Here is a 72,089-nt window from a genome sequence, read left to right as displayed (position 1 = left end):
CTGAACAGTGAGTGCTGCTTTTACACAGACACCACTGTAGGGAGACAATGCTGCATTTATGCTACTGTGAGCAGCGTCATGAAAGCCGCCTTATACTAAACCATGGCGTGTCCCCTCGAGTCCTTTCCACAGATATTGGCCTACAAGATATGTATGTTTTTAATATGACTCTGACACACATCAAGCGGGCCAAACAGTGGACGTCTTCAGCTCTTGTGTTGGTGCAGCAAGGAAACACGCTGGGTGAGGCGAGAGAGTGAGATATTTGGGGCTCCGAATGTCACGACAGCTTGCTCATTAAAAATAATGGCGGGTCCCTCTCTGGCGAGCGCGGCAGTATTAGGACCGGTGAGCCCACTGCGGCCTGACTAATGAAGGTCAGGCATCTGGTGAAGGTTGCGAGGGGCCAGGCCAACGCAGATAACCCGAGTCCCTACTGTTCACAATTAACTCGCTGCAGGCCTTATAGGTGGAGCGGCAGCCTCATGCCTCACACTGCTCCTAATGACAGAGGGGTCAGAGAATGTGTGTGTTTTACAAGGGCGGTAATGGTCTGCGGGTCCTGACAGTGTTTTCATATGCTGAGAGGTTTTGGTTTGGGGATCAAGAGCAGGGGAGGACACAGAGGGGTCGTCACGGCCCTGATCGCTCAGGTAGTAAATGTCGGCCGAGCGTTGAACCCCCTGCTATCAACTCTGCAGCCTGTCAGAGGTCTTTACCTTCATCTGCAGTCTGATAGTGATGTTGTGTAAGTGTAAGTTTAAGTGTAAGCATACCCCATGATAAGATAGACCTGTGGCTGCAGTACCACTAGATGGCATGGTCACTTTGAACACACATGGACACGCACACACAAAGTAAGCCCTTGAAAAACCAAAACCACGCACAAATGTTCAAATGTGACAAACTGTGTCATTTCATCATGTTTTGTTCCTCGATGACTATGTATCGTCTATGTATCTGCTGACAACTGATACGTAGGGTGAGACTTACAGGGGGAAAAGAAGAATCAGCACAGAAACTGAAGTTCCAAAGCTTTATCTGAGAAGCAAATGCTGATGAATGAGATACTGCAAAATAACACAGATATGCACTTGACTGTCTCCGGCCTTTGTGCGAGCAACACAAAGAAGTCATCAAAGAATGTCATGTCTTCAGACATTTGTCATCATGTGACTGTAATCTGCACAAAACGCACAATCTTATTGTCAGCGATTCTTTGGGGGGAAAAAAATGTGCAGATGTTACTTTGGTGTTGAATGTGATCACAAAGAGGAAGATAACATGTCCGCAGTGTGAGAATTGTTTGAACTGTATACACTCACCGACCAATTTATTATGAACACCGAGCTCCCTTTGCTCAAACTAAAGCTTCAGTTCTCTGGGCCATGGATTTCCTCAAGATGTTGGACATTTTGCTCCATGGTGACTCTCCTGTTCTACCACATCCCACAGGTGTTCTTCTGGATTCAGACTCGGTGAACGGGGAGGCCACTGAAGTTCACTGAACTCACTGTCATGTGAATGGACTAAATGGACTGTATTTATATTGCGCTTTTATAGTCTTATCGACAACTAAAGGCGCTTTACAGTACAAGTCACATTCACCCATTCACACACACACATATTCTGCTAGACACATCTCTTTCTCTATCACACATCATTCATAAGCTGCTTTTGGACATTGTCCTGAACTTGTGTATGTGTGAACGCAAATGTCCGCAAATGTTGCTCCGCACATTCCCTGGAGTTTCTCCTGCCAGCCCCCCTACTATAATATCCGGAGAACGTCCCAGTGAGCCCGCATGTGAGAATACAGCCTGAGAACCTCCAGGGAGTTCACATCGAGCGTGTGGACATGTTGATGACTGTAAACAAAAACACTACTGCTTTTCCGCAGCGGAATTACCGAAGCCTCCCGCTGCTCTACCCAGACGCCACAGAATGCTCCGGAGATTATTCTGCTGCGTCTGCCTCGGACAATGTCCCGTTGCGTTCGTCATATGCGAATAGCAGCATTGTCCGGAGTTCCTGTCTGAACACAGCTACACACTGCCGACACAGCCGTCATGGGCAAATTTAGGGTTAAGTGAATTGCCAAAAGAACTTCGGCATGTGGACCGGAGGAGTCGGGGATCGAACCTTCGACTTTCTGGTTAGTGGATGACCCTGAACATTGTCATGTTCATGTAAACACTTCAAGACTGTTGTTCCGGACATATGTCATTTAAATCATGATTGGTTGGTATTAAGGGGCTCGAAGTGTTACACCACCACAACCAGCCTGGACTGTTGACTCAAGGCAGGTTGGGATTCATGCTGATGACCCCAAACTCAGCAGAAATCCAGATTCATCACACAGGGTGGGTTCAAATGTCCTGTCATGGTCAGTCCATGTCCACTGCAGCCTCAGATTTCTGGCCATTCTCCTCTGACCTCTCTTATCAATGAGGTATTTCCGTCCACAGAACTGCTGCTTGTCTTTGTCGCACCATTCTGAGTGAACTCCACATATGTATCTGTTTGAAAATCCCGCAGAGTTCAGCAGATTCAGAAATACTCAAACCAGATCATCTGGCACCAACAATCATGCCAGAGTCAAAGTCACTGAGATCACATATTATAATCATTTTGATGTTGGATGTGAACTTTTACAAAAGTGCCTGACCTGTATCTGCAGGATAGTATGCTCTGCAGTGATTGAATATGTGTGTGTGTGTTTGTGTGTGTGTGTGTGTGTGTGTGTGTGTGCATTCAAGTGTACTAATTTCTGTTTGTGTGAGTGTGAGTGTGTGTGTGTAGTGGCTGTAGGGGGAGCGGCATATCTGTGAGCATGTCTGTGTGTGATCACAGTTTTAGCCTGCTGAATCATTCAGTGTCCCCCTGGTGCGAACACTAACACTAACGGAGCGGTGCCATTAAAGATCCATGAGGAGATCATTACAATCTGCGGCCCAGCCTCCCCCCACCCCCCATCCCCTCTCTCTCTCTAAACAGTGGGGCCTAACCCCTCAACATTAGCTCACTCTCCCGCCCGGAGCTGCTGGAGGGTCTGGGGGTCAGAGGTTAGCCAAGCAAAGGCGCGACCCGTGGCACTAATGCACTTGTAACACTTTAAAACACTTTGGCGAGAGTTAAACAGAACACGCTCTCAACGCGGACCACACAGAGGGCCTGCTGGCTACTCTTTCGCCTTCTTTTCCCCCCCTCACTCACTACTTGGTTTGCCCTCGCCGCGTCTTTGGCAGCTATTCGGGCCAAGGTTAGAGGGACAAGTGAGGTGTGTTGTTGCCGTCTTCTTTCCCTCTGTGCTCCTTCCGCTTTAGGGACTCTTATCCTGTTCATTCAGTTCCATGTCTTGGACCCAACCGCCCTTACAACAGCACAGATGATGGATGCCGTTTTCTGGACCAGGCACTCAACTACAGTATGCAGCCTGTTGTATAGCTCTGTGCAGTTAAACAAACCAGAGCATTCATTACAGCCATTTCTTTGCCCGACCTACGGATGATAAACATCATTTCACATGTCCGCTCCACCCGCCGCACCTTGGGCCCCCGGGGACCCCCTACTCTTATCGTGTCATGTGAAACCATCAGAGTGGTCTGAGGGCATCTAGCACACTCCCAATCAACAATTAGCTCACACTGGTAGTCCCACTGGGTGGAAAATCACATCAGGCAGCAGCTATCACTGGCTGTCCTGTCTCTCCGCAGCACCACACAGGCTGATATTGTGCGTTCCTCGCCGCTGCTGAAACACACGCACAGCAGATTTGATTTGCATCTGCTCTAATCGCGTTGCCTTGACAAACTGACTTTTCCACAGCTTTGAGGAAAAACTGTATGTACAGAGTTCATCGGCAGCAGTCGTGCGAAGCGTGGCGCTGGTTATCGGGCTTTAATGATAGTCTCATTATGTGACTTGAAGTGGGGATGCCTTCAGTTTTTAAATGTAAGATTGTGTTATTGCCAAATCTGTTTTCGCAGATTGAGGTAACCCCATGTCAACCTCTACTTCCTTTTATCTGTTGTTACTGTACAAGACCTCTTAAGGAGGTCAGGCCAGTGTCATTGTTTTTTCTCGTGGTTGGGGGTCACAGGGTCAGCCGGCAACCAGAGTGGCAGCTGTCATTTGATTGATGACCAGAGTCCCTCTCCCGAGCAGGAAGCAGAGGTGTGTGTGCTGGAGGCTGTGGAGTGTGTGGTTAGCTGGCAGGTCAGTGGTGGGCGCAGAGTGGTCTGGCTCCGGCCACCATACAGCTCTCAGGCAGCAGTGGCAGCCCAGAGCACTGATAGATAGTGGGCATTATCATTTGTTAAGTGCCCCTTTCGCCTCTGGTCAGGAACACTTAACACTGCCTGTGGTCACTAAATGCTGCTGGACTGCCGGTAGTAAGGTAAAATATTCATTGTCGTGGAGTGGTGGTTTTCCTCTGCAGCAACCCTGAAAGCCTGGCCTGGTTTTGTGTTTTTAACCAGGGCCCTAAAACCAGGCCGCGCAGGAATGCTCTTTTACTGGACAATGTAATGGATGTCAATGGGATCTGTCCACCTTACCACAAAATCAAAGGCATCGATAAGACCCACCCACAAAGTGTATGACAAATTAAAAATATATGATAAATATTGAGCTGTATTTAAGAAAAGTAACATTTCTAAAAAGGATATACTTTTGCTCAGGAGATCTGACGTGATTATCAACTCCTTGAATCTGCAAGCTTGCATTAAATCTTGAGATAAAAGGCAGGCATGTACTTTTTGGTTTTTTTTTTTCAAACTCCAAAAGTCCAAGAAAAACGTATTTCATATTGAGGTCAGCAACCTTTGGTTTTCCCTTTTTTTCAGCAAAGAGTCACCTGTGATATGTGCTTGCATTTGAAAGGGTTTCCTGCAAGTAACCTTCATGAGAACATTCACATCTACAGCAGGGGACTTCCCAGAAGACCCCAGCAGCCCCCCCCCCCCCCCCCCAACCGAACCGTGTGGCATTTACAACTGTCAACACACTGAAAAAAGCCCGGATGAAGTGTCCTTTCTTATTGCTGACTTCTTGTTCTGGTTCTGTTGTAGCATTGTTGGACGTCAAGTCACAGAGTGAGTGAACAGACCCTCCATTTTGCTTGGTTTTAATGGGGTCGACAGAGGAGCTCCCACCTGTGGTGACTCTGGTATTTAGCAGCCCATAAACCCCTCTCCACTTGCTCTCACTCGCTCTCTCTCTCAGCCAAGCACACACACACATACATGCACTGCAGTTCGCATCAGGTGCTTGTTTCCATGTGGCCAGTTTCGTCGTTGTCCCCGCTCGCCTCTCAGCCTCTGGTGTCTGAGCACCACAGAACCAACCGAGTTAGAGGCGAGGGTGGTTTCTCCCCCATTCGCCTCAGACCGACTGCCTGTTTGGCTCCGCGAGAGGCTGAGGCCTGGGGGTTTTGGGGTTCTGGCTGAGGGGAACCCTGCCCCCAAGGGTGCTTGGTGGCATGCTTGGTCAACCTAGGCGCAGCACACAGGAGGCTTGAGGCCAAGCAGAAGGCAGTCTGTGGCAGTGTGTGGCTGTGGGATATGAGAGGAAACAGCCACATGCACCGCCACACACTGCTGCTGCAATATAAATTCCTCCTGGGGTGTGTCAGTTAATACAGTCCACATTAATACAATTAATACCTTAATAGAAATGGACAGGATGTAGAGGTGATGTTGCTAACTGATGACTCATTGTTCATGCAGATGCAAAGACAAACCAGAGCTGCATTCAACACACTAAAAAAAAAAAAAAGAAGTCCTACCAGTATAAAAATGTCAAATGTTCGATACAATCTGAAACAGAAAGTGTCTTTAATGTCTACAGAAGAAGAAAAAAAAGGAGAAATGCAGAGTGGAAGATGAAATTCCATCTGTGTTGTAACATATTCTGTCTCGGAGACACCGGGCATGAGCCAGACGACCACGAGCATTCACAGGAGTGAGCTTTCACTTACTTGGAGCTTATTTAACCGATAAATGATGATCATTTGGCATTAGGCAACCTACCGATGAGCAAGCGAAAGGTGACCATTAAAACCCCATTGAAGGTCTGAGTAACAGGAGATTAGGAGTCATCAAGTCATTGTAGCATGACTCCACACAAACCGCCACGGGAGGCCGCTCAGGCAGTTTTAAAGCTTAGTGGTTGTGAGAGTCTCTTCCCGGCTACAGGAGAGTTCTGGTGAATTTATCAAAGATTAAACTCCTGATTGTCTGTGGCTGATAACTTGTAAACGCGCCCCTACCACCTACACTCGCAATCTCAACATGCACACAAAACTACAGGGTGATAACTTCAGAGTTAAAGACAGGGTGAGGTTGCTGTGGTTTGCTGAGACCAGGTGAGGCCTGCGTCACTGTTTCCATGGCAGCAGACGGACAAAGTGACGTCAGAGCTGGTGGCTGGTTCTCCTCGGGTCAGAGAGAGCGGTCGGTAAACTTCAGTTTCTGGGGTAATGTCAGACAATGCAGGAGTGCTGAGCAGTATGATGCTGAGCACCGCGTGCATGACAGTGAGGGGTAATCCTGCAGAGAGCAGACTTGAAGATTTGTCAAGTGCAGACTGACGCTGATCTCATGTCTGATGCCGATTCCTGTTTTAACTCATGTTTGAGGATTTCAGTCCATCAGACGAGATGTCTGGTCACAGGTGTCACCGCTTTCATAACCATGAAGCCTACATTCCCACGTCGGCTGACCGTCGGCACAACGTCAGGGTCAGAGTCACAGTAATTCTCATGAAACCACTGCGAGGGCCATCAAAAAACCAATAACTTCCTCAGCGTGCCGGCTCGCTTCCGTTTTCTGTATGTGGGGACCTGCCGTTGCCATGGCTCCTGAGCCGGCGTTTGCGTGCGAGCAACTGAGACAGCCGTCTGGGGTTTCACGCACACATAACAGGAAGACGCAGGTCGTATTTTGTCAGCCGTTTCTCACTTCTGCCTTCTTGATTTAGGGAAGGCTGGGGGAGACTCCTAGACACAACACACAGCGACTGTGAGCGTAATAGTGATGATTTATTCCTCACCAAACAGAAAGCAACAACACTCAGTAAACATGCAGGGAAAAACACTGTCACTAACGTCATGAAACATTATAATCAATACATTAATATCTTGAGACAATATCATTTACTTTTGTTTTTGCTCAAACTGTTCCCTGCATGAGTGTACAGGAGCTTGCTGCTGAGCTTTACGTGATCGGAGATGTGGGTTTGGAAGCAGGTATACTTTCTCCATTAGCATAATGGAAACATCCAGCTATCGGGTGAGACGTTGTGACAACCACAAGTGTTGGATGAGGTGATTCATATCTGCCTCTCATCTCCAGGCCGTTAACCATTGGCTTATGTAAGCCATGAGTCAACCCACTATTCTTGTGCAGCCTGAAAGAAACGAAACAGTAAAAAATATTGAGCCAGATCTTTATCTCTAGTTTTTTTAACAAAAAAAAGGCCACAAAATTCTCAGAGGAGGGAGTGAGGATGCTAAAATCCTGATTATGGAAAAGGTCCTGCACAAGAAAGCAATTGCAAAACTGGTAAACTTTGACCTTTAAAGGTCAAACCTGGCTGCCAAATAGACGAGATGATTTCAGCACATGCTAAAGTTTGTGCTCTTGAAAAAAGAAAAAAAATGCAGCGCTGCAATACCAGGTTGCAAAGTAGGTAGGCAAATGTAAATGTTAAGGAACCATAAAAGTAGCCTTAGCTTCTCAGCGGCTGTGGGAAAGTGCATAGCATGTCTGTCACATGGTCAAGTCTCTCTCAGAGCACGGAGTTGTCAAGCCACAGAGAAGCAAACTATACTGTAAACTCATACCGGAACCCGTCTGCGGCCTGAGCTGTGCCAAGGCAAGTCTTCCCCGTGCCAACCTGTCTCTGATTTCACTCGGCTACAGCAGGCAGGTCGGCACTCTGCACATGACAAACAAACCTAAAACACATTCATACACACTGAAACCTTTCAGCACATTTTAAAATCACTTCAGAAAGGAAACCCTATCATTCAGCAAAATATTTTGAAAGAGGATTCGGGTTTCTAATGATGAATGTCTCTCGTCAAACTAATTAAATGCATATTTCTTGTCTCCTTATCAGGACATATCAAGATATGGACACATGCAGCATCTTATCCTGCACTTCGACAAAATTAGAAGATGGAAAAATAGTCCAACGAAACACATGCACTCAGTCAAAGTTGTCTGATTTCATTTGGCTTTAACTGGAGGATTTAGGGCCCCCATATGATGATGAGTACAAATTTATTATAAGAAAGCTTGAGCTCCTCAGTAGCTACAGATATGAAGGAGACTGTCAGTGTCACAGTTTTAGGACACTTAAAGACAACAGGAAGGCGATTATTAATGATGCGGATGAAAAGCAGCAATTATTTCCTTTTTTATTGACTTACTTTAAGGGATTATAGCAATTGCAGCCCATCACTTTACTGGAGTCTTTACCTTGCTCTGTTTATTAGACCATACTTATAATAGCATTACTGGCAGCAGCACAAAATCATAGCCTAGGACACCCAAGAAAGTGCTGTTTCTTAAAAAGAACAACTGGTGCCGGACGTTTTTTGCGAATAGCTTTAATCTTTATCCCAAACATATTCATTAAAAACAGTATCTTCTGTGAGGAACAGTGGCTCCCACCACTGTCATTTACATACGTACGTGAATCACAACAGTAGCGCCTCACTGAGATATCATGTGCGATCTAGCAGGTGGACGTTAAAGTGGAAATGTGCGTACGTGTGGGGGGAGTTTGTCAATGCAGTCGCAGCAATTGCTTCAACTGAAAGGAAAATGACATCTTCCAATGGACCAATGGATGACTGCATGAGGTCAAATCAGGCAGTTGACGATGGATAAATCAATGTATCTGATGTGCTGGTGTGCAGGTTTAAGGTCTTCATCTTTGTGACTCAGATAGTTTGCGTGGCTTGTGTGTGGGTGAAGCTGAAGCCTTTAGCAGTGTCGAGATGACTCAACTTAGCAGAATCTATAGCCAAGAGTTCTGGGTAAAGAGGTTTGGCTAACCAACACCGTGAGAATGTGGGAACTTGTGTGGCAACGTCGGCCTCGTTCTAGGTCTATGTGTGAATACAAGGTGTTACAGCGCTTTTGAAATTATTTGTGCTTTTGCAACGATCAAAGTTGTCTATGTAAAAAATTAAAAAATAAAAGTAAAATAAGTTGCGTTAAATCAAATGATTTTGGGTGAGATGTAATAAAATGTTGTCCCGGGTGTGGTCGTGCATCACTCATCAGCAGAAAGTCTAAATTTACCGAAGGATCAAAAAAAAATAGAGAAGCAATTCAAATCCCAGGCGGAACCACTCATCAAGCATGTGACTCAAAATCTTTCCTGATTAGTCAAATCAATATATTCTAGTAAGTTATGTTTTTATCACATGATGAAAACAGCTCTCTACAAAGTATTGAGTCCAGCTTAGCCAAGTTTGACCATATCATACCCGTGTCATGTGCCCACACAGGGCATCATGTGACGATGTGCCACTACGGGTCCTGAGCCAAGGCTGTGGGGATGGCAGAGCGCTATCTACTCCCACTCCAACTATTGTGTCCCTTTGTAGTAAGCCCGCAAAAAGATACTCATGTGGGTTGGCCCGAGGCCTTTGAAAAGAGCTAAATGCTACAATATCTATCGCCCGCTGGTGTGTTTATACGGCACAGTTACAGTTAAGTATGACAAACACAGAGGCTCACTGAGAAGACAGCGAGACAGCGTCTGAGACGGATGATGCCATGTTGTGTCTGCAGCATGTACTGCTGCTTTTCCCACGCTCACCGATTTCAAAAACGTACTCGGTCTGATCGGAGCCGATGAAGAAATGCGCGCTAAGATAACTGCAAACACAAACTGGCAGACTGCACCGAACTAACAAGTAGCACTACGGCGGAAACCAAACACCCAATCTTGTCACGGAACGCCGAATGATACAGAACAGAATTTACACTCAGGTTATATTCTCACATAAGACACACAGACACACACAGAAATACCAAGAAAGGGGACAGTTCCTTTTCGGTTGTCTGCACAGCAAGCAAGCCACCGACCACAACCACAAAGCCCCAGTATGTCAGCAAGCACCTGGCTTATACACCCGCTTCCAGACAGACAGACAGACAGACAGACATGCACACACGCGAGCACACACACACATGCAAAGAATCTGCACATTTGCAGCAAAGGATGCGCACGTTGGCTTTTCATATACGTCTCCAAGGTGCTTTTACGTCTGCAAAAGGCACCTGCTCCTTTCAAAACTGTGTCATGTAATGTATATACTGTAGGTGGAACAATGCATGGATTACAGCGGGAGTCACAGTGTGTGTGTGTGTGTGTGTGTGGGTGTGCGTGCATGCGTTACAGATGAACTCGACAGTCTAGACCTATTTTCAGCAGTAAGCGTGGGAAACAACTTCAGAAGTGTTGTCTTCAAAACTGAGAGATTGCACTGAAGCACTACCATGTGTCACAACGACTGTGTATGAGACACCAACATAGTGTGTGTGTGTGTGTGTGTGTGCGAGAGAGAGAGTGTGAGAGAGAGAGTGTGAGAGTGTGTGTGTGTGTGTGTGTGTGCGAGAGAGAGTGTGAGAGAGTGTGTGTGTGTGTGTGTGTGAAGGAGGAAATATACTTCACACCAGACCATTTTTTTCTCCCCCTTCTGTCCTTCTCTCTTTTCTATCTCCCCCTCCAGTCGGTCATATATTGATCTGTATCAACCAAATAAAACACGCTGTCAGTTATTCTGTCCTACTGTACTACTATAGAATATGTATCTGTATATGTGGAGTATGTCCGTCTGTGTGTTGTGTCTTGCACCCAAGTCAAACATGTTCTTATATCTCTGTCATGCTTCACCAATAAAAAAATAATAAACAAATTGCCGTCAATAAATCCCAAGAACATTACATTAGAATCCAAAGCTACAGCTCCAAAAGCAATATATGACGTTTAGATGTCCAGTAAACTTTCTGGTAAAAAAAAATTATACTGGATTTCTGACAATTCACATTTAATTTTGAAAAATGTTATGCATATTTACAATTATAATATTTCAAACTTAATTCTGATTTGTTTTTAAAGGATTAAAAAAAGGATTAAGTGGATAAAACTGGCAATATGCAATATGTTTGTTGCCGTCAATAAATCCCAAGAACAAACCAAAACCAGCAATGAGTCACTCGACATATCAAAATGAGGATTTCAATGAAGGATGTGTGTTTTTAAAAACTGGTCAGACATATATTAAAACAAATTACAAAGGGAGTTTTCAGTAAATTAGGTTTATAATAATCTTATATGTCTTGAATGGAGAGATCCGTGTGCATGACCTTCAGCGGAGTGTTGCATAATGAATAACGACACTTTGAATTGACATCTGCAAACGACGTCTTTACTTCAGAAATGAACCAGGGTGTAAATCTGTCAAACAGCTCCGAATTATAGCCGTCAAGAAATGAAAAGCTCAAAAGTACAGAAAGAAAGATTTCAGAGGAAATAATTCTGACAGGAGAGAGTCTGAGTCTGTGACGACACACACACACCCACAAGAATGTAGGTTTTATGTAGTTTTACCATATTTCACATTCTACATACTGCACGTGAGAGAAACTGCTTCGATGAGGAAGACTCTTCTCCTTAGATCAAGATTATCTCAGGAAAATTCACTGACAGAACAAGTGTCGCGTTTTTCATATCCTCATAATGTCTTTGTCTCCGGAATAGAGGAAGTCGTCTCGCAATAATGGCCCTATATTCTGGCCAATACGGTACTTTGCAAAAACATCTGGGGCAATGTAGTTTATGGCAGAATTTACTCAAACAGGAGTAAATGGTGAATTAGTCAGAGAGTGTTTTCAGCTGCGGGTTAGGAGCATTTACAGCAATAGTGTGTTGTACTGTAGTGTGTGTAGGATTTATTCAAAATAAATTGCAGCGCCCGTGTTCGATGTAATGAAGGAAGGTGTCGCCCAGGGCAGCACTGTGGGCCACTGCTATGGTATAAGGATTTTCGCACAGCTAGTAATTGTTTGGTAAATAAAGAACATCAGGAAGTCCAACCATAGCGGGTCTGTTTGTTATGTCAGTGTCCGCAGAGTTGGAAGATATTCCCACACATTTGAACCTCTAAAATACAGTGATATTTCTTTCCTTTTTTTTCACCAAGGGGAATTTCTGACCTCAAGGGGAAATTGTGGGACATTTCCTCATGTAAATCACACCCAGCGTGTAATAGGTGGTTTATAATGTATGGTGTTCAATGAGGCAAGCAATTTTCTCGAATTTGTCTTTAAAAATGTGTTTTTTAAGAGAGCGCGAATTGGGCCCCGACCTGTCGGTCACCCATTCGATCAAGGCATGTCCTCTTGTGAATTAATACCGCTCCTTGCAAATGCCTGAGGAGCCTCTTCCATATCAACCCTCAGTCGGAGCAGGAGGTTCATTGGAGGCGTATTCAAGGTGCTCTTTTGACACTGCAGGCACTATGGAGCGTGTAGGCCTTCAGACCGGAGGAGAGCGGTGTGAGGCGCTGAGTCCGGGGGGCCTGGGATGCATTAGACGCCAGGGGAGAGGCCGCCCTGAGTGGCCTTCATTAGAAACACCGGCACGCACACACGCGCGCACACACACACACACACACACACACACCTTCCACAAAGGAAACACTGTATGTCTCCCACAGAATAAAAGCCAGCCCTGGATCATAGATCAGACGTGTGTAGCGCCTGCTGAGCCTGGTTTTTGACTATTAAGGAGGGCCCGTCAGAGCTGAGTGATTCAGATACACACACACACACACACACACACACAGACAGACAGAGCAGCCATGCGTTGCAACGGATGACAAAGAGCAATGAGCTCTGATATTAAAGAGCACAGAGGATGAACGGGGAGGCAGCGGCAGAGAGGGAGAGTAGAGTGTGTGTGAGCATGTGTGTGTGTGTTTGGGGAGTTGAGACAGTGTAAGGGGCCATCAAGAGTGCCCTGTGTCACCATCACCTCATAAAGCACCCTAATGGACATCGCCCCGATTTGTCAAAGAGGGAGACAAATGAAAGAGAGGCAACACAAGGGAGGGGAGAAAAGAGAAAGTGAGAATGACATTTTGGAGAAAAATGGTGTGCGCTATTATGTTACTGGCTTTCAGAAGACTATAAAAGGCTTAGGCACATATGCCTACATTTACAGTTACACGGACACACACGCAGACGCACACACACGCACACACGCACACACACGCACACACGCACACACACACACACACACACACACACACACACACACACTGCCACAGATTTCCTGAGCCCCCTTCCCTCATTCTAGGTCAGTAAAACCCACCGAGGTACTGAAATGTGTCGGTTGTCACATGAAAGCAGGTCACAGCCACAAACACACACACACACACGCACACACACACACACACACACACACACACATGAGCGGAGTGATGTGAGGTACGGAGCTGTGAGGCTGCCCTTTTTGATTTGACCATACACTGTTCTAATATGCTGATATTTCAATTCAATTCAATTGTCGATGAATCAGTTGACATGTTCATATTTTTTTATCGTGTTGTTCGTCATGTGAACTTGGCACACAACATTCCCCATGCAGACTTTTTTCATATTGAAGAACTGGGAAGAAAAAATCAAAAGAAATAAAAATTCATTATCATTTGTTTTTAGTTTCAAGTGTGAGAAAATCAAACCACGCAGCTAATTTGGTTAAATCAGCTGAATGAGTCATGTGTTATCATGCAGCTAACCCTCACGTTATCTCTCACATGCTGGAGCTGAATAAGACTGAATAACCAACGTTAAATCAGTTACAAGTTTTAAAACTCCAAATATCCTAAACGGTTACTGTGGTTTTTCATATTCCTACATAGAAAACACATGATCAGCTCACATATATATATATAGCCCCCCAAAAAATAATTTATTGATTGATTGATCAAACTTCCACTTCTATTATACCCACAATATTCAAATGCTACTTAATCCATCAGATGCAAAAAAAAAAAATACACTGTATTAAAAATAATAATCTAACCACGAAAGTACATCATGAAAACTTTGGTTTTGATACACTCAGTGAATATAAATGATACTACATGTGTATCATGGTATTGCAGTCTTTCTACTTAAGGTGGATTAGATATGTCTCACACAGCTGAGCCCCAGTCGTTGGACTGTTTCATGCAGCAGTGCAGTGACACGCACACGCCGTCTAAAAACACCACTGTGCATCTGCTACAGAGGAACATCCTGCCCCACACAAATTAGCATATTTGCAAGCGTGTCTGTCACATCTCCAACCCATGTCTGGACCACAGGGAATATGTATGCACATGCACAAACATATGCACAAATGCACACACAGGTACTAAAACAGAGTGAGGGTGAGACTCTTACACGCGCACTTGCATCTCTGCAAAGCCGAAACCGTTAAGCTACACAGGAGATTTGCATTTCACAAAGGGTTACACTTCAGTGGCATCTAGATCAAAAAGTGACGAAAAAAGACGCTGCGACGTCGTAGCATTCCACCTGTGCGAGCTCAGGAGACACTGCTGATGAGGTCGATGGGGATCTGCTGGTGTTTGTGGCAAGACCATGGTCTGCTCTATTCTGGTCGGGCTGGGGCTGAGCGGAGCTGTGTGCGCCGAGCATTTGGGGCATTTGGGGCATTTGGGGTAACTGAGGTCTCGGGTTTACGGATGCTTTTATGTGAGGCTGCAGCACTTCGCCCCTCCAGCTGCTCCGCTGCCATGATGTGGTGCCCCTGTGCACCTCAGAGCCGGGTGGAAATTTACCACTCTGGTGAAGGCGAGCGGTTCACAAGACACACAGGCACAAAGCGATAAGCAGTGTGAGCCGACACATGAAACCCGAGGGCGCTCAGTGGAGCGTTTAGGATTGTTGTATTGTTCAACTTCTTGAAGTGATTTTCAAAGTACAATAGCAACTGAATATGACATAAAAAAAACATTTGTCAGCCAACATATCTCATATGTTGTTTCTTATCAACTATATATATATATATATATATATATATATACACAGATTATTTGACACCAAATTACGTTTGTGTGTGTGTGTGTGTGTGTGTGAAAACTGTACAGTTGTATTATTCTTTACCTATGTTCATTGCCAACATTTCTGAATGAATAAAAAAGAATGTACATAAAATACATAAATAAATAACTACACGTATTGTCTCCAACTTGTCTTTGTTTTGTACTTCTTGAATTTCTTTTTACTTGTGAATTAAACTTGTGATTTATTTTTTGTTGTATTGTTGTTACTGCCATCTTTGTCATGGTATCATTTCTACCTCTGCAATTGTTTACTTTGTTCTACGGAATTTTTTCTTTTGTGACATTTCTTCACATATAAATGAGGGCTTATGTATTGTATTTTTGTTTTTGGTAATGAAAATTCCACAAATAAATCATATATAAATAACTACACGTATATATATATATATATATATAAAACATATGTGTGTAAATTTATATATTTATATATATCTATAAACAAATCTTAAGATAAAAAATATAGATGATACTAGCACCTACATACAGTACATACACATATATATATATATATTTATATTTAGGTGCTAGTGTCATCTATATGTTTTTTATGTTAAGATTTTGTTTATTTTAACATGTTTCAGAATTTCTTGTAATGTTCCTTTTTAAGGCCTTATTTATGTGTTTCATACTCTTGAATGCATTTGTCTATGTTTGGGTGACTTTCCCTAGACGAATTCCAATCACTTTCATTGATATGGCAATAAAGTACTGAATAGTGAATCTAGAATCTAGAATTGTGACTCAACTCTCCCTTGAGCGATTCAGTTGAAACGCCCTAACCCAGCTGTCACAGCACAGGTTTCGACTTCTCACTAAACTGCCCATGATCCTCTTTGAAGACCTTCATTTGAACGTTCAAATCATTACAATCGATGAATTGTGACGTGACTGTATGTGTGTATTTATTTTGTGCTGTATTTCATCAGGTACACGGAGGAGAGCGATACATTTCAAATTTGCCTACACAGCTCCCTGCCAGTGGCTGTGAGGGTTTTGAATTGACCCGCTGTGAAGGAAGCTGGGTGGTTGGTCTTTGGGTTGGCACAGTTTTCTGAACAACAGGAAGAGCTTGACTGGGGGGGGGGGGTGAGTTTCCTGGTAAACATGGTGAATTTGTCTCACAGAGCTGCAGCAGGTGCCACACGCACAAAACTGCACTGACGGAACAGAGCTAGAACTCTTACGGCACTTAAATCACGATCTTCCATCTGTCCCGACACAGCTTCAACCTGGTGACCAGCGTTCCTCACAGTGACCTCTGCCGTGTCCAATGTCCTCATAAATATCCACGTTGCGGTGACGCTTCTCCGCTTCAGTTACGCCACGGCCCATCGTAGACTCTTTGTTGTGTCAGTCCCGCCACAGGTTACTCTAAACATGTAGCTCTGCTCAGGAACTGTGGGATACGGCCCGCTCAGTGTGTGGCGACATGGCGCTCCCCACCCCAACTCTACTCCTCTCCGTGTGGTTACCAGAGTCTCCATGTCTGCTGGAGCCAATAAATAAATAATGGGCCCGGTGATCACTTCCAACCGTGATACTGCTTGCTGAAACCGCTGCATCTGGGTGAGTGCCTCGTTTGCAATGACAACAACACACACACACAGACACACACACACACACACACACACACACACACATTAATGCTGAGCTAGTAACAGCGAACTTATTTCTAATACTGCTGTGACTTTCTAAGAACTCATAGTCTCTAGAGAGACCAGACAGTTTCAACTGTTTACCGGCTTTTGTGCCTCAACAGCAGTTTGTGCAAAGTGTGACAAGTTTGGAATCTTTACTTTTTTATATTTTTGGTTTCCTTCGCCGCCTCGTGCCACTTTCCTCTTTGGAGGTGCCAGTGAAAACACTGTGAGAACTTTCTCTGTTAAAAAGTGTCTCGCAGCAACATGAGACGCAGATAAAACTACCACATGAAGTGGGTGAGGACTCTCGCTGAATCGGTTTGTACATCAAATCTGCGCAATGTTAAAAAATTATAAGAATACTACTATGGGCGTGTTGTACTGAATGCTGACAGAAATATATCAGTCAAAGGAATGAGCCGTGTGATATAGTTAGAAGAAAACGGGACAGTGTGAGGTGTGAATGATCGGTCAGGACAGAGGACCTGTGTGCGCAGCCCTAAAATGGGCACCCATTGCCTTTTCCTGCAGGCAGGCAGGGCCGTGGTGTTTGATGCAATGACGGCCACTTCATTATAAAAGCCTCCTCAAGTCCCACGCTGCATTCCACGTTTATGGGGAACATATGGGGAAGCCTGCAATTTTTAGACCACAAAATAAGCCCCTTTGCAGCTGGACGCACGACCGCACTGGGTCCTTTTTGCCTCGCGAGCCACACCCGAGAGGCGTAGGACCACTGACAGTGATTAAACCACCACAGTTTTCTCAGCAAAACAGGAGTTATATTAAGCTTAAATACAGGGGCTTGATAAACAAGGCCTGGGCAGGGGAAAAAAGAATTGAGTGAAAGACGGCCACAATGATCCTCAGACTATTTTCCCCTCATGGTCATGGGCAGCGCAAAAGCCATGAGATAGATTTCAAAACATGAAGCAGATGTTTACCTAGACAAAGAAGAGAAAACACACAGCGGACTGAGGACTAAAGAGAAGGCCTCGACTCCAGAGCTTTCTTCAAATGTCATCTTTGGACTGCACTACAATGGAGCCAGTTCCCGCTCTTGCACAATGCTGTGGGACGGTCCTATATTTGTTTTGCTCATTGAAAATCCAGATGCAACACAAAAATAGGGAAATTGACAATAATCCGAAACAGTCTCTCCTTGAGAAAACAACTGGAGGAAAAAATACATTTCTCACTTAAATGGCAAACGAAAGCAAGACAACGTGAATTAATACCAGCAACAGGTCTCACTTGCACAAATACATGCACGTAAAAATGATTATGAACTCAACCAACCACAAATCCCTGTACTATGAAACCGGTGCTCCACATCCCCTTGTCTAAACAGACACAGATGACACCAGAACACTGGAGAAACTTTTCACCTCAACTCTACCAGACCTTAGAAAAAGCACCCAAAAAATAGTTGCAAATGTTAACAGTGTCCTGACTTAGGAACATAAGGAATAATTCCACTATTATGTCTGTGGCCCTTGCAGAGTGCAGTGCTTCCCTGTGGGCCTGCGCGACGGCAGTACCTCTTGTTCAGCAGAGACACACACGACTGTAATCTGTCCCTGGGCTGGCAGGCCGTGGGTCGAGGCCATGTCGGGAGGCAGCAGAGGTGTTGGAAGAGGAAGCTTTGCTGTGTGTGAGGTTAAGTCGGAGGCCTGTAGTGGCCGCGTGGACGGACTGATAAAAGCCCTGGGGCCGCGGCTGTGGCCTCAGCGTTCGGCCACACTTGCCGACGGGCCGTGTTATTTAGCCCGTGCTGCCGCCTAACTCAGCGGCAACTGCTCATTTACAGGGCAGTGCGGGCTACCAGGAAGACCGGCAAGCTAACACACACACACACACACACACACACACACACACACACACACAACATGGTATTGTATACACATACAAACACATCCTGTGGTCCATGCTGCAGTTTTTGTCCAACAATTAGCACAGGACAGCGTGGGCTGACATCTACAGTATACACAAAGCAGTGTGAATTCGAGAACAGCTCAAACACACACTGTCACGCACGCACACACACACACACACACACACACACACACTCACGGACGCACGCACACACACACACACACACACACATGTTTCAAGGGAAAGCAATTGGGTCACATGAGTGACCAGACGGTGGTTTGGGTCTGTTGTCCCGTGGCCAGACATGGTCAGTGTGTGTCACTGAGAGACAGGAGAAAGGAGAAGGGAAGTGGGGATACCACAGGTTTGCAAATGTCAGTGTTTTGGGTACTACAGACACACAGACACACCAACGGGCAGAAACACACAAGGACACATGTAGGACTGTGACATTATCACGCACCACCGTCGGTTCTCTCTCTCTGACGTCACGTTTGTCACTCCACTCGTCAAATTTTTTCTCTGTGAATCTGAGATGAAGATGAATCATTTCCTGTTTTCCACCTAACTGCCTTTTATAACTTGAAAATAAACAGCATACAACCTTTTACAAACAGAAAAGATATTCGGCCTCAAATCACATCTCAGTCTGATACTGTACAAATAGCCCAAGTGGCCACATAACTGGAAACTTTTCCGTTGCTACATTCAACCTAGAAAATGAAAAAGTGTGAAAACCACATTCAGGTTAAAGCGCTTTTGCACTTTCAGAGGGGGGGGGACGACACCACACAACAAGCCCGCAGATGTTACCTTCTCAGTAGAAACACATAGTAGTGAAGTGAACTTGAACTAAGATGATATGCTTTTAGGAGGTGAGTTTATGCTCAGGCGTGGACAGATATGATATGAAAAGGAGCGGAAACACGAACAAAGAAAAGACCGGGTATAAGGGCCGGAAGATGAAAAGATAAGGAGGAGGAGAGGACCCAAGCAGAGCCGAGCAACTGGCAGCGCTGCTTCTAATGAGACTAAGATTATGATACTATCAAGTGGTGAGTGAGGGTGGAGGTTTTGCAGGCCCAAAACCACCGGTTCTTACAAACACAGATGTGCTGTGAGTCAGACAAACATAGAACTAGCACAGTACACACACAGTCAGGAACAACACGCTCAGCGTTGTTTGTCAGTTGCAGACAACACTTTCCTGTCTCCCATCAGTGGCAAAAGCCACAGCTATCTCTCATTTTCTCTCCATCTCCTTCTCATCCTGTCTTTTCTTTCTCTCCCCCCGGGGTTTGAGCTCGGGCCTTAATACATTTTAATGCGTCTCCAGTTCTTCTCCAGTGGTCTCACTGCTCTCTGTAAACAGTGAGCAGTGAGACCACAGTGGCGCAGGCCGCTGCCTGGTTTGAACTCAAAAAGAAAATAGAATGTTTCCAAAAACTTGGAACGACTAATGAAAAGTGAGAGTGAAGACAGCGAGTCAGAGAAGGAGAAGCGTTGGAAAGTTAAAAAAAAAAAAAAAAAACCCAAAGCAGAGAAACCAGAGAAGAATCAAAGACGATAGGAGAAGAGGGGAGGGAGGGTGGGAGGGAGCGAGGCACGGTGACCTCACGTGACATGTGACGTGGGCTCCACCACTCACGGAGGGGAGTGTGTGTGTGTCTCTCTGTGTGGAGGATGGCGAGGAGGATGCAAGAAAGACTGTGGCTTTTAGCCTTTTACTAGCACCGACGCTCCAGTCAGGCCGCCACCATCGTAGGAGAGAGAGAAACGAGACAGACCACGCTATCATCTCACTGGCTAACCTCAGACCCTCGGCCCCGCGGCGTGACAGAGGACCACAAACCCAGCCCTCCGCGCCGGCCCCGCTTCCACCAGCCGGGTTTCGTTGGGTGGGCCCCCCTCTCATCCCAAGCCCTGGTGAGTCCAACTCAACACCTGCAGACATAAAATATCCGGTTACCTGTGTGTAAATGTATTCTCTCTTTCAGTACATACTCCCCTGCTTTTTTCTTCTCTTTCTCCCTCTGACCCTTTTCTCTCCACTTCTGCCTCAAACATCTCCTGGTGCTGCTGCTGCCGCTCTCTCTCTCTGCAGGCTTGTGGCTTGGGATTCCTGCGGTAGTCACAAACCCTAGATTCTTGGTTGCAAACGGGCTCGGAACTCAAGGAGTTTTGTCTTCTCTCGCTCTCTTTCCTTCGCTCCCTTCTCTCTTCCCTCGTAAACCTTGGCTTTCTGCGTCTCAATCCTCCTTTCTTTGCCTGCAAGGTCGCCGGAGATCGCCTGCAGCGAAAGGGTTTCATCCTGTTCGGGGCTACCCTGTCATGGCATCCAACAGCATCTTTGACTCCTTCTCCAACTACAGCAGCAATCTGCTCAGAGGTGAGTGCTGATCCCCCCCCCCCCCCCCCCCCCTCTCTCTCTTACCGCCACCCTCCTACTTTCTGTCCAGTTCACCGTGACAATGTGTTGCTTTTTTACAACAGCAGCATGTACAGATGCGAGCGCTGGGTTCTCCTTGTAGTTTGTGAATGCATTTATCTCCCTGTCCATACACACACACACACACACACACACACACACACACACACACACTCAGACGTAGAAATGTTTACAAAGGAGGATCTGATTTGCACGGCAGCCTTCAACAAGTTGACTGATATGGCCGTTAAAGGCCCGTGCCTCTCCGCTCCTGTGCTTTCTGTAGGCTTGATGGAGAAGTGCCATAATGGGATTCTCACCACAGACATTCATTATCAAGTGAAACTCTTCGCTCTCTCTCTGGGAGAATACGAGCTCACGGCTCCATGTGACCGGGCCCTTTACTGGAACATGGCAATACAATAAAAGAGTAAAGAGAGAGAGAGAGAGAAAAAAAAACATATTAGGTTCTCTCACTCTGCTTTACTTCCAGGAGGTACTTTTGGTCTGTGTGGTGAGGTGAGTGCACTATACTTGGAGACGCTAAATGTTAGCCTCAACGAGGAGGAAGCCATTTGTTGCCATGGCAATTCCAATCAGGCAGCTTTTACTTGCAAATAGCTCTTGAGTGTACGAGAACAAGTGGAAGAAGGTTGAGAAGTTTCACCTGATTTTCTTCGCATTTGAAATATCGGTTCCTGTAGGCGATGAAGTGACGAAAACACAAACATAGAGAAGTCAGTGTTGACAGGAGGATTTGTCAGTCGGATGGCGGCCCGGGGGGGGGGGGGGGGGGGGGGCTCGAGTTGTTCCCACTCTTCCTCACACAACCGCCGTGGCAGCAACGAAAAGGTGGAAGGAAAAAAAGAAATAGATCTCTTTCCCAATTAAGGCTTCGATGCTGTGTTAATTAGAGACAGCCACAGGAGAAGCACTACCAGCTCCTAATTGTTTGCAGAGTATATCTTAAAATCTCTGGAGCCACTCACACACACACACACACACAAACACACCCTCACACACACACACACACACACCCTCACACACACACACACACACACACATTCACTCACTCACTCACTCACTCACTCACTTACTCACTCACACACAAAGACACACACACAAACACACCCTCACACACCCTCACACACACACACACACACACACACACACACACACACACACACACACACACACATTCACTCACTCACTCACTCACTCACTCACTTACTCACTCACACACAAAGACACACACACAAACACACCCTCACACACACACACACACACACACACACACACACACACACACACACACAGTGGAGCACAAACTCAGTACATCTGCGTCTCACATGAGAACAGTCCTCTGATATCCTCAGTGGAGCCGCAGTGACAGCGGATGATGTTCCAGTGTTCTCACAGCTTCCACAGACACTCAACCATATGTAGTTTCCTCCTGACAAGGCTGAGTGCCCCCCTCCTCCCCCCCTCTTTTTTTCCATCTGTATAACCACTGGATCTGCATTCCTCTATCTCCTCGCTGTTCACTGATCAGAGTGTCACCGACCTCAGGTTTCATGCATGCCATCTTTTAGGCTTTTGAGACATTTCGACCTCTAACGTAATGTGATTTCAGATGCCTGATTCAGATTTTTGTGCCCGACCGGAGCAGCAAGACAGTACTGTATGTGAGACAGTAGGTTTAGGGGGGGGGGGGGGGGGGGGGGGCAAGCATTTAAAGCTCTAATCATCCGTTGGAAATCATTAGTGAAAATGCAATATCCTTTTACAATTCTTTCTGACAGAAGCCTGAAACTGAACTGCGAGAGAACAAAGGCCCAGAGTCATTAAATCCTCCAGTTCAATCTGAAAGCATTTCGAATTGGGACTACCTCATGTAAGCAAAATACCCCAGCGGTTAGTTTAACAACTTGCATTACACAGGAAAAGCAATTTGGCCAAGGTTCTCTTTTTTAGACTCAAATCAAACTGAAATTAAGAGGAACGGCTACAGAGAATCAAGGAGACTGTTGCATGTCTGGCTTCTCGATCTCTGACTGTAACACTGTGCGACGTGAGGCTCATGGAAATAATGTATTCATCTCCTCAGACGTCAGGAAACACTGCTGCAGTTCGTCGTTTGTTTGAAACTTGACAAAAAAAGAGAAAATACGCTCATGATTTTTCTAAATTGGCGAGAGAAAAAAGGTAAATCCCTATTTTTCAAAAAAAGGGTTTAAATTATAATAATACCTTATCTCTACATTTGAGAATAAAGGACAAACATGAGCGCACTATGGGTATCAACACAATACACACACTCCTCGTAATCTGTAGGTGCTATATTGGTACTGCATATACATCCCAGCCTATCTCGCAGTGCAGACAGGGAACACATGTAAGCATGTGATGTGCAACATCAGATGCACTTCGCGTGAGAAGCGAGAGAACGGCTCACCTCAGAAACCTCAGTTCTCTGCTAAAGTTCAGAAAGACACGCGCACACACACACACACAAACACACGCGAACACACACACACACACACACACACATAAAACATATGACGCATGCACACTATGTCACAGGAGAGAACAGACAGAGCGGCGGTCGGTGTCATGGCGTCGACGTCAGGACGAGGGGAAATCTAGCAGGCTGACAGTTAGTTGTTGTGAGAGAAAGAGAGGGAGAGATGCTTTTTTTCTTAAATTTTGCGTTTACGGGCCGTTAATCTGATGAAGACTTGCTCCTGCTGCAGTTCACTGATAATAACCACAGCGATGCTACACCTGTTCACCCCCACAAAGACGTGCCACTATTTAGAGAGCAGCATTTCTGCATACACTTAAAAAAAAGAAGAAAAGAAAAGCACCAGACTTTCCCCCTGTGAAGCAGAATTGTGTAACGTTTACTGAGTTTTTTCCGATCCTGAAATATTGGCAGTTTATTGGTGTTTGTGTCAGGTGCGGCACGTTGTTTATCGGGGCAGTTTGGTGGGTCATATCCTTCTCTCAGTTTCTGTCACCGCATTTCCCTCCACTCGGATGGGCCGCCGCGCAGCCTGCAGGCTGTTTTACACAGGGGTCCGTTTCTTTTTCTTTTTTTAGAGTGCTACACTCTTGGGAGCCAGCTCCCTTTGTGGCAGAGAAATAGGCCCCACTTTATTAGGGTGGGAATGGTTTTATATGTTTGGCTTATGGCGCTGCATGAATGGAAGTGAGGGCTTGTGTGTGAGAAACGCGCCATGCCTCACCACAGTTGTAGCGGGGTTATTTTGGAGGATTTCTGGGAGGTGGTCTGGTTTGTTCTACAAGTGTTGGGGAGGGTAGAAGCCAGAGAGACATATGCACAGTGAGAGGAAGACGACGAAGAAAAGAAAAAAAAGGACACTTCAAATGCATGCGGTGCTAAAATGAATCATTCCCAGGGGATAAAAATCAAGATGAACCTCAAGCTCAACACAAGTGACAAATAAAAAAGGCAGTACACGGTAGCTCAAAGAAGAAAGAGACTATAAATTTAACAGAACACATGGCCGGCCACTGGTGAATTTATTAATAACAAAGTCATATGGTGAAGATTTTTTTTTCTTCCTCCTCTCTTAAATTAACATGCCTGATTGGAGCCCATTCAAAGTCTCGCTGAGTGTGAGGCCCCGACGTGACGCCAAAACATGGAGTCTGGCTGAGCGGGCTGAAATCTGTAACCAGATATTAAGAGTTTCAATATACTAAAGTGAAAGCAAATAATAGAAAACGCATGACAGCCACAGAGCCGGCGAAATCCTGTCTCCAATTTGGGCGAGTATAATATCTATTTATAAAACTCTGAAGGCATATTGGATAGAAGGGACGCTCTGGACTTGATTAGGGCTGTAAACGTTTTTTTGGAGGTACTTATTTACTTTTTGCTCCGTCTCGCCGTTTTCACCGTCTGTCAACACGACTTTATGGGGAACACTTTCAGGGGTTGCCAGTAAAATGGCTTCCAGGTAAAGCATGCAAAGGGGGCTTACTGATTATGTGGTTGACTAATCCCAAACTTGCCTCTGCTCTTGTACACTTTGGGGCTCAAACCACCGTGCGGGGCGTTGCGCTGGTCAAGGTCAAAGTCGTGCTAAGTGTAGTAGTAAATACAATTTTCTGGTGGTCGGCAAGCAACCACAGGGGCCAGATTCCTTTTCAGCCAATCTGATAATATGGATTTATGTTGCAAAGGTTTCTAAGACTAGGGGGGGGGGGGTGTTCTGAAAGGTTGAACAACTTCTTTCAACAAACATTCCTGGAGGGGTTTTCTGTGATTCTTCTGGAAAGTAAACTGGAGGTGCGTTGGCTCCGAAGCAGCAGCCAGTGAAGGGGGAGCGTGATCCGAGGCTGGGGTCAAGCCAAGCGGGCAGGAAGAATACTCGACTCGGTGCCTCGGCCCCCTTGAGCACATGCAGTTCATCCAGAGTTAGGCAGCGTGTCAAACTCTGTGATGTGATTGTGTGTGGCAGCTGCGAGAGCGGTGAACTTGGCGGATTGCCTGACGAACACATTCGCTGAGGTCACCCCTCAGATCAAAAAGGGGTGAGCGTGTACTACGTGATCATCTACTGCCCGTGGTCAATTGTTATGAGAGACACAAATGTCCGGATGTGATGCCAGTGATGTCAGACGAATTCATAATGTCTAGACCAGCTCCTTTAACCGGGACCATCTGATGTGAAAAGCGAAAACAAGAAACTTACGGCATTTCTGCAGGAAAATATGCAGACTTTGAAAATGCTTGCATGACTGGATAATGATGTGGAAATTATCACAATATTAATTTCGTCAGCCCTTTTTTTTTGAGTAATGCCTATACCGGATGAGGCTCTACTTTTTCTATGACTCATTCCTTAACGGTTAATTTACTTCACTTATGAGCTGATAATATTTCATATAAATCCTTACGTTAGAAAGATTACATCCACATCACTGTTATTAGACTGATGATCTCATTTGTCCTGCATGATGGACCACTAAATTAAGGAAAAGCCTACCACGCAATTTTCTGTTTCTTAATTTTGTTTGAGGCCTACGCCCTAAACCACAGTCCAGCCCCACAGCTTATTACATGGTAAGGCTGGGATGGTAGAAGAAAACACTAGTATTATTGTCAGCTAATTTATGTATTATTAACCTAAATTTATGCAGCAATTACGCCCATATTTGGAATTTGCCCGCAATTTCTTTGGCCGAGCTGTAAATAAGATAAACCGCTTTAAAAATAATACATTTGCGTGTTTCGCTCTCGGCGACTCTGGAGCGCTGTGACCCGAGTGTGACTCAGATGGAGATGCCTCGTTGTTTAGACCCCTCCCTGTGTCGTTCAACAGATGTTGTCAACAACATCCTTTCTGTTGCAGTAAGAGGGGGGGAAAGCAAAAAATTGCCTGTGACTAAGGACAACGGCGATCGCTGTGCACTCTTGTTTTTAACATTACAGTTGCATTCAGAACCCACAAATGACTTTAATGGGCGGGCACGGGTCTGGTCGGCAGCACATAAAATTGACTCGAACTTATGGAGATCCCACATGTCCAGAAGGATATCGGCAGGCAGAAACCCTTCTTTTTCTTTTTTAAACACATAAGATGGAACGCAGGAGGAATGGTGGGTTTTATATTATCATGTGTGAAAGTTTAGCAAAGATCTAAGGCCCAGAGGAACTCATTCTGTCACCATCAAAGGATTAAAAGGAATGTTTTTCACAGACAAAAAAAAAGAAAGATCCATCCTCCAGACTGAATCTTCACTTCATTATGAGCAGCTTTAATCACGCTCAAAACATCCTTATAGCCAACCCCTTTTCCCATAAGCAATAAAGAAAAAAACGTAATTACGGTGGAGGAAAAATGCAGATAATGATAGGATGAGAGAGGCTGCAGGCTATGAAATGTTTTCTTATTCTCTATTTTCCCAGATTTTTTTCCCCCTCAACTTGTTTACATACAGTTAATTGTTGTTGCTGCAATAAAACATGTTTTTGGGTTGCTTCTTCCCTCCCCGCAAATATAACTTCAACCACAGGGAATTGATTTTTTGTGGAGACAGCATTTCAAAAATGGGATTTTAGTTTTCTCTATTCATAGGGGGTTACCAATAACTGACTGTGCGCTAACTGCATCTGTAATGGGCCACCTAATTGTGCCTTTCTGCTCCGCACTGCAGCGGGAGAAAAAGCATCATCATCCTCATCATTTATGTTTTGACTAAAAGATGAGTAGAAAAAAAATAGTTTTATAATTTTTGACAAATGTGCTCCTTTGCCACGGGTTTGAAGTTCGATCTCATGCAGTATCTGTTGGTGATGAACCAGCCACCAGCCAGTTAGCTTCGCATCAGCCGAACTTGCTCGGTCTAAGAGTAATAAAATCTGCCCTCCACTGGTACGTTACATCTTGTTTGTTTAATCTGTACAAAAACTAAAGAGCAAAAAGTACAATTTGCAGTTTTACAGGGGGTTATGTGTCTGAATATTTCATGGCCAGACGCAGTGACTGCTTAACCACACGATGACGAAAAGACTCCAGGAAATTACTGTACATGGCCAAGAAATAATTCCACATGCAACCTCCCATGAAACCAAAAATTGGTTTACACTTAAGATTTAGTCCCAAATAAGAAATATTTTCCAAAATGCCGAGCTACTGATTTGAGTAAAATATCAAAAGGGAAAGAAGAAAAAAAAAAAAAAATCTATATTCTTATCATCTATAATCCCGATTAGCGCAACGGGCTTTGCCCTCAAGTAAACTTTAATGAATTTCTCCACAGCTGCTCACTTCTGTATTGGCTCAGGAGCAAACACTGCCAGGGATTCCCCCTCAGCTGTGCAGCAGAAGTGTCCCTTCCACCTCTCCTCCGCAGTCTGTCGGCTGTGAGGTCACTGTCTGCTGCGAGTGCTGTTCTCACGGTCGCAGATGCTGCCGCCACGGGCACACAGGCGCACAGGGAACTCGTGTACGATGTGCGCACACTAACTGCTGCTGACACACACACACACACACACACACACAGGTCCACCACGTGAGATTTTCCCCATGCTGAGTCAGAGAGGAGCAGTGCATGTCGACATGACGGCCGTGACGCTTCTCCCCTCTAAATGCTGTCTGACCTCACCGTAATAGCTGGTCAGGACTAACATATGGTCTCCGGATGCCTTAGTCCAGCAGAATTATCCGCGCGGTGACTAAGCAGCGGAGGGTTTGACGGAAAAATGTATATAAATGGCTGCTTCCTTGATTTAATAAAGTGCCAAATATGTTTCTGGTGCTTAAAAAAAAAAATCGAACTGACTACTGTTTACTGTGGTTGCTCTTGTACTGACAGCTCTTTCCGGTGAGACACAACCTTGTTGAATTCTGCAGAGTGAAGAGTGTGACCTAGAAAAGGTCTTTGCATGCTCAGGGACATCTATTGCGTTAAGAAGCTCGATATGTGTTGATAGGTGTCAGAATTCTATTTGTTTGTGTGCAGGAGGGTGACGTGAACTAAAAAGCATCCTTTCCCATTCTGTCACATTAAAGTAAGAATCTAGTTAGTCCTCAATAAACAGGGAGTCCCCCCTCGAGTCTCCGCTTCGAACCAAGTCAGGCTAGCTGTGCAAACGCTGCCAACCTGGCAGAAAGACGTTTGTGTTAAGACTTTTCCCCTTTAATCAGCGTGATGACATAAGGGGCAGACGGCGAGCCAGTCATCCAGTCAGTATAGAGCTCGATCGACCTAATCACCAGGCAGCCCGACTCCGGCCTTCTGATTGGGTTTACAAACACCGCTTGTCATCGTTGTGTCATTAGCTCGTCGTGAGCCGCAGCCGCCTTGACGTGGAGCAGCGACGTGCCGGGCCTAAACACAGCAATCTGGGGATTAGTGTGCAGTTACAGCAGAGCCGGGACGCCCCGGGCTCTGGGCTCGAGGAGGGGAAACGTCCCGCCTCGCTAGGCAGGCTCCACGTGGCCTCGGGGTGCTAACTGTACATGGGCCACGCCACTACTGATTAGCGCGAGAGACGATGAGAGGAAACATTCAGTCACTTCGGACACACGGGTGGTTTCCCGGACCCCAATTAAGTCAAGTCCTTGACTCAAGCAATGATTTAAATGGAGGGACTCTGAAAATAAGTTTTAGCCTCCAATTAGGTTTGCTTAATCTAGGTCTGGGCCTCGAGCCCAAAGACATCACAGAAACAAGAGTTGCATGCAACACAGTGACTCTCGGCAGTTGCTGCGGAAAAGCTCCGTGACATTTGGAGACGATTAATTTTCTTTTGATTTCATTTGAAATCAATTGGAATGATTGCACTTATTGGGCGAAATATTAGACAGATGAGGGATGACAACGTTATGCGTCTTAAGTGCTCTCCTGAGCTCCTCGCCTCGCGGGCCGACAGTCGCCACACCCTTGTTTCCTCACGAAGAAAAGGCCCGAGGGCCCGGCAGAGTACTTTCCAAGAGTTGTTTCACGTCTGCAGAGGAAAGTGGCACGGACACTTGTCAGGAAACCAGCGCCAGGTTTCTGCTCGAATCTGGTTTGGACTTTGTGGTGAGTCAGATGGTGCTCGGGAGGCGGAACCCCTCTGAAGAGGGAACGAAATGCAAATTATATTATTTGGGGGCTCTTTGAAGTCCATTTGCGCTTGAATGAGTGTGACAGAACCTGGAATGACCCCTGTTGAAAGAGTCCCTTAGCAGTGATGAAAGGAGTTGAAAGGGACAAACAAAAGCGCGTGTGTGTGTGCGTGCGCGTGCGTTCACATGAGGCTATGCTCGGATGAGTGTGTGTGCCGTCGCATCGTGCATGGACAAATAATAAAAATGTTTTAATATGAATACATAATGCAGCTGAGGACAATGCATTTAGCCCGGTGCCGGCTTGGCAGCGTCCTCGCTGACTTGTGTTTTGCAGGTTAGCGTTCATGTCATTCATTTCATACGTTACATACCTCACCGTGTTCTCTCGCAGTAACAGGAACCCGGTCTCAAAAAATAAAAACATGTGGCTTTTGTTGCAGGGAGGAATGAACAACAGCATTCCATATGCAGCCACATCAAAGGTCCCGCTCGCCATGGGGCTAAATGAGGGCAGACCGTCCTGCTTGCCCCTCCTGACACGACTGCCACTAATTAACCAGAGATCTAAAACTGACACTTCCTCGACATCGCTCATCCTCACATCGTCGTCCCTGCGAATCCGCAGTTCTCAGACGTGCGGGGCCCTTCTCTGGGCTCCGGCGAGAGGGGACAGCCACACAACAAGCACAAAGGGGCATTGTCTGCTGGTGAAAATGTGGTTTACAGGCTCTGCCATAATGGCTTGGCGGTTGCTGGAAGCCATGCGCACTTCCTAATATTCAGCTCACATGCGATTTCATTTTGAGAAAAGACTGACTGTGGGGCTTTGCTTTTGTGTGAGAGGGACGCCTCGCAACTTATTTTCTAAGCCGACAGGCTCGGGCTCCCTCGCCCCCACCCCGCTCTTCGGCCCCTCTTCCCCTCCCTGGTGGCGCTACTATATTTGTGTGGGATCTCTAGCGATGGGAGAGCAGACCCAGACTGCGTTGCCAGTCAAATGTGTTCGGGCTGTCAGACTGAACGGCTTCCAGCGCCCGCGATCTGTCTCCTCTCCTCGTCAGTGCGCGCCGTTTGATCTGACGGAGAGACTCCATTAGAGACACAGGGAAGTTCAACTGCTGGGAGGTTGGATGGCTTCGGCAGTCAGAGTAGCGGCCCGGAGAGGAAAAGGTTTGCACACACACAGTCTGGTTGCAATCTTGGTGTCTGTGCCGTGTATCTATAAATGTCTCGGAGCATTACTTGTCCTTATTCAAGGTGTGTGTGGTTACACGTAGACACGCAGAGTTTATCGCAAGGAAGCCCGACTGGGCTGACATATTCCGGGGCTCTGTTGAGCGCGCAGCGGGTAATGATGTCATAAATGTGCGGCGCTGCTGAGCTGCAATGACAGAGAGAGAGAGAGAGAGAGCGAAAGTAAAACGTGCTGTCTTCATAGTGTGCCCTCAGTCTCATGTTTGATGATGACCTCACAAACCTGCGCCGCAGTGCAACAGAGTGGAGTGGATGCTGGTGTCAGAGCGATGAAATAATAGACGATGGTTTGATAAATATGCGTCAATGGCTCAGCCACAGACCGTCACGAGACTCCCGACATTTATTGTGGCCACAACTTCCACAGCTCAGGAGGAGCGCTGACAAACGTCAAAAGTCTCCGAGACACATTTACAAGCATTATTAGGGAATTAGTGTGGGACATGCTCGGGGGTAATTCCACCCAACCGCTTGCAATGTGTGATAGCTGTTCAAACGGGAGCACAGCGATTGACCTGATGTGGCTCCTGTGAGAGGCTCGTCTCCTGATCCGTGTGTGGCAGCTGCGCTCTGGCAGGGCTCTGGCACCGGGGCTGCATGGCAGTTAAACTGTCACTGGCAGGAACTGTAAATCTTTTGCACAAGGTGAATGCGGCGTGACAGCACCACAGGTGTATGTGTCCACTGCTCAGAGGTCGCAGGTTTGTCACAATGTGACAGGTTCTCCGTCTTTGACCCTCTGCCATCCTGAGGAGCAGTCTTCAAATTGTTTGCTGGACACATTTGGTAAAGTCAGAGTGAGTCAGGATATGTGTGTGTGTGTGTGTGTGTGTGTGTGTGTCTGTGTGTCTGTCTGTCTGTCTGTCTGTAGGGGGTAGGGGTGCTGTCACTTTGGCAATGCAACTGCACATATTGCAGCGATTACCACAGCGGAAAAATGTTTTTCTGCAACATGCAATTACTACAGATTACAGATTGCCGTCCTTGCATCAGAAGCTCTCGCCAGAAAAAGCGAAACACTGTGTGTGTACGTGGATCTGTGTGTATGTGTGTGTGTGTGTGTGTGTGTGTCGTTACACACAAATAGACAGTCAGACTCTGAGACAAAGAAAGATGAGAAATGATTATAGCTCACACTAAAAACCACAACTGAAAAAAAATTGGGTGAGTTGACGTATTTATGGGACTCATTTAGATTTAAAAGTTGTGCTGACTTTCACGGGTAAATAAAGACCCTGGAAAAAAAAATACAATCTTTCTTTTTTGGCCAAAATGAAGAAAAGTAGAACGGGGAACATTCTGTAGCCTGGCCCTTTGTCCATCATCGTCAACATGATGAAAAACATACTCCGAATTACACAATCCAAAACTCCACGAGTCAATTCAACTTTGGACTCCACGTTTTTGTTCCAGGTTACAAATCAGTCCCCGAATATCAAACAGCTTCCTTCAGGTCACACTAAACAATATGAGCCCAAACGTGGTGCTCCGCAGCAAGGCAGGGCCCTATTTACAATCCCACCAGATCAAAACTCGACCCAAAGTGCTCCTATAATAGCACTGGGGCCTTTTGGTGAGCTTACCATCCAATGCTACTTTTAGTGGGTTTCCAAAGAATAAACAGGCCTGTGAACCACATCACAGGCTGCTGACTGTCATCGTTGGGTGAGTGTACCCGACGGATGATGTGAGGGCGGAGCGACTGTGACACTGGGGTTTACGGCGAGTCCCCCCCCCCCGTCTGCCTCGGGTGAACTGCCACTTGGAGGACAGGGAGGGGGCCTGGCCACATTCGGCCCCAAATCACAGTGAACCCATCACAGCGTCGCACCGTGCCTTTCCGTGACCTTTGGGGTCATTGTTAACAAGGGAGAAGTGAGTCGAGTGTGATGTTTGTTTTGGTGTCAGAAGCTCAGGTATGGTTGGTCATTGTGTTACAATGTGCTCACACAGCAAATCAGTGGCGGATGAAGTGTTCAGATCCTTCTCTCGACTAAATGTACAAATACCACAATGTCAAAATTACTCCATTACACGTAAAAGCCCTGCATTTAAAATTGTACCCGAGTACAACAACATAGATAAGTTACTTTGGCTGAAGCACACGCAGCTACACAAATACTGAAAAGTTAAAAATATTCACAAAAATGCTACTGGTCAGCAGCGAAACCCCCCCAAATGTACTGAATTCAGAAATGCTCCGTTTTTACTCATTTTACTGTGAATTTCATTTGCATTTCTTCCTTCAAATATTTAAGTGTCGCTTTAAAATATCACGTAAACTCTTTCTGCAGAGACATGTCTCACGTCACCAACAAACAAGTATACCACGGGTTATCGTTAGATCGTTAATATACTAATTCATCAATGCACAAGTAGCAGTTTCCAGCGGCGGCTTGTTGATGTGGAGCTAGTTGTGATATCTAGTTCTAACAGTTAGTGTAGTCCCGTGGTTCCCAGCCTGCTGGACAAAGGAGTCACAAGATAAATCTGTGAGTTGTGAGATAATTCATGGCGTGGAAAAGAAGAACGAAAATCTGTATTCTTCTCCAAAAATATGTATTTATTCACTATTTTCTCAATGTTTTACTTTTTGAAATATAATAACTAGGTTTACTTCTTTGGGCCTTGATAGTTTGTCCAAATGAAGTTTAGAGGGGAACTGCCTTTTTAGTGGGACATCTATTAAAAAACACAGCTGACCTGATAGACACTGACTTCAAGAACTAAAAGATTTAAACTTGTTTCTTATAGGAGTGTCCCGTGTTTGTTTTTTTCATGTAAAATCTTGAACTGACAAAATAACAGAGCAATAGTTGTCAAATAAACGTGGTAGAGTAAAAGTACAATATTTTCTTCTCTAATTCAAGTGAAGTTAAACTGTACAACATCGTAGAAAAGCATTACAAGGGGAATACTCGAGTAAAGTACTTGAAGCAGATCGGGAAACAACCCGTGGCACCATTACCAAACTCGATCCCATGATGCATTCAGTATAAAATGAAGTGTCAGACAGACAAATAGACGTTTGGCATGTTTGAGAGTGAATGCAGTCTTTAAGGAGCCCATTTACATTCAGCAGACAGAAATAAAAACAGAGTCGGAGTCGTCCCCCAACAGCCATTATGCTGCTCAATTGATTCAGAGGGCTTTAATAAGCCCTTGGCTCCGCTCTGCACCTTTCATAAAATGTAAGCAGAGTATTAAAGATGCATGACATGAATGTGCTCATTGTCTCCTCTGGTGACTGCTGCCTCTCGGCTCATCGCGCTTAAATAGTAATTAGCTGCTGGGTTTGGAAATGTCACTGTCCTCTTCATCACTTTTGGGATACGTTATACTCCAAACGCCTTCAAGGATCGGAAATTGGGACCTGACACTCTCACGAGTTACTGGATACATAAAGCATTACGAGAGGCAAACTACAGTATATATTATCTAGTATACCATGGAAATTAAAATGAAAATAACGTTTTTTTTAAGGGTCAATGGGGGCTAAAATGAAACTTGCGTGCACAAATAAACTCCGGTGATTAAAACTAACACAGACAGCCTTGGTGGGGGAAAAAAAGGTTCAATGTGTTTCTTATTTTCTTGTCTGAACATCAAAATGGTCAGAAATGACCACCAATTGTGATGTGCTGACACGTTTTGTAATCAAAATTTGAGAGCGAATCAGCCATCAGAGGAGCGAGAGCCCAAAACCCAAACAGTCTGTACCCACTCACTGTTGTTTAAAAGTTTCCCCATAAACTTGTGTATATAAACACTCGCTAGACGCTAGAATATGATTTGGCTTTGAGGGGACCGGCACAAATGGCTTTGGTGACTTACATCATGCTCGGGACTCTAATCACAGACACTCTTGTCATATCAAGCAGAAAAAGTCCATTTCATATAGTCAGCTATGTTTCAAAAAAAAAAGAAGGGAGGGAACGGTAAACAAGCCCTGGCGTTCCACAGCCACCGCAGAATTCATCATTCATACAAAAAAATACCCCAAGCCCCAAAGTAGAGCTAATTTAATCCAAGAGGAATAAAAACTCCATTTCATAGAAGTCGTCCATTCAGAACACTCATATTTCCACTGAGCAGAAAACCCCCGGCTGAAATCTGAGCAGACACTTTTCGGAAGGAATGCATTCGGCGGATTGAGGGCCAAAGCTTTGCCCTGTAATTTGTGAATGTACAGAAATGTGTGACCGCCGCAGCTCCTCTAAAGATAGAACATCTTTGTCTTATGTCATCGCGGAACCTCAAACTATTTCTAATTGCCCCCATAGCCCCCTTTTCCAAATGAATAGCTACCCATCCGAGGGCTTATGTGTGCATGTCTGAAAATAGCCTGGGAGTTTACACAGGCTAATAGATCATATTCATGAAAAAAAAAAGAAGGAAAAGACAAAAGTTTGATGGGATCTCCACGTATCGGAGACTGTGCCCGTCTTCAAAGTGGCTTTTAAGTGGCACTGAGAGCGGTGTGGGTGGCAGTTGGGGTCAGGTATACGTTTTCAGAGCCCAGAGGCTTCCACTGGTCTCTCTGCTGATGGGGATCGTTCTCTTCTTCTCAGTCTTTACTATCTGACTCATTGCACAGGAGACCTGCAGTGACCGGGGATTCCTTTGGTCGAGGAAGGATCTCTACTGTTCTCATGAATAGATAAACTTCATTTTGTAAATCTGCTGAGGTCTAGCCAAGTGTCATAAAGGACACGGCGGTTTGATTATGTTGCCGTAGAAAAGTCTTCCTGGTTTCTTTTTTCTGCTGTCGCTATGAACGTAAATTATGATTCAGCTCAGGTGCACGGCGGCGAGGGGGCCGTCGCCAGACATTATCTCTCACAGTCAGTGGAGAACAATGTGATTTCTTGATTTACATCTGAAGGATCTGTTTTCCTTTCATTCTCGCACGGTAAGAATCGAGTGCGCTGAGGCCTATTTGAGGTGGGCCCCAGGGTTTCACATATCCTTTCAGGCCTTCTGTCTTGATTTCAGGCTCAACCCACCCCGGATCATTAAAAATCGTTCAGGGCCACGGCGGGCTCCGTCCTCGACGGCCGTGCGGCTGAAACCGTAGAAACTGCATGTTGAAATGCGGAGGTCTAAATGTGACAGGCGCCCGGAGCACACATTACAGCTGAGCAGGGTATTGTCGGGGCATGTGGTCACGTATTAATAATGAACTAGGGCAGGAGGACGACTAAAATATCACCGACACTGTCATTGTCCCAGTCGAGCTTTTCTCAAAATAGAGGCGGGATGATAGGTGATCTGATCAGAGGTGATTTTTTTTCTTTTTTGGAGTTAGGGTTGTAGAGATTTAGCTGCTGCTGTTACAGAGTGACCTGACTGTAACATACGGTTCAGAAAAGGTGGGGTTTTCCTCCGTTTTCAAGGCAAAAACAGCAAAACTGACACATTCTTTCCTATTGGGAACCGTGTATAAAAGCAGATCTGCTGCTGTTGTTGTTGTTGTTGTTGTTGTTGTTGAACTCAGAGGATGGTGGTGGTGGCTTTACCGTCATGTTTTAAATATTATTCATTTCTTTCATTAGACTTTCTAATAGATAGTATAAATAAATAGTGACTTTTTTTTTAATTACATTTTGCAGTCCCCACCCCAACTGTCCCATCGCCAAAAACACAGTGTCAGTGTTAAAAAAAAAGATGCTTGTTGGCACTTTCTCAGTGCAGATAATTCAGATATACACTTGCACGTACAGATCAGCATGTATAGGTATTTATTTTAAGACTGGTGCACAGACACACCACCACTTTGTGTGATTATTAAAGGCCATTCAGAACTCTCTATTATTACTATCTTTTTTTATTATCTCTATTTTTTCTTCAACTTAATCAGTCCCACTGAATCTCCCTCCGTCTCTCTGACTCTTTGGGGGGGGGGGGTTGTGGGAAAATCCGACGCCACCCCGATGACTCCTCGAGCCACTTAACTGCACTTGATTTATCCTCGCGGGAGTAAACAACTTAAAAACCGCCACACGCGGAAATAAAATGCGATGTCCTGTTATTAAGATGAAACGTCGACTGATTGAATGCATTTTAAAATGCGCTGCCAAGAACATACAGATGATTTCCTCCACTTTTTTTTTGTTGTTGTTGCCAATTTCCAGTTTGCATAAATAAAATTGAGTCAGTGCTATTTGATTTTTTTGAATTTGTGTACATGTATTTATTCATTTGTTTATTATTTAAGGATGCTTTTTTTATTATTAATTTCCTCACCACATTTAACCGTATTTCTTTTCTGCAAAATAGTTTTTACTGTCACAATTAATAAAACACTATCAGTGCTCTCCGGATTTATTTACAGTGGTTTTAATAGTGTTTAAGAAAGGAATCGTGCATTTACATTAAATGACGGTAAACTCAGAATAAATTAACAATCTAAATGGAGACAGAAATGTTCATTCTCGCCATTCCAGCAGCTCCGGCGTGTGGCCATCAAACGAATAAATGTCTCTGCTTTGAGAATCATTTCATTCTCAATAGTAATTAAGTTGATAATGTGATTCGGGGCAAAAACTACAATAAACAAATATTTCCACGTGTCGTCCTTCAGCGACAAAAAAACCCAACTAGACGTAATTCGTCCAACGGACTTTAACAGAGTCGGAATGAATTGTTGCTGTGTGACATTGTCACAGATGAAAGTTTGCTTCTGTGTGTGCAGGAGGGAAATGTCTGGCCGAGACCGTCCGGGCTGATTGAAAAGGGCAAATGCGCCAACTAGTGTCAGAAAGCAGCACGGCGGAGGGGTTTGCAGGGTGTGCCGTCATTTGACGTGTAACCCTCCGCAGCACAGCGCTCCTGACGAATCCAGCCTCCGGCGCACGCGCTCATTAATCCGTTGCGTCGTTTGAAGTGGAAAAATAAAATAAAATAAAGGCGTTTTGTCTGTTTGCTTCAATTTTCTAATTTAATCCAATTCAGCCAATTAAAGTGATACCAATCTGTTTCATGCAGACATAATATCCCTTTAGATAGATATATAGATATATATATAGATATATATATCTATATATATAAAAGAAGAAGAAATGAATTTACCCACAGAGAAGGTGTGGAGCCGCCAGATGTAATAGCCTTTCAAACATGAATTAATGAGGGTGAAACCACAGGCCTCTCCAGTCTCAATCCCGTTCTGGAGCAATTATAAACAGATCAAATGAATGCGGGATGTGCTGCGATGAATGATGATAATGGGATAAATGTGCAGCTCTTTCATCTTTACACCATTTAAATCATGTATGATATCCACAGAGAGGCTGCTTTGCACAGAAGCATTATTTTCACCGTTATAATTATTGTTTTCATATCTTAAAAATCAAATTTAATGTATATCACATTTATGGTTGCTTAATCTCCCCAAACGTGCGTTAGGATTATTGGATATAAAAAGTCCATATTGTTTCATTTTTATTCAGTTCTATTGAACCAAGAGTCCCTCCAACTAAAACCTTCCCCCGAATAAATGTCCGTTTTCTTTCTTTATCGCGTAACATTTCTATGTATATATTCTTTCAAAACACAAGCTGAGAGAAAGGCACAGATATGTATCAATAATTCAGCTCGTGTGTGTGTGTGTGCGCGCGCGTGTCGCGGGAGGAGCAGCGGGGAGTGTGATTGGTCCGGAGGAAGCCCAGCCCTGCAGATTCATTGGTGGAAACCACCTCCACACTCCCCGACCACTAAACCCTAAAATGACTCGGGTAGAATAATATCGCGGCACTCTGCACTCCGTTCAGCCTCACGGCTCCTTCTCGCGCCCCGTAACCCTGCCGATAAAAGGATAACTAGAGGAAATCCATCTGGAGCGACGGAACTCTTTCCTTTCATCCCACCAGAACGTTGGGTTTGATTCTTTCTCTTTTGGGAGGGGGGCGAGATCCAACGAGGATAAAAGTTGCGAGAAGTTTTTTTTTTTTTTGTTTTACGCAGGAGAAGGGGACACAGATGTGCTTCAAGTTCTGTCAGATCCTTTTTAGTTTTCACGGTGTTTTCTTTTTCTTTTCTTTTTTTACTGCTGCTGAGATTTGAAAGAGGCGTCTGGCAACGTTTGATTCTTTAGTCGCGGTCATCTTTTTTTACTAAAAAAAAAAAAAAGAGAGAGAGAGAGAGAGAGAAGAGAATTCTTGGCATCACGTCTGGATTATCTGAGCGCCGCCAACTGATCACTGATCGCCAATAAATTGTTCAGGGGATCGATTGGAAGCTCGAGTAGTTTGCGGTGGTGTTGATCTTTTGCCCACGCGCATGCAGCTGGCGCTGTCCGTCAAGTGCACTGACATCAGACATAAGAGCGATTCAGCGCCGAGAGACTTTAGAGGCTCGTCTTTGTGCGTAATTCTTTGAGTTGGTGAAAACCCGAGCGACCCCGATGCTCCTCGGACCGACGCATCCTGTGCAGATGATCTCGAGCTCACAGTGAGGCAGCGAGGCTCCTCTTCATCCACACACACTGTGCGCGCTCGCCTCCATCCTTTTTTTTTTTGTTGCGCTCAACTCGGTGGACTCCCGAGACCGCCGGCGTCTGGAGGAGAAGAAGAAGAAAACAAAACCCATAAACTGTGTTTCTCTCCCCAAGAAGTGTTGCCCCGCTCTTCTGACACGACCCCAGTCGGGTGGCGCTGACCCAAGCTGTTGTGATGCATATTCCCGTAGAGCCGCCCACAACCAGACGGTTCACGCCGCCCTCCACGTCCTTCCCCTGCAGTAAGCTCGGCGACGGCAACGGGACCATGGCCACCCCGGGGCCCCTCCGGTCGAGACCGGACGCCAGGAACGTGGTGGACGTGTTGGCGGACCACGCCGGCGAGCTGGTGCGCACCGACAGCCCCAACTTCCTCTGCTCCGTCCTGCCGTCGCACTGGAGGTGCAACAAGACGCTCCCCGTGGCTTTCAAGGCAAGACACACGGCTTCTGATTATCATTTATTATGTTTTCATTTTTTTAATGACGCACTCTGTGGTTTTTGTCTAACTATTGGAAATGCACGAGACAAATCTCGACCGATTTAGTGCCACCAGAGTAACTTTCATGGAGGTCACTTAATTGGATTTATTTAGAAATATGAGTGGGCCTTTTTTTGTGCAACACGCATTTGTGTAGGATGTTAAATTAAAACACAGTTATTGCCTTCGTTCGCTTCAAAATGCACTATCAAGAAGAATAACACAATCTAAAATATTGCCAGAAATTACGGCAGAAAAGAGGTCAGACATTACAAGAAGTCAGAGCAGAGGCTGCATCAGAATGACTTTTTTATTAGCCTATTATTATATTTTTCTGGAGCCTATAATACACCACTCTGACAAGATGTGTGGCTTGTGTCAATTGCTAAGCCTTGTTTTGCGTAAATCATGTGTTTGGATTAAATCCGATGGAGAACACGAGGAAAATAAACAACAGTAAAAGGGTATATGTATATAAATACATGTCATACACAATGTTTATAACATTTAGATTTAAATCTTAACAGGCTGCATGGTGAGGTGTCTGCTCCAGGGAATTCCCGAGTATAATATATCAGGTTATTGTCGACATTGTGGTGAAACTGTAACGATATTCATGTTTAACATTATGGGAGCCGGATGCGGTTTATATATATATACGCGCGCAGGTGTGTACATTTTGGTTTGGTGACCCGGAGGCGACCGCTCGCCTTTCTCCCGTGCGCAGGTCGTGGCCCTCGGCGACGTGCCCGACGGGACTCTGGTCACCGTGATGGCCGGGAACGACGAGAACTACTCGGCCGAGCTGCGGAACGCCTCGGCCGTGATGAAGAACCAGGTGGCCCGCTTCAACGACCTGCGCTTCGTGGGCAGGAGCGGACGAGGTGGGCTCACACACACTCCTGTCCCTCTCCATCTCGCTTTTACGCACGCACGCACCTACACGCACGCGCGCACGCGCACGCACACACAAATGAGACGATGTCAAACCCTGCTTGTTGTGCCATTTGTAGCAACATTTGAAAATTGACCCATGTTGAGCAGACGACAAGAGGCCTCCGAAACTCATCTTTTAAAGCATCATTATTTGTTGTCAGTGTCGACTTACTCTCTGTTATAAATGATTTAAAAAAACGCAAATGTGTAATCAGTCATGTGCGTGGGTACGGCATTACCGTGCCCACATTTTGCCAACTGACGTCCGTGGGTGTCATCCGAAACATCTGGCCTGCGTCACGGGCCACCGTGGCGATGTGACTGTGTAGCCTCATTTTTTACTAATGCGAGGGGATTATGAAATAATTATCGGCGTGGTTGTAAAATCTCAGGGATGGAAGAGAAACCACCTCGCAATTCATCTTCCGGGTGCAAACTGTCAAGACAATCACTCCCAACGAAAAGCTCACAGCGTAACGTGGTTTTTCACAGGTGTCGTGTGATTTATGTGAGCAAATAATAAAAAAATAGTAGTAATCATAATCATAATAATAATAATAATAACAACAACAACAATATTAATCAGGTAGTGACAGGCAAATTTGTTGAATGCGTTTTAATTCGTGCTGCAACATTTTGTACTAGTGCGAGTTCATCAAAACCTCTCAATTTCCAAAGGATAATATCCTGAAATAAAATAACTTTTTGTTTAATAAACATCATGTAGAAGAGGTATTTCTGTCATTCCCCTTTAGAGCCTTTACTGGTCTTTTATATTTCCCTTTAATATGAAAAAAAATGGCTGTGATTTGATGAATGGAAAATGTGTCCCGTCTTCGAATTCACACGGAGCCATACCTTTTATTTCTGTAGTCAATCATCCCACCCGAGGATTCTTCCTCTTCTTCTCTTCTCTTTTTTTCCCCCTTTTCTTCCCACGCAGTCTCTTTTTAACAAGAGATGCCTTTCTCACAACTGGGGACGAGCATCGGACTCGTTGCACGGCGCAGCCCCCCTCCTCCCTCCTCCTCCCCCCCCCCCCCCCCCCCCCCCCCGCACTTTGATGCAGATGGGAGCAAGGTCCTGTCTTGTTGAACAATAAACTATCGCTGTAAGCCCTTTCGCGTAATCTGGAACACATTGTCACAATAATATAAATCATATCCGCAGTCAGGCCATCAAAGGAGGTGGTCCCCGCGCGCCCCCTTCCTTTTTTTTTTTTTTTTTTTTTTTTTAAACCAAAACTTAAATCCAAAGACTGGAGCGGAACAAAAAGCCCGGTGATGATTTGAAGTTGAACAAACGAGGTATTGTTACGAACAAGGGGGGGGGGGGGGATCCGAAGAGAGGCGAATGTCTTGCATGAAATCTCACGGACAAATGTTGCTTGTGCCGCAGGGAAGAGCTTCACCCTGACCATCACCGTGTTCACCGGGCCGCCGCAGGTGGCCACCTACCACCGCGCCATCAAAGTGACTGTGGACGGGCCCCGGGAACCGCGCAGTGAGTCCAGACACACGCACGCGCACACACACGCACGCGCGCACACACACACACGCGCACACACACACACACAGGAAACACACTCTTGTTATAGCTAAAATGCATTGCGTGATGTGAACATGTTAGAAGAGCATCCAATGTAGTTGATGTATTAAAATGTGACCGTTACAAAGTCTGATGTGGAGCGTGTGTGCGTGCGTGTGCGCGTGTTATATGGTTTCCTCTAGGTACATTTTGACCTTAACACGTGGTTTTGGGGTTAACATTTGAATTAAGACTATAGGGGAAGGTTGGGGTTAGGCACACAGTGGTTATGGCAAACCTCCAGAGATTGAATGTAGCACAGAATATTGTACTCACAAATATTGCAGTGCCAGTGCCACTGTGTGTGCCAGTGTGTGTGTCAGTGTGTGTGTGTGTGTGTGTCACGGGACGGGCCTATAGTCAGACGAAACTGTAAAGTAAATTCAGGCCTAACCCAGGACCACTAAGAGGAGGTGAGTGAGTGAGTCTCCAAGCCGCAGGTGGCTCAGCTCAGTGGTACCCTCCTCCTCCTCCCCACCCACCCCTCCCTCACCCCTACCTTCCCCAGTGCTGGTCAGAGGGGTCGTACCTGCCCAACCACATAAGTGGCTCGTTGATTTAACACAGGGCAGTCTCGGGACACTTTTCGGCCCTGGCAGGGAGGCCCGCGCGCAAAGGCTGTTAGCGCCGCCGTTCAGCCGCAGCTTCGTTCTCATGTGGTTTAATGCTGCTGCTGGTGTGAGGGGTGGCGGGGAGCGGTGCTGCCTTACTCAGATTTGTCAGGTACAGAGGGGGCTGCAGGCACACAAGTGAGTTTTCCCTGAGCTCAAGGTGAGATGGGTATAGGATTTCGAGATCTACATTATGGAGGGACGGTGTTTATAGTGGGTATAGAGTGCAGGGTCTTTAGAAGGTCTCTGAATGAGTGGTGAGCTGGTGGTGGTGGAGGGACAGGGAGGATTAAGCCCAGGCAAAACAGATCACAGCAGGGAAAGAGAGAGTGGTAGCAAGTGGCACACGAGGAGGGATGTGGCTGGCAGAGACGGAGACGCGGGGCACAGAGGAAGGGGGCATAACCCCCTCCCCCACTGCAAGGCTATTTTTAGAGGTATAAAAGAGTACAGTGACTGCAAAGGAGGGACAAGATAATAATAAACACAGTGTGTGTGTGTGTGTGTGTGCGTGTGTGCGTGTGTGGTTTGAATTTGACTGTCCTTTGTTCTAAGAAAAGAAGAAAAAAAAGGAACGTGTGCCTGTGCATAAATGTGTTCTCATGTGCATCTGCGACGGTCTCAGCTTGAAATAACTGTGTACATTAAGATTGTCTCCCGTCTGTCTGTCAACATGGCTCGGCTTCAGCTAAGGCGTCAGAGTGGCCGTGTGCTACTTTTACACTGGCGCTGGGTGCTATAAAGTGACACTGTTTAATATAGGGCTGGAGGAATTTAGGGCGCCATTAAACTCCATTACACAGTACTGAGAGGGAATTCATAGAATGACAGAAAATAAACTGCATAGGCTTGATTTTGTAGATGTATGAATATGATTCAGTATCCAATGTGCCCTAACTGGAACCTCCTGGAAACAAAGATTTGTTTTTAAAAATGGTTGAAATACCGAGTAGGAGCTTATCTGAAATATGAATTATACATCCAGTTGCTCTGCAGTTAAAACAGACCCCGCGTCAACCAGGAAATCCAAACAGCTGATCACAATGAACTGAATAAGCATTTTGAAGTACGGTGTATTTATATGGTTCCCTACCCTGGTTTGAAGGAGCCGTCAGATCCTAGGTCGAGATGAGTTCTCAGTCCAATTTAGTGTATCGCAGGACTTGTAGCCTCAAAATAGAACTCACTTGTGAGATGAGATAACGGGACTGCTTACATTTTAACAAGAGGCACATTCTGAGAGTATAATATCAGTCACGTCCCGGCACAGTCAAAGCACAGGAACACACACGACCATTCAGACATTATTAGGACCATAAAAATATTCAGATTCTTCTTTAACCACAAGGCCCGCATTATGTCGGCTGTATGACATTCAGAGCCATAGCAGAGAGGCACCACTGCCAGCACATAAAACTAACAGCGTTTTTTCATTATGAACCCCGTTCTCGGAGACAACTTGTAGATTTCAGCTCCGCTTTGATCCTTTTTCCATTTTTCATCGACAACGCGAACAATGTCGCCCGTGCCCCGACGCTTGGGCATTCTGAGGGTGCAGACGGCCTGAAGCCAGACTTGGCCGTGGCGTGTTCACCTGTCCGCAGGCTGGCAGGCTGCGGGCCTGGCCTGCACGGGGCTTTACCGCCTGTTTGTGCAGGGCCTGCATTTGCATGGCTGCCAGCCGAGGAGCTGGCACCAAGAGGGTTGGGGTGGGGGTGGGGGGAGTTATTAATGTTTACTGAACCAGTCAGGAGAACCTGATGGACAAGGACTGCGGTGGCAGCCCGCCCTCGGAAATGTAACAAAGAACACCACCATGCTTTGTAGAAACACTTGTGCCGTAGAATAGACGCATTGACGAACAAGCACATGTACAATAACGTATATTTAGATGTCCACACTCGCAAAGACTCAAACATATGGACATTAACACACACGAGACAGAGTTCTGTGTCTGAACAGAAAAGAGGCCAAATTTTCAGCAAAGTATTTTTGTCTCCCTCGCTGCTGATTTCCTCATCACACATCCGGCATTCGTCACCAAACGCTCTCAACACCCACCCCCCGTCTTTCTGTCTTTTCTTTCTGTATTGTCAAGCTTCTGTCGTGGCCAAACTGGAAACACCCCTGTTGTTGTCAAGTGTTGATGCAGCAACAACAACAAAAACAACAACTCTCCCTCCATTTCAGTTTGAGAAGAGCTCTAACAGTCCGCCATGTCAGACAACAGGAGACAGCTTTCCTAGTTAGAAATACACAAAAAGAGTAAAGCAGATGAGTTAAGTGTCGAGACCCTCCCTGTTTGGTGCCAGTATCAGATGCCTCTGCAACAGCCCTCACACACTTACAGGGTTATTCTCAATTAATCCCACATCTTTATTTATGGTGCCCGTCTCACTCCCTCAATCATATATGACATCAGCCACTGCCTATTTACTCGAGGTGTGTGTGTGTGTGTGGGGGGGGGGGGGGGGGGGGGGGGGGGGGGCAGGAAGAAAAGGGTCTGCCACAAGTCGAAGGGGTCCGAAATATTTTGTGCTTCTGACATTCTGCTCAGTGTTGAAGGGTGAGGAAGCCTGTTGTACCGTTGAGGTCTGATGAGACACATGACTTCACCTTAACACTACGATATACACACTGTGATGTGCAGTGCACATCTAATAACTGCATACGTTCAGATTAGAGCTCGCGCACTATTCCTCCCACGGGCCCACGCATCCGCCAAAATCACACAAGTGCTGTCGTGTTCCGTTGCCTGTGTTTGCTCGGCTGGGTGTGTTCACACAGCTCCAGGAGGAGAATGGCAGTCGCGGCAGTGGGGGTGCTTCGCTGGAGTTGGCGAGTTGATTCTATTTGCATTTGGCACACAGACTGTACAAAGTATGCAAACAGACAAACAATGGCATTTGCTGTGTTATTTTTTTCCTGTGATATTGCAGTCTATGTGCAGGGCAAACAAAAGGAAAAAAAAAGAAAAGACAGCATGCACGTTGTTGTGTGTATATTTGCGTGTATGGCTGCTCGGCCACATGCACCTGCCAGGTGCGTCCATCTCTTTAAGTCGACCCCACGGGCCCCGCCCGTGCTCCACGAATCACATGAAAGGCTCACCCTCGGTGCGAATTGCTCTCTCAAAGGCAACTTTGATGTTTGAAAATGGAGATGGGTGTCTTTGAAAGAAAGGCCTACAGGTGTATCAGTGCCAGGGGAGGGGAAAAACAGTGGCATGTCTGACGCTGGGTGCTTTCCTGCCTGCTAATGGCTCACCGTGTCTCCTAGAAGTATGACCTGGAGACATAGTGGACTACGCACATAATCACACACACACACATGCACACGAACAAATAGTGGCTAGCCTCAAAAATCTAACTCATGACCACTTAATTTACAATTTGGTAGAGAAGATATTTTGTATTTTCAATACACTGCACAGACAGATGGGAACAGATAAAGGGGATAATTATGTCTTCTTCAGAGAAATGACACTCTTTGGCGTCGGCAGCGACCGGAGGCTGTCGACTGCAGCACTCCTCCCCCCTGGGGTGACTCCGGACGCGTCATACTCGGCTTCGCTGATTAGAAGTAGAGCAAATATTGGTCGACTGATAAATCCACTGGAATGCAGCAGTGCGTTTTGAAATGGTTTGGGCTGATTTCAGAGGGGAACTGGTGTCCGGACCAAACACTCGCCACATTTCGGAGGCTTGTGATTGGTGACGGGTGAGGACGACCTCCTCCGGTCTTTATGCAGGATGTCTATGCGTAACAGCAGAGCCAAACGCTCCACGGGTGATTAGTTTTGTGAAACATTTTCATGCCTTTTTATATTAGGTATGGAAGATTGCAGAACGGACGCTGTCAGAGTCATTAAAGTCTGCTAGCACAGACATGAAAGCATCTGAAACGTAATGAAATTTTGTCGTGGGAGGGTAAATAAAAGGTCTCAGATGGAAGCTCTTTGACCACTGTTGCCACCTTAACCACATCTAGAAGCTTTGAGGCCGACTCCCTTTGAGAGAGACACACACGCACAGACACACAGACACACATTCCTATTAAGGCTTTTGTGCTTGAGCTTACTTGTGAGAGCAAAGCAAGTTTTCTATACCTCGACAATACTGAGATATAGGCGAAACAAAGAACATTTACACATTAGTCTATCCCTGGCACTTCCTTCTCTCCTCTTCTGCCTCTGCTTGCCTTTAGCATCAATGCATGATTTTCTTTGCTTAAAAAACAGGAAAAAATAAGAACATTGTCTAACAATTTTGAAACAGCAGTGTCGTCTCCTCGGGCCAGCTGATGACTGTCGGAGACAGACGCACAACAGCCTCGGGCTGAAATGGCCTCTCTTTATCCACTCAGACAAAAAATCCCCCCTGATATTTGCTGACGCCAGATAGGACAGCAATAGAAATCGCCAAATTATTTACAGAGGCCACAGACGGCGCTTTTAATTCACTCTGATGATGCAAGCAGAAAACATTTTCTCAGACTCAGCTGCCGCGGCTCGGCCGACGTCGCTACTCGGTCTCTCCCGCTCTGTCTCCCGACCGACTCCCCTCTAAACTCACCGGCCAAGCGTCTTTCCTGTTTACCCACCTATGAGGGGAAGTAAAATGCTCACTCTGTGTGTGCTCACTCTTCCTTATTTACACTGACCCATACAGGAGGGAGCCATTACGACCTTTCAGCCGTAATTCAATAAAAGTTCCGATCTGCATTTAGAAAAATAAATGGCCCATGAGTGGAGGAATATTTTATCCCCCACTGCATTATGACAATAAACCATTTTCTGCGTTGGGGCAGTGGGGACGGGGGCGGAGTGGGGGGCGACTTGTGGGAAGGAGGCACCTGCTGGTTACTGGAAAAGACGCTGCGCACCACCGACCTGCGGTTTTGGATATTTATTTCTTCAGGCCTTAATGCTTAGGAACGGTGAGCAAATAATAGGTGTAGCAAGACTTTTCTTTTGCTTCCAGGAGCGGGGAAGGTTGTAATCCTCTGGATAAACACAGAGGGAAGCCTTGGCTCTTTAAAATAGGCTGGGAACGTCACAGAAAAGAAGAGGTCAATCTTTTGTAACCTCGACATTATTGCAGCAGGCCAATAACAGCATGACAACAGATAGTAGTGACAGTTAAAAATTCACACATTTCACACATTTACTTTGACCTACCTGGAATATAATTTGTCATTCTGTGGAACTGGGTGTGTGTATGTGTTGCATGTTCGGGGGCAATTGTACACTTGTTGCACATTATTGTGTGCGAGCTAGTATGCACAGAGGTGTGAACGCGAAGCCGTTTGACACATCTGCTGCCGTTGCATTGATGTATGTGACAGCAGCAGCTCGCCTTCCTTTCCCACAGCCCTGCGAGGGCCCCACCTTTCCCCCGGCATCTCGCTGCATAGAACAACCTGACTACCACGTACATACAACACATGCACACGCAGACACACACACACAACAACCCCATTCACCATTAGAGCTGAAATAACACACTCAAAACAGCTTATTGCTTTAATATGATCGGTCACCACAGCCAAATAGGCCTTCTGTGCTCAACAAGGCCAAACCAGCAGCAGCAGCAGCAGCAGCAGCGGCAGCAGCACTGGGAAATCTATGAAGTCTGCAGGCAAGCGGCCAAAAAGGCCTGAAAACAACCCTGCTCATATCACCCCCAACATGCCTCAGCTCCCGAGTTACAGAGCTATGTGCGCACGCGCGCACGCACGCACGCACACAGACAGACACACACACACACGCACACAGTATACACAGATGGGACAAAAGAGAGATGATTGCTCTCAACGTGCTATGGGCCTTGTTGTATTGTTAAAGAATCCGGGTGCATTGGACCTCATTTTGGCGAGACACCCCCCACCCCGCCTGCCTCAACCTGCCCACGCACACGCACACACACACACACAGCTTTATCCCCTTATCAAAAAAGGAAGGCTGTGCTCTTTGCTCAAACAGCCTCATGTGGCAACTTCCGCTGTGCGCTGCTTGTTTTCAAACCTGCGAATGGGGGATTTTCACACTGCCGATGTCCCCAGAGACGGGCTGATGCATCAGCCTGAGGGACAGAAGGTCCCGCAGCTGTTGCCGCAGTGGGTTGTGCCAAATTGTGCCAAAACTTTTCCTAAACCCCTCCTGAGCTCGGCACTGTGTTGTGTGACGCAATAATGTTGGAGTCGCACCTCGTTTAGGTCCAAAGAAAACTAGACTGAGCATTCGATCTGTAGTAAAGACATGGACAAATCACTGAATGCATTTGTTCTTAAAGTGTTATGAGTGTGTTATGTAAATGAGCATAAAGTAGTGCAATGTCGGTGTGCGGCGAGCATCGACTCCTTTTGGCCCAGACGAGACAGCCACAATCACCAGCCAAGGGTAAAACCCACATCCTACAGGGTCAGCCTCAAAACAAGAACTTTGATTCGCCCCGCTGTAAATACCCAACCGTGTGATTTGTGCAACGGTGCCAAATGCGTTGCTGCGGGGAGACTTTTCAGAATGTGCAGTGATGCTAGTTATAGAATAAAAAGGGAAGTGTGGTGAAAAGAGGCAGAGTGCTAACATGAACGTGGGGCGTTCAGGTCCGCTAGAGTGGAGGAAGAGGAAGACAGGTGTTCAAGACTTTGCTCAACAGATGTTGAAATGTCCCGAGCGTCTGTTGAGGGCAAACGGAAGTTTGCTCGCAGGCAAGTAGGTCTCGCTGCAACATGTGTTCAACTGTTGCCCCACATCGCACTGCAGGGATGGATTTGTGTCTTTTCAACACCTTACTTTCAGTCCATAAACAAATACAGCGTGGTCTTCCTAAAGAGAAAGCTTGATGCATTTTCAGTTGTGGTAAAACAGCACAATAAAAAAAAAATCTTAAAGATAAAGATCACAATCAGCTGCCATTTTGTAGCCCTCACATTAGAGTCAGCAATGCTACTTACACTTGCCCAGACTTTTTTTTGTACGTAATCATATATCATACTTACATAGTCTTGCAGTCCAGACATACTTTTCAGTGTCATTCCGTGGAACTGTGCACACAAAATCAATTCTAGCCTGTTATCGGTGGCCTATCAAGTCCATTTATACGTCAAATACAAATATTTACACTTCAAATATATTCAGAGCTGAGTTGAGCTGCGGCCAAAGCACGTATTGCCCTTTGCCATCCAGATAGAGTTTCACTTTGCCCCTGAAAAAGCACCCAGCCCTTCACTAAAAAGAGCTTGTGTCTAATGTGTCTCCCTTTGGACGGGAACATATGTTTCTTTCTTTCAATGGAGACAGGCACACACAGACAGAGAGGGAGAGAAAAAAAATGGGGATGAAGGAAGGAAACGGGTCATATTGGGTGATCATTTAGCAGTGGCGTCGGCGTTTAAGTCCCGGCTGTCACCTTACTGAACAAACACTGCCTCTGTGTTGAGCTGATATGGTCTTTGTGGATGGAAGGCTGGGTGAGGCTCGGTGGAGTTTGCCGTTCATGTGGTTTCGTCTCGGCTGCAATCTCATGAAAAAGGGAAAGAAAAAAACTTTACACTTCTACACTCTTCAAATCACTTGAACTCACACCTATTTCCATGTGCTTCAAAGCACAGGGGAAATAGAGCAAAGCAACATCTGAAGTTATTCTGCAGCACAGATAAAACACTATCAGGAAATAAAAAGACACACACACACACACACACACACACACTCACTCACTCACTCACTGAAAACAAAGCGTGGCACAGCACGCCCATTGCTTCAAAACACAGCCACCGCCTTTCACTACATCGTTAATACCAGACATTTTATATCAAGCGTTTTTATTTGTTGTTCATAAGACTTCCATAATGCTTTCCGATGATGCGACCGCTACTCTGAGAGGAGGCAAGTAAATCTACAGCCTTTAGCGTCCATTTCGACTCCTGGTGCATATTGAGCGCTGCTGTTTTAGGCCTCATGTGTGCATTGGCCCCCATCTCCCAGCTCTATCTTGTGGTTATGATATCATAGAGAGAAAAACAAGGGCATTTTCTCCTAAGTGCACCTTGACACATTAAATATTCATCCGACCACAGAAACCCCTCTGAAATGGGGATGGTGTGGAGCTCTCGCACCCCTCTGGCCCCCGGCTCTGGAGGAGATGGAAGTCAAATGTTGGCGGTCGAGGCAGACACGCTGTGGCTACAGTCAGGGTCAACTGGACAAAGAGAGCCTATTAACACAAGGTTTAACTGGAGCATATAGGTTCCGTCTCCCTGGCTGTGACTCTACTGATTCAGGTAGACGTTGAGAGGAAAGTTATTCACTGCAGAAAAGTATTAATAAGACTCAATAGTCAGGGAAGAAATCAAGCTTAAAGTAGGGCTGTCAGAGGACTTGAACCACATACGGGGAGGTACCGGTATATGGTGGTGATTTTAGCTCAAGTCAGATCTAAAGAACTTATGTATGGCCAAAATCCAAGTGAGAAGGAGAAGGGGCATTTTAAGGGAAAAATTATTCCCCTTTGGATTAGAAGAAATACGTGTGCTGCATTCCTGATTGGTGTATTGAGTGTCCAAAAGACAGTCAGAGAGAAACACAGACAAAAGTGAAAGAAAGTTTTGCGCCGCCTCTCTTGTTGATTAGTGATGTTAACAGCGACTGTGGGCTCCGGGTTGATGAGCTCCAGGCTTTGTTCTGATGAGGCTAAACGTCTCCCTCTGACAGCCCACTGAACCCCCTACTGGACGCTATGAACTGAGTGTCGCCAAACCCACTGTCAACTTGCCAGCTGGAACTGGGCCACGGGATCCACAGCTAGTGTACGTGTATGTGTGTGCGCTCGTGTGCAAAGCTCAATGATCACTTTCATCCCTAAAGAGCCAGTCAATTCCTCTCAGACCACCATTGGCCACAGAAAAAGAAACTGACCAATTATCATTTTTTTCCCTGCCCGTCTGTCTTTTTTTTCCAACCAGCGAGCGGTGGGATGTATCATTTCCCTGACCTCAGCCGTTTGAGGTGGTGTAAATCTCTTAATAACTACACAAGGACACATATAGGGGCTATATTTGGAGGGCTGCTTCCCCTGGCCGCCCCTGCTCTGGCCTGGAACAGACAGTAGCCACAGTGTCTATGTGGGTGATGGAGCCTGGACCTGGCGCTGTGTGTGCGTGTGCGTGCGTGTGTCCGAAAGCGACAGTAGGAGAGAGAAAACCCTGGCCTTCATTCCTTCCATCACCGTTTAAAAAGAAGGCAGACTGGCCGCATGCATGTGAGCATGAATAAAAAAGATGTTCCTGACTAACTGCACGGAGCGAACTGGTGGGCCGATGAGTTAAATCACACACATACACACACACGTACAGAGTCCTTTCCCTTGGCGTCCTACGTCCTAGTGCTCGGGGGAAAACAAACAGCAACAGAATCGCTGTCTCTGCTCAGACAGATTAGTCATGACCACGTCTTACTCTTTCTCAACACAAGTTAAGTGCATCGTAACTGTTAATAAGTGGGTGTGAATCAAGCAGCACCAAAGTATTCTGTGCTGCACTTTTGACAGTTTGGACAGCAGGAAGTTTGATTTTAGAGCTCGTGTGCATTCAGACATTGTGTCTGTGCATCCGTGTGCGGCTCTGTGCCCTGTCTGTATCTGTAGGGATGTGTGTTGGGGGGGATGGGGGATGGGGGGCGTCAAAGCTAGACATTTCTATATAGTTCGTAAAGGAGGGGATTGAGGGGAGGTGGTGGTGGTCACAAACAAATGGACAGAGCGGTAAACGAGAGGAAACTTTACCCATGGGTCAGCCTCTGAGGGAAGATATATTGCCCATGGGTCAGTGGAGAGAAAGGACGGGCAAAATCCATATTGGTCCGTCTGCCTTGCCCCCTTTATATAGTGATAAAATATTCAAATCCAGCCATTACTTCACATTAGGCCACTCTGTAGAGATGCCAGGGAGAAAACCACAGAATGTATACATGCTGGTTCGCACACAGTTTTGGTGCATTGATAGTTACATTAAAATCTCTTCCTCCCATTAGAGGCACAGCCCTCATCCGGACTCACGTCTTGACATTTAAGGTGTGTTCACATGTGGAGCATGCGCATGTTGTGTCCATGTGGAACATGTGTATTTGTACATGTAAGTGTACATGTGAGTGTTTACATAAAAGGCATGAACAGGGTTTTTTTTTCCTTCTTCTTACCATCTCCCTGAGTGGGGACATCAAAGTGATAAGCGCGCTTAGTGTTTTGGTTTGTTTTCTGCGTCTGGATAAAAGAGATGCTGCAGATATGCTTCACTTGCTCAGGGTTAATTCTCACCTCCTATACAAACACACACACACACGCACACAAACAAACACATACATCTGCAAAAGCTCTTACAGTCCCTCTCTTTCTCTCTGTTATTTAAGACTGATGACTACATGGTTTGGTAGCCTTGTCTGGGTGTTTCCTTCTGACTAAGTGCTTTGTCAGTCAGACCTGTGTGTGTGTGTGTGTGTGTGTGTGTGTGTGTGTGTGTGTGTGTGTGTGTGTGTGTGTGTGTGTGTGTGTGTGTGTGTGTGTGTGTGTGTGTGTGTGTGTGTGTGTGTGTGTGTTGAAGATAAACATCGCTTAACTTCATCAAATTCGCAGAAACGCCTGATGTAACAAGTCATAGTTCATTACTTCTTAGACTTAAGGTTCAGGGAAAACAACATTCCTCAGGCAATTATTTTCAACCACTTACGATATGGTTATCGGCGGATGACGCGGCAGCAGGTGCAGCTTGGGCAACACTTAGCGTCTAGCCAATGTATTTCAAGGTCTGCTATCATTCTAATAATATTTTTGTATTTGGAAGCTGAAAACATGGTGACAGTCTCCCCCTCTCTCTCCCCCTGTATATGATTCAATCCTGTGTGTGTGTGTGTGTGTGTGTGTGTGTGTGTGTGTGTGTGTGTGTGTGTGTGTGTGTGTGTGTGTGTGTGAATTACAAATCAAATGAGGATGTTGATGGTCTTCACAGTCCTGAATCCCGTTAATTACACTTCAGACAAAGACAGCTTCTTTTACCACGACAAACCGCCCAGATCCATTTAGCAAGTAGGGGTGAGAAGTTTTCCAAAAAAGGACTCTTATTGTTTTTGCTCGCTGGAAATATAAAAGCGCCATTTTGTGCAATTTTCATTCAGGTGGTAAATTGGCAAGACCTTGATTTCTCCCTTACCCATCCTGCTCATGTTGCTTTTTCAGGGCACAGAGTGAAGCTTGAAGACCCGCAGAAGATGCAGTTCTCCGACAGGCTGTCGGAGATCGAGCGCTACCAGCGGAGTATGCGAATAGGCCCAGTGAACAACAATCCCCGCCCCATCCACCAATCCCACCTCAGCACCACACAAGGTGAGAATCACTGACTCCATACAACCACAACCAACCAACCTTCCCATAACCACCACCACACTGTCACTCGATGAACTGCCATTAAATACTTCCTTCAATAAAACAAACATTTAGTTTTATTTGGCCAGTGGGTAAGCTTTCTGCAACACAAATCTGTTACACATCAACACAGGACAAGCCATTCACCCAGAATTCAACTGAGCCATGTGCCTCCTTCCTCTAGGAGGGCTTTTGAGTTTTGTTTCACTAATCTGGGAGCTGTTATACATGTTGGTCATCCAAGGGGAAGCTCGTGTCAGCTCTGTCCCCGGATGCCCTGCGTTGGTGGGTCTGGGCCCCACAGTGTGCAGGGTTGAGTCTGTGGCCAGGTGGCGTGGCGGGCGCTGCCAACCCAGCTTGGCCTGGGTGCTGACGCTGGCCTCCACACACACACACACACACACACACACACACACACACACACACACACACACACACACACACACACACACACACACACACACACACACACACACACACACACACACACACACACACACACACACACACACACACACACACACACACACACACACACACACACTACAGCCTCAGGAATGTAACAGCCGCCTGCTACCTTGGCAATCACGTCACTCTCAGACTGGTCGAATGTGTGGGGGCGTGGGGGGGGGGGGGGGGGAGAGGGGCTGAGACTCAGACTGAGGTGGCGCGATGGAGAGTAGGGGGGTTGTTTTGAGCATATGTGTGTGTGTGTGCGCTGTGGACAGCTGCGTGGGTGATGGTCGGAGGGAGGACGAGTGTTTCGCTCTCCATCATATGTCACTGCCTCTGCAACAGGCTGCCATGTCAGGAAGCATGCAGACTAAACACACACACACACACACACACACACACACACACACACACACACACACACACACACACACACACACACACACACACACACACACACACACACACACACAGAGAGAGAGAAAGAGAAAGAGAAAGAGAGCGAGAGAGAATATGTTTTCCTCTCCCGCCTACTCTCTAGTTCTCATGCTTGTTAATGAATCTCATTACCTTTGTATCGGCATGTCGCTGTGTACAGGAGGGCTTGTTTGGGAGCCCTGGGCCGTGTGTGGGCGGAACAGTATCAGTGTGTATCACAGCTATACACCAGTGTTTGGCCTTGTGCTCCGCTTAGCCAGCGCTGAGTCACCAGTACGGTCCTATCTGACAGCTGACTGTGGAAAACACAGGGTCTTTTACCCCGCACCCCCATGCCCTTACTCACTGTTGGTGTTGATTCTGTTCCCTCGCACGGCCAGTACCAAGCAGATAACATGTCAGCCATTTTAGAAACACCGCCGACCGGTTAAACTGAAAATAAACAGCGCGGAGCTTCAACACAATACAGCCACTGTGATGATAATTTTTGGATGATTTAGAGTTTGGCGTGAGCCCTGTATGTTGTCTGCCAATAAAAAGCCCCCTGCAGCTAAGCTTTTACTGGGAGCTTTAGGTTTCTGAAAGCTGACTTGAATAAAGAAGGTGGTGGGGGGGTGGTGGCTCCAGAGGTGTACAGACTTGGTCCAGACAGCAGACGAAGAGCAGCTCTTTGCTCCGCACTCGTCTGCATCACACAGGATTAGGGCGGGAATTAGAGCGTCACGGGTTCGTCAGGCTTCAAAGGCCTGCGATGTTGCAATGCACACACGTACGGGACGTACACTATGAGTAGACACAACACATTAACATCAGTCGGACCTGTCAGAGACTGTAAAGACCTTGAGCTTCGCGTTACAGCTGCCAGTGACTTGAGGCCGTCTAGAAGAAGTGTGTGTGTGTGTGTGTGTGTGTGTGTGTGTGTGTGTGTGTGTGTGTGTGAGTGAGACAGAGGAGGGGAAGGGCTGTAAAAAACCACACACCTTAATGTGTGGTATTACCATCATGACGGCATACCGCAGGGCAAGAGTGGTAAAATAATTAAATAACAGAGCGGAGGGCCCTTCTCCCTCCCACCTCGTCTATCTGTTTGGATGAGCGGCAGCCTGGAGATGTATGTCATCTCGCAGGATCACACAGAGAGCTCCTGTACGTGTCGGAATCGTGCACAGACAACAGCATTACAGTATTACAATCAAAGCTCAAACAAAAACAGACTTGTAATAAATCCCGCTCAGAGACACAGCGAGATGTTTACATATCAACAGCACACACGTCTCTGCCTACGGAGGCCCCTGCCAGACACTGTTGTATTTTGCAGATACTCTAAATCCTGGGGCCTGTTTGTTTGAGAATTGCCGGTTGATAGATCGCCCATCAACACGTTATAATTAAGTGAATTCCCGTCTCACTGTTACAAAAGATGTTGTCCATTATCCCTGGGCTGGAACCGTGGGTGTTATGTCCTCCCCCCCCTTTGAAGACAAGTGAATAAGAAACTACAGTGTCATCTCCTCCTAAAGCCTCCTTGCTTCATTTTGTTGTCTGAGCCATGAAATACTGTCTCAGTTTTGTTGTCAACAGGACATGTCTTCAGACATCTGCTCAACGTTACACTGGATTCTTAAATCACACACACGCACGCACGCACGCACGCACACACGCGATTGCAACATAGGCACATTGAAAACTCAAAACACACACACACACACAGAGAGAGAGAGAGAGAGAGAGAGAGAGAGAGAGAGAGAGAGAGAGACAGACAGACAGACAGACAGACAGACAGAACACAGTTCCGTGCTAGTGTTGCAAGCTCTCTGTTAGTGCCCCAGACAGACAGGGTAATTAAGAGCTCATTACAGTGCATGCAGTGACAGGATTCCTGTACGCTGGCAGACGCTGCATTGGCTGCTTGTTTTTGTTCTTCGTTGGCCACAGGTAAGCCTGCTAGACATGTGGAATGATTCTCGGATAAGGGCGGAGGCAGTGTGTGTGTGTGTGTGTGTGTGTGTGTGTGTGTGTGTGCGTGTGTGTGCGTGTGTGTGGCCGTGTGTATGTGGTTGGAAATGCGTGGTTCAGCTACTGCAGTCGAGCAAATCTGACACTTAGACAATCAAGTACTAAATTGTTAGTCTGGTTTTCAAAACCTCAAGTGAGGTACCTGAGTATACTATGTGTGTCTGTGGGTGGCAGTCCAACCCCCCCTCCCTTCCTCTGATAAAGAATGCTGTTTCTACCCTAACTGTAGCATCGCATTTATAATCTATACATATTTCTTTCCCGTCCTGAGAAAAGCAGACAGCGGTTTGGAAATTTAGATTTCAGTGTAAAGCGGACAACAGACACAGTTTTACCTTGTTCCGTTTGAAATGCAGACAGAGCTCAACAAGCCCCTGGCACAGCCTCTAACAAGTGAGCCGAGACGAAAGCGGCTCTTTTAACTTAAATGTATTTTAAAAGTGGGAGGGAGCGAGAGAGAGAAAGAGAGTGGTAAAAAGAAATACAGCGGCAATTGAATCATCCCAAAAGAAAGTCCTGGCACTTTTTGAGGTGGTATCGTTTAACATGTTATTTGTTCCAACACCTGTGAGTTCCTCTCTGAAGATGAATATCAGATACTAGCATAACGTTCCGCCATCAAGTCAAGTGCTCAGTGCTTTGATGATGGCCCAAAAGCATATGTGTGTGTGTGTGTGTGTGTGTGTGTGTGTGTGTGTGTGTGTGTGTGTGTGTGTGTGTGTGTGTGTGCCTGTCTAAGTGTGTGACCCATGCGGTGATGTTATTAAAAATGACAGTGAAATGTTGAAATAATATATGACACAGTTCATTTTTAAACGTACTCAGCATTAGTCTTGCTAATTCTGTTTTAAAAAAGGGGCAAACTTTTCCCGGTAATGCCACTTCCACAAATGTTGGTACCTCTGGCTTCCTGCTGCACAACTGGCACACATGTGCTGCAGCTGTGCCCCTCCGGTTCAGTATGTTCGGGCCGCGGCCTCTGGACCGGACTTGAGAAAAAGTCCCGTTTGATGGAGGACCAGCCCAATGCAGCCCAACGTGCCCCTCCCGCCTCGTCCACAGTGACCACACTGTTTACTCCACATAAACAAGCTGGTCCGGCCCCCCAGGTTCGAGGCAGTACTCCGCTACTGGCGCTCACACTAATTCACACATCCAGGACGACATGATCAGCCAATTAGAAGCAAGAGCGAGACAGGAAATTAGCACCGTCAGGTAGCTGTGGTATGGACTTTGGAGCATAGCTGTCACACTAGTTGGGTTTCATGCTGAATTCTGCCAAACCCGAGCAGGAAGCTGTCCCTCTGAGGCCAATACAACCAAAACGAGCAGGAATCTGGACCAGTCCTTTAGACACTCTGTTTTACTTCTATACGCCACTATTTACATAATATGTCAATGGCCGCCACGGAGTTTATTTGTTATGGTGCCTGAAAGCTTCACTTGTGGTTACTCGCTTTTTGTGACCCTGAGATGAATAATTCAAACTGAAAATGTTTCTGTTCTCCTCCAACACAAAAAAAAATGAATCTTTTGAAGCTGCCTGCTCGGTGGAAAAAAAAAAAAAGAAGAAAAAAAGAGAAGTGAGAGCAAGTTGTTTTTTACCAGACTCAACTGTTTGTGTAAGTTATAATTTCACATCAGAGTCGGGCTGCGTTTTACATTTCAGCAATTACAGAAACTACATGTGTGCCATGAACAGTCTCTATTGAGTCTGGGGAGAAGGGAAGGGCCGGGGGACGACGAGCTCTCAAAGAGAACATAGGATTTTTCAGCCCATGTGTTTGTTTTCGCTCATGTTATAAGTGAGGGCTCAAAAGACATATCAAATGTCCCACATAGCTGAGCCAAGGCCGTGTTCCTCCCCTCTCTAACACGCTCTCTTTCTCTCTCTCCTTCCCTTGCTGGCGTCTTTCTTTCTCTCTTGCTTGCTCTCTCACATTCTCTCCCCGTTGCGACGCCTAAGGCCTAAGCGAAGCAGGAAGCCAGCACAAGGACTGGCATTCACTGTGTCTCAATGACACGCTTCATTATGGCGGGCGCATTACATGTCTCAGAGGCGTTTCTGGATCCCAAAGTCACGAGGATGGACGGCATATCCCCGGCCATCCCTTTGATCCACACACGCACTTTAAAAGCAGTGCATGTGTTTATTTGTGTCCTCCCAAAAACTACACTGGCAGCACCCCAAAGCAACTTATTAGTGACGCAGTTGCCACTTCTTCCCATTTCAGCCCCTTCCTTCCCCACTCCGAGGCTCCACCCAGGGGGTTGGGCCTCTTATTAACAGGGGTAATCTGTGCCTCTGGTATTGACGTTGTCTGCTGGCCAATCAAAATATTTGAAGGAAATGTTTATTTTCTTGAGCGAATCGTACCAGCTGCTTGCAAGCCTTTCTGAATAAGGCCATTTATGCGTAAGAATTTGCCATTGTGAGGCATAGTGCAGGACCTCTCGCAGACTGAGTGCTGATTTGGGCCTTTGCAAAGGAAGCGGAGGAGCTCCAGGGGAAGCAAAGATCTTACACAGGCTGAGCCCGGTTCGGCTACGCAGCCCAGCGTCAGCCCCCTCCCTGCCGCTGGCATCCTTCGCCATCCCTAATTGCCCCCGACAGGAGGTTAGGAGTTTAGTATATTGCGGTGTCTCAACAGCGGAGGGCAGAGTCATAGTGATAACACATGTTTTCTGTCTCTATGATGAAAATATTTACGTGCGTTTGAGGGAAAAACAATGAGTTCAAAGGCACGTAGACTAGACTTCTGTACAAGCCATGTCCACAGATCTCTGTTCGAGTTGCCTTGTAACAAATGCACCCTCTCAGACCGGGAGCAAACAGCCCCTGCTTGTGTCAGGCCTCCTGCGGTGTGGCCGTTGAGTGTGAAGCAGGGTCCCACGCGTTGGGCCAGTAGGTCCGTGACCCCGCATCGCTTCCTGACAGCTTGGCTGGACAGGCTAGTGAGTGTCCTGCGCTTCACAGGTCTCCGCTGCCTCTGCAGTGTCTCGTCTGAAAGACCCAAAAATATCTCCCATGCACCCATCAGGCATGTTTTTCCAAGCCGTGTCTCACTCTGGTGAGAAAACCACCCCTCCTCTTCCCAGTCTTCGCTGCTCAGTCAGCAGAGGCCAACCTGTGACAGGAAGACACAAGACTCCAAACCGCCAGATGTCAAGACAGTTTTGACAAGTCTGTCATGGATGGCTTTTTTGGAACATGCTTCAGATTTCTATGGCACAGGCAGCAACTTCCCCACCCCCACAATCAGCTCATTTCTCTGCATTTCACCAGAATTTCTATTTTTTTTTTAAATTTCTGCATGAACGTCCACTGATGTCACGTTGACCTACTCTTCATGTTATGTGTTACACCAGCCCTGTGGCAGGAGCAGATGGAGACCCCCGCTCTGAAAACCTGCAAGGTGGAGGAGGACCTGAGACCATGGCCTGGTGAGACATGCAATATCCTGTCTAACTTCTTTGTGACCAAGCTTTTGGCAACTCTTCCGAGGGCCTTTTTAAACGTTTTGTTGTTGACCAAACCTGAGGTGAATCAGAAAAATTTGCATGCCCGTGCTTTGGTGTGTGCGTTGATGAGAAAATTGTTTCCAAGAGTGGTTGTTGGCTGCTAAGACAATCATATTGCGAGGCCCAATTAACCAGTAGCATGAGGGGTGAGGTCACCCCATGTCCTAAATTACCAAGTATGAGCATACAGGCTCGATAAATACAGAGGAGATAATTGACGCACTTTGGACTGCCAAAGACAGTTCACACCTTCCAAAGGGTACATCTTTTTAAGAACAGCTCTAAACAAACTGGAGATTTCCAAACTTATTAATTTTAATTAGTAGACACTGACACCATTTCAAACAAACAATAGAGAAGTTGAGCAGCTGAATATGCAGGCGTGACTCAGGGTGTGCCACTCGTTGCGACAATTTTGGAGTCGGTTTAGTTTTGCCCATAGGGCATTACTACAACCCAGAACATTCCACGCTGCCGGCCTTCTTCTCCTTCCTCCTCCTCCTCCTCTTATTCTTTCCCTCACCCTTTCATTTGTTGCATTTTTCATCTTTGCTGCCATTGAACACCACCCTCAGTCTCCTGTCCGCCCCCTACCCAGAAACCACCACACCAGACACGCTGAGTCACACACTAACACTGTGATGAGGACAGACATTGAGCACACGGGAAGATAAAGCCTTAGACTGAATTGAATACGATTGAGTGACAGTTATTAAAAGGTTACATTTGAAATTCCTGTCCATTGCCACAGAGACATGGCAGAGATGGAAGAAAGCAAAATGAGTACTGATTAGGGCTGAACGATTAATTGCATTTGCGATAATATTGCAATATGATAAAACGCTATTTTCTAACCGCAAGGTCAAATTGCAAATCGCAATCGCAATATCTGTTAAAAAAAATCGCGATTCAATACTTTCCCCAAATTGTTCATTGTAATCTGCAATTACAGTATACAGTGCAAAGTCTATGGCCAGCAATGAAGTACATCTCTCTTAGATTAACTTAACAAACAAACATATGAATCATGTCAACTTGTTTGTTGATGCATTAGGCAAATCTCTTTTTTTTTTGTAGTTGTAAAACATCCTTTACCTTTGCTTTTACAAGTTGGGGAACATGCAAATCCCTCCACGCTCACATGATAAGGTGCCTAACATGGAAGCTTTGGAGCTGGTGACCACGGTGTCACAGTACAGACAGAGGTGATTATCATTTGCATTCGACACGATGATCCGGCTCCAAAGCCTTGGCTCCTAAATAAACACTGGAAGATCATTTGTGTTCGTTTGGATCTCCGATTCAACTCTGCCCTGGCATCATGCTGCCTTGTTATCATCGCCCTTTTATCAACAGTGAATACTCTGGCCTCCATTTAAACCCCCCGAACCAGTCAGTGAATCAGACAGACATGCTCTATCTCTGGAAGGAGATTTAAAATCCATAATACCACAATAGCCAAGTTTAGGGATGAGATGAGAGAAGACACACTCTCACTGCGCAGCGCGGTGTGTCTTTACATGTGGCTGGATGAACCAGAGGGTTTCTCTCCACATTTTCCTTACCTCCACTCATTTGCCTGAGACACCATTGCCTGGGCGCTGGCCGTCACAGTTTGCATCAAGCCTGAGTAAACATTTCACAGGTGAGCGCTTGGATTTGCATCTCCCCATTGCCAGCCACCGCATGTGGACACACACATATATACACGCGCGCACGCGCGTACAATTACACTTACATGGCCGTCTCAAACGTGGCCTTGTGTTAACAACCAAAATCAGTTTCTCCCATAAGCAAATGAGGCAAACCTCCTGTCATATCTGGGTTACACGCTTGACTGTGGACTAGTGGACCTCTTGAGCTAAGCAAAAAAGGGTTGAGGAGGACTGCGCCCGCGGTGCTGCGGAGTTGAGCGTGTGGTGCTCTGCTTCGGAGCTAGAGGAGAAAAGTAAAATAGAGAGCATTGGAACACTATGTTCTCTATAAAAACCCTGATTCCCCGCTACCCGCTTCATAGCCTGGGAACATCACAGACGGCAGACTGTGCCAGCTCGCCCTCTGGGGTCCATCCCCTCTCCTGTCCCTGCAATTTAGTCAACACATTTCAGATGAGCCTAATGGAGATCATGTGTGGTTTTGGGCCGCAGAGGTTACAGGCAGCTACTACTAGGCTCAGCTAGGAAGACCCTCTCTGCCAAAGATACACCACTGTTACCACAGCCATAACAGTGAGGCCTGTACTTACACTGGGTGGGGGAGGGTGGGGATGCAGTAAGGTATGCAACATGGTTAAAGGGGAGGATAAGCAGACAGCAAAACTTTGCTCCTCAACTATAGAACAGTTTGTTTAGCCCTCTCCTCCAGAGGGAGCTACTGTAATGTAGAGCATTTCGGGGTGGCAGCAGGCTCCCGCTGGCTCACGGCCAAGAGGCTGGTGCTGCACAAGCCCATTAAGGTGTTGTGATAAGTGTCCAGTCCAGTTTCCGTTGACAGAACACAGGAGTCGGTCCCCACCGCAGTTTAGCCAACACGTTTCCACCGACTCCAATTAAACGGAGATCCTGAGCAGGGTGGGCCGCAGCAGCCAGAGTCATCAAGTCCCCCACGCCACACATCCCCTCCCCAGCTTCACCCTGAAGCCTAAATTTAGCGCGGACAGAGAAAGGGAGACACAGAGAGAGAGAGAGAGAAAGACAGAGACGGAGGGGAGGGGGGTAGACAGAGAGCACAAAGACTTTTTGGGAGTCCGGTAGGAATTAGTGGGCCGACTCCACTTCACCCGAATCAACAGCAGCTGAAGGCTTGAATTTTCCTCGCGTGAAATCAGATATGGAGCCTGGTAGACTCTGGAAAAAGAAACAGCCCCCCCACCGCCAAACTCCCTCATCCCAAAAAGAAGAGGAAATTCAACTGCAGAAGTGTGCTGTAAAAGAAAAAAGAAAAAGAGAGAGTCTAGCAGGGGCCATGGAAATTGCAAAGGAACAGATTTTTTTTTTCGTAGCTGAAAATGGACCCAGTTCTCCAGACATAGGGAAAAGACATTTCAACAAGACCGTGGCACGCAAGTTTGGCATTCTCCCCCCTCAGGGCTGTGGCGTGCAAGCGCTTGCTATTTCACAAATACAAGCTCTCTTTTCTCTGCCATCCAAATCCACATTTTACACTTGCAGTCATGTGGGCACATTGGACCCGTGAAAGCCACATGCGGACAAACAAATGATTATGGATGGAAGGTGTGCGTGCGTGTAGGTGGTTGTGTGCGTGTCTACATGTGGCAGGTGTGGATGGAGTGTCATGTACATTGACACCAGGTATGAGGAACTCTCCCTCGTCACTGTACAACCAGGTTAAGGGCGTATACAAGTTGCAGAATATTTTGGCCTGGCCACCTCAGCTTCTTCCAAGATATTTGAGTGCCATGAGCACAAAGACTCAAGACACTTAACTTGTCAGCCAGGACTTCTGCCTGTATTATGATGCATGTCAGGTGACTACCTGATTATAAGCTACAGACTAACCTGAGTATTCAATAAGGATGTGAAATGCTATAGAAGTTTACTAAGCAGGGCCCAAGTGGCTTAATAATCATAAAAACCCCTTCCACGATCTTAATGGGGACCATAACTTTCGTTGTGTTATGGCCCAAACTCAAACGCTCCAGTAGGTGGCAGCGTTCAGAAGTTCTACATGACTTGAGGACTGTGCACGGGTTAAAAAGACCGAAGCTCAGGATGCAAGATCAGCCAATAATACTCTTCAGTTGAGTGAGTGGGGCAATATGGTGTTTGACTTAAGGAACTAAGCTGGTGACAGTGGCGGCCCCCCGAATCTCAGCGAAAGCGAACTGCCAAGTCGAACCCTTGAGCAATATTTCTATTTCCCCTTTGTCAGCTGAATAAATTAGAAGGTGTGCAGTGAAACTGAAGTCCGAACAGCTGGGTTCAACTGTGCTCAGTTACCTGTGAGGTTACACTTAGCAGTTAAATCTGACAGGTCCCGGACTGTGATACACATTAGAAGGTTATTCACATAGAAACACACTTTCTCTTCCTTTGCCGAAACCCACTTTCCTTACATTATCCTTTTCCGTCTCTCCCTCTGCCTCCGACTGTGACAGTCCGCCGCTGTCGCCCAAGTATGATTTACGATGAGTTGCACAACAAGCCATCGGTGTTTATACAGAGCACCCTTCACCACGGACAATACCCCTTTTCATTGGTCGGAGAAAGACGGAATACTGTGCAAGGCTCGTTTTGAGGGAGTGGTAGGACTTAGGGGAGGGGACCTTTTCATAACTTCAGTCTTGTGCACAGGGCTGTGGGATGACGTGCTGTCAGTGCTTGATGACTCTTATTAAGCTAAAAAATGTCTCAGTTCATTACATTGAGCAGACATTTCCGTGGACGGGCATATCGCAAGAAATCTGTGCTCAGAATTGGGGGATTTGGGTTTGCTGACCTTGAAATCTGGGATGTTGTTTTTTTTTTTTAAGTAATAGAAAATGGGAAATCTCTGAACCCATCTTTTTATAATCACAACATCAGTTTTAATCTGTTGCCCTTTGTGTTTCTGCCAACAGGGAGTACAGATCTCTTCCAACAGAGGACCACCTTCCCATCTCTGTCGCCGCTGACTGACCCTCGCTTCTCAGACCCACGCATGCATTACCCTGGGGCCTTCCCTTACTCTGCCAACACCTCCAGCACTGGCATCAGCGGCCTCAGCATGTCAACCGCTTCTAGATACCACACCTACCTGCCCCCACCCTACTCAAACAACCAGAGCCAGAACTTCCAGTCCAATTCCTACCTGTATTACGGCACAGGCTCTGGATCCTACCAGTTCTCCATGGTGGCGCCGGGGAACACCGGGGGCGAACGCTCCCCCACCCGCCTGCTGTCCTGCTCGGGGGCCGGGGGTGCCGGGGGGACCAACAGTCTGATGAATCCTGGCCTGAACACTCAGAACGAGGGGGTGGAAGCCGACGGCAGCCACAGCAACTCGCCCACGGCCATGAGCGCTTCGGGCCGTTTGGATGAGTCCGTCTGGAGGCCATACTGACTGACAGACAGCTAGACAATCAGAGGGTGTGGGAGAAGTGGGGGGGGGGGGGGGGGGGAGTAAAGAAGACAATGAACCCCAAAAAAAAGCTGAACACTGAAAGAAAAACAAAATCTTACCAAAAAAAAAAGATAAATGCTGCATGTTTGTCTTTTATTTCTCCAGCATTCGCTTTAAAATGCTTTTGTGTTTTTACAACTCTCCCAAGACTTCCATGTGTTTTGTAAAGTTTGAGTTAACTCCTGCACCGTACTTAAACGTGTACTCTTAAGAGACTGTAAAAAAACATGTGAATCGGGATGATGTTCAGCCGAGACTGTAAATAGAAGTGAGGATAATTAAACCATCAGAAAGTTTCAGGAACATTTTTCTGGCGTAAACCAAAGACAAAAAGAACCAGAGACAATGGAGCAGATGAGGACAGCTGATGAACTGATAAAACACACTCATCGAGCAGCCTGCTCAGACTGATCCAACTTACAGGGCTGTTGGATAAGAGCGGTCGGACTGAAGGTTCGCTCCGGGAGTGACTCCGACATCCTACCAGGGCGCGGACGCACTGCTGTGGCAATCGGTTCTGTAACGCTTTAATTTCTGTAAAAAAAAATGAAATATTGCAAAAACATCGTCAGTTGTGAAAACATCCTCAGACACATCCAGGGCAGTTTCATGTGCTCACGGTGCATATATGCATATGCAGGTGCCTTATTGCCTCATTCATTATCCAAATGAACACAAAGCCATTGGTGCCACGGTGGACGTTTGAACAAAATCACTGCATATTTGAGAGAAAGGCATCTGATGTGTCAGGACTCACATGATTAAGAAAAAGATTCTCCTCTGCTGTGTCATCAGCGTATCACGTTTCAACAGGACAATGGCTGATGTTTTGAGGAATGTAACAGACAAATGCAGAGGAGTCTTTATCGGGTTCTTCTTTTCCAGGAATGTTTATAGTCCTGTTGTTTCTGCTCTTGACCTTTTTTCTTTAAATTTCCCATCCAATCCCCCTTTTTCTGAAAGTCCTAGACTGGTATTTTTCAACTGGATGACACGGTTTACTTTTGATATTTATTTGAGCCAAATTGTGAGGAAATGTGTGCATATACCCAGAAATCCTAGAGCATTTCTCGCTTCCTTTCCTTTTATACATATATATAAATATAAATACATACAGTATATATACACGATGTTTTGTTAAGTATAAATTTGGAATTTGTGTAATATATTGTTAAATTATGAAAAACAAAATCTTTAATGTAATTATTTTGTCTTCCAATGTAGCTTTGATGCACTAAAAACTTTTATTCCTGATGAACCACGCCCGACAGATTCAGTTAGTCACATGGTGAAACTAGAGCCATAATCTTTTGAACAATTTCCAAACAGCCTTCATCTGCTATAGGAGTCGTTTGCTTAACTTTTGCACTATGTTGGAACTCATTTATCTCATACGGTTTTGCATTTACAAATATCTGAGTCTGCAGAGCTAAATATTGACAAAGAAAAATTCCCGCAGATACATTTGCTGAACAGTGTCCTTTTTTTTTTATTAATCCATAACAATATAATTAATGATTTCAGATTGACACACACACACACACACACACACACACACACACACACACACACACACACACACACACACACACACACACACACACACACACACACACACACACACACACACACACACACACACACACACACACACACAAATTCCCCCTGTCCTGAGGTCATTGCAGTTTCACGTGATCCCTCTGTCCCTGGAGGGGGAAGAGTGTGCAGATGAAGGGATTGAAGGAGGCAGTGGGGTCAGGGTGGTATCTTCTTACAAACACCTAGCACAGTTATGCAAAAAAAGAAAAGAAAAGCTCCCCTTGTTGTGCACAGGTCCCTTTGTTCTGATTAATCAGCGAGCGCTTTGAAGCCTTCACGACGCCGATTCTGTCTCTGCTGGTCTAATTTACTGATCATCGGTGCAAGGGGCTCGCGGCACTGCCAATAATTCATACACCTGCACAGGTTATCTCGGTATAGGCCGCACTGAGGCATTCACGACCGGTATCGGGTGTCCAATGTTTAACCCAGAAAGTCTTCCACAAGAGGGAAGATAGTTAGCAGTCATGACTCTGTACGACGGGTATTTGGTTGCTACGCGGGTGATATTTAATTTCAAAGTGAAAAGTGATCCAAAGCTAGCATTTGCAGCTCAGGTAAAAAAAAAATAAAGACTCTCTGCCTTATTCCTATTTTTTTAAACAATCAGTAACAACGACTCATTCCTATCCCCCTTTGTATTGGAGGAAAACATGTTTCCTGCTCTCTCTTCTGGAGCCTTTATTACCTTACCATACTTACTATTACCTTGTCCATTTTTTATGGGCAAAAAAAATCATGCAGCTAGAGAAACCACATATGAAGTTATATCTGTGTGGTTCATTAAAATGAAAAACCAAAGATCTTCACAACTGCCTGTAATACAGTTTGGATGTTAATGATGGGGAAGATGTGTGGTGAATGAATCATGTCTTGATTGATTGCTAATATCATTCTTAAAGCAAACTGAATTGTATTTGATTGTATATTGGATTAAAAGAGCACAATGTTACATTTTCTTTTATTTCTTTTTAAAAGAATCCCCTTTTCATATACTGAAATGTTACATCATCTTCATGCCTTTGTTTCTCTTTATGCTCAAAGCATGTACATCTGAAAGTGATATGTTAATTTAAGAATCTCATCTACGTATGTTATATCGTTAATGCTTCCATATTGAATGCTTGTAAAATTTGCGGATAATGTAGTTTTTAATCATTTTAATTAAAAAAAACATGTGTCTGACCTTTGCCCTCACACCTTCTGTTCATTTCATTAAAAAGTAAATATCATTATCATTAAAAAACTTTTTATTCAATGAACTCAGGGAGAGGGAATCCTTTTTCTTTCATCTCAAAGGTCCCACCTGCCCTTGTGTGAAAAAACCCCACAAAATTTAGGTTCGATATCTATGGTCACATACATTTCTTGCTTTAAAATAAAAACAGCTCCTTACTAGAACAGTTCTCTAATTTTGAAACTCAATGCTGAAAATTCTGGACTGAGTTTTTACGGTTTAACGAGGCGAGGTGTTGAGTGAAAATGTTAAACGTGGAAGGGCAGGGGGTAATTCATCTTCAGAAAGCCAGACACCGTCACATCAGCTGACAAACGAGCGGGTGGCGGGGGGGGGGGGGGGGGGGGGGGGGGTGGTATAAAAACATAAACATACAATAAAACATATTTATTGTATGTTTTCTTGCATACAATAAATACCAAACATGCCACCGACTCCTTCTCATAACTCAACTCATTGGTAGTTCTTTTCCAATAACTCCCTTCAATAACTATACTCTTCTCTCCCATTAGTGAGACCGTCACTGGCAACTACACACATTTCTCAGAGTTTTGAAAAGGCCTCGGCTGTCAACACGATGGTACCCAGAGCGTAAATAAAGCGCCGCTCAGGAATCCAGCGCCGCCCTGGCAGCCTCCATGTAAGCGTATGTCGGCGAGTTGTCACTTGTTAAAAAACAATACAGGAGAAGCTTGGAATGTCGACCCCCTTTCTTACCGGCTATGTGGTTGTTAATTTATGCGGCGCTGATGGCATCTGTTTGGTCCATTTCAAGCCGGGTCACAAGATTAAACACTCGAGATGCTACCTTGTGGGGTGGTCTGATTTTAGTCGTCTCATGTGGTTAACCTGAAATACAATACCCACAATTCCTCACTCTCAAACTAATGCCACCTGTTGATGTACCACGAAAGGGAATTCACTTCTAAAGGCTTTGTTTTTCCTTCTTCAATTTTTCCCCTCTTCTATTCTCCCTGTTTATACTCTCCTGTATCTCTACTCCTTTCTCTCTTTTATCCTTTCTTCCCATTCATTTCTCTGTGTGCGTGCGTGCGTGTGTGCGTGTGCGTCAGGCCTTCTATGGGGGCAGTGTTGGCAGAACAACAAAGCCTTAGGACACACACACAGCCTTGATACACACTGTATTCAATTAACTCTGCACACTCAAAGCATTTCCACGCACGCACAAGAAACTCATACACACAATCCCCTGCCGACAGATCTCACACCACCCTCCACCCACCAGACGGTCTGAGCTCCACTTCACAGTGTGAGTGTATGACAGATCTGCACCATCTTAAACATTCCCAACCATTTCCTCCAGGTCCCATCACAGTGTGGTGCTCTGCTTCGCTCCCCGCTGATCCCTCCCCACCGCTCAGGAAGCACAAAGAGTAGATGATAAGCTTTCAATTAGACCCAGCTCAAGGGAATTTTCCAGCTGTCTTCACACACTCTGAGACCCAAATCTCTTGTCCACATGTGGGGAGCAGAGGAGCTCTCATCAGGCTCCGTCTTTGTCATGGATGTACATGAGTTGAGCGGCTTTTTTCATCTTCCCTCTGTTCCCCCCGCGCTGTTCTTCCAAAAATTGCATCTCTCCAGGAAAAGGAGGTGAAACCGTTTGCCTGGATGAGGCTGCTTGTCTGGATGTAATTGTAGTCAGCGACGTGACGAATTGGTTTATGAGATGACATAGGAAATCTTTTCGTGGGTAGAGTCAACTGGAGGCGTGATCGTGTCACAGAGAAGAAGAACTAAACAATGAGAATCACTTTGTGAAATACTTCGTCAAGTCAATTATTTCTTCTAATGACCAGCACAATGTGTTTAGATTTTTCATGAAATAATACAAAATATTTTTTCTCTTTTTTTTAATCTAGCCTTGTCCCTCACACAGCTTTATCTTCAACTGATCAGAGAGATGAGAGAAATTAAAGACAGACACAGAAAGAGATGCAGGGGACAGAGAGAAAAAAACTGACGGAGGGAAGGCGGAGAGGGAGTGTTTTGGAAAAAGCACAGAATCGTTAAAGCCCTCTCATTTCTCATGAGCACAGTATCCCGTGTCGCTTCTGTGGTACCTGCATACGAAACCCATTAGGGCCTCTTCTGCAGCCGCTGACCTCTCTTCCCCCCGAACCCGTGAGAAGGAGCGGGCTAGAACCGGCTTGGTTTGGGTGCCTGGTGCATGACCAGAAGTCTATTTTCTAACCAGACTGGTGGTGGGAACAGAGGCTGCCGTCCAAAATCAGGGTTCCCACAGATTGACCGAGAAACACAGGGGCCAGGGGCTAAGAAACCGCCTGAGCTGTGATGCAACCGTTCTCACACTGACGACTTGCGCTGCCTCGCTGACAGCGAGCGGGATGCGGAGGGAGGGATGAGGAAAGAGAGAGAGAGAAAGTGGGCTCTCCCAGTTCAGAGGGATCTCAGTGAAGGTAGTTTCTCATCCATGCCGGGTCTACAGAGACCGCTCTGTGTTACGATACATCAGGCGGCTCCCAGTTCCCACAGTGGAGCACCCCTCTATGGGGGATAGGACTCAGGGCCCGGTCAGACCCAAAGGATCGCTGACGGCTCACAAGAGGCACTTGCAGAAACTGTCTCACTATCAGGTCGATCTCGAGAGCCGCCGTCATAAAACCAAGGTCACTATCGTGTGACTGAAACTGCCTCGCACCAAAATGATCAGATATCAGACAGACATCTCTTCTCAGCAGCGCTGCCAAAACGCACCACTTGAAAATGTCTGTTGTTAACAGAGCTGAAACAATCGTCAGTCACACTGATATCAAGTGGATTTTTAAGTGAAATACTTCTCCAACGTATGAAATCACCAAATAATTACATATTCATACAGAAATGCAAGTGATTATAAATTTCAAGATAGTTGAAAGATGTAATTGAACTCTGTGAAAATAACTTTTCAAAAGATGCTGGAGAGAGGGATCTGTAAGATTTTCAAACGATGTAGCTACGAGGATATTTTACTTGGAAGCTACAATTCAAAGAATTTCCCAAGAGCTCTTACATGTGAGGTGTCAGTAATAACTATTGATGAGGGGTGATAACATGCGGCAACAATCTCAACAACCTTCGGAACTCAGGCTGAGTCGTCCTTCCTCACCCATCTCCTCGTTGGAAACAAGACATGTAAATGAGTCAAACCCAGAAGGCAGACTTTATGGAAACCCAGCAGACCGCTGCTCGGTGGACCTGTGGCCCG

General features: G+C 46.0%; 1 protein-coding gene across 2 annotated transcripts; it reads left to right on the top strand.

The window, feature by feature from the left end:
- Nucleotides 1-20,342: 20,342 nt before the first annotated feature.
- On the top strand, nt 20,343-68,808 carry runx3 (RUNX family transcription factor 3). Of its 2 annotated transcripts, XM_035609872.2 has the most exons (8): nt 20,345-20,604; nt 20,954-21,067; nt 39,637-39,878; nt 40,654-40,810; nt 42,261-42,365; nt 54,289-54,435; nt 60,751-60,825; nt 65,483-68,808. In XM_035609872.2, the coding sequence occupies exons 2-8, from the start codon at nt 21,010-21,012 to the stop codon at nt 65,962-65,964; spliced, it is 1,266 nt and encodes a 421-aa protein (XP_035465765.1). In that variant the 5' UTR covers nt 20,345-20,604; nt 20,954-21,009; the 3' UTR covers nt 65,965-68,808. The 2 variants fall into 2 exon arrangements, with proteins under 2 accessions (XP_035465766.1, XP_035465765.1); XM_035609873.2 differs by lacking the exon at nt 60,751-60,825 and having other exon boundaries at nt 20,343-20,604.
- The last annotated feature ends 3,281 nt before the right edge of the window (nt 68,809-72,089 follow it).

The sequence above is a fragment of the Scophthalmus maximus genome, chromosome 15, assembly GCF_022379125.1.
Source record: "Scophthalmus maximus strain ysfricsl-2021 chromosome 15, ASM2237912v1, whole genome shotgun sequence".
Taxonomy (NCBI): Eukaryota; Metazoa; Chordata; class Actinopteri; order Pleuronectiformes; family Scophthalmidae; genus Scophthalmus; species Scophthalmus maximus.
The sequence above is the reverse complement of the archived record's forward strand: the minus strand, read 5'-3'. Positions and strand labels throughout refer to the sequence as shown.

Bases quoted from the DNA above. Each gene is read 5' to 3' on its own strand.
- runx3 (XM_035609872.2), top strand. From the start codon at position 21,010: ATGGCATCCAACAGCATCTTTGACTCCTTCTCCAACTACAGCAGCAAT. The intron at 42,366-54,288 runs GTGAGTCCAGAC...TTGCTTTTTCAG, and splicing joins CGGGCCCCGGGAACCGCGCA to GGCACAGAGTGAAGCTTGAA. The intron at 54,436-60,750 runs GTGAGAATCACT...GTGTTACACCAG, and splicing joins CCACCTCAGCACCACACAAG to CCCTGTGGCAGGAGCAGATG.